At 33.7% G+C, this 69,808-nt stretch overlaps 10 protein-coding genes across 20 annotated transcripts; 6 read left to right on the top strand and 4 right to left on the bottom strand.

The window, feature by feature from the left end:
• Nucleotides 1-3,106: 3,106 nt before the first annotated feature.
• Nucleotides 3,107-9,522, bottom strand: LOC142548809 (inositol phosphorylceramide glucuronosyltransferase 1-like). Its single transcript, XM_075657348.1, has 10 exons — nt 9,113-9,522; nt 8,218-8,338; nt 7,924-8,109; nt 7,545-7,708; nt 6,722-6,829; nt 6,456-6,593; nt 6,262-6,369; nt 5,714-5,999; nt 5,510-5,633; nt 3,107-3,630 (listed from the first exon to the last, which is right to left on the bottom strand). The coding sequence occupies exons 1-10, from the start codon at nt 9,362-9,364 to the stop codon at nt 3,489-3,491; spliced, it is 1,629 nt and encodes a 542-aa protein (XP_075513463.1). The 5' UTR covers nt 9,365-9,522; the 3' UTR covers nt 3,107-3,488.
• Nucleotides 9,523-10,429: 907 nt separating this feature from the next.
• On the top strand, nt 10,430-13,790 carry LOC142548810 (cell division cycle 5-like protein). Its single transcript, XM_075657349.1, has 2 exons — nt 10,430-10,741; nt 11,183-13,790. Exons 1-2 carry the CDS (start codon nt 10,565-10,567, stop codon nt 13,610-13,612), a joined length of 2,607 nt encoding a protein of 868 aa, XP_075513464.1. The 5' UTR covers nt 10,430-10,564; the 3' UTR covers nt 13,613-13,790.
• A 2,730-nt stretch (nt 13,791-16,520) lies between these two features.
• On the top strand, nt 16,521-20,079 carry LOC142548815 (low-specificity L-threonine aldolase 1-like). The gene is made up of 11 exons (XM_075657365.1): nt 16,521-16,629; nt 17,029-17,093; nt 17,696-18,139; nt 18,347-18,458; nt 18,531-18,581; nt 18,675-18,746; nt 18,863-18,995; nt 19,078-19,136; nt 19,516-19,616; nt 19,747-19,813; nt 19,896-20,079. Exons 1-11 carry the CDS (start codon nt 16,582-16,584, stop codon nt 19,935-19,937), a joined length of 1,194 nt encoding a protein of 397 aa, XP_075513480.1. The 5' UTR covers nt 16,521-16,581; the 3' UTR covers nt 19,938-20,079.
• On the top strand, nt 17,029-29,027 carry LOC142548814 (low-specificity L-threonine aldolase 1-like). Of its 10 annotated transcripts, none has more exons than XM_075657362.1 (11): nt 25,126-25,339; nt 25,937-26,005; nt 26,603-27,046; nt 27,254-27,365; nt 27,438-27,488; nt 27,582-27,653; nt 27,770-27,902; nt 27,981-28,039; nt 28,418-28,518; nt 28,692-28,758; nt 28,841-29,027. In XM_075657362.1, the coding sequence occupies exons 3-11, from the start codon at nt 26,604-26,606 to the stop codon at nt 28,880-28,882; spliced, it is 1,080 nt and encodes a 359-aa protein (XP_075513477.1). In that variant the 5' UTR covers nt 25,126-25,339; nt 25,937-26,005; nt 26,603; the 3' UTR covers nt 28,883-29,027. The 10 variants fall into 10 exon arrangements, with proteins under 10 accessions (XP_075513478.1, XP_075513477.1, XP_075513474.1 ...); XM_075657359.1 differs by having other exon boundaries at nt 25,126-25,311; XM_075657357.1 differs by having other exon boundaries at nt 25,128-25,339; nt 25,937-26,001.
• A 261-nt stretch (nt 29,028-29,288) lies between these two features.
• LOC142548811 (putative lysine-specific demethylase JMJ16) lies at nt 29,289-38,191 on the bottom strand. Its single transcript, XM_075657350.1, has 12 exons — nt 37,235-38,191; nt 36,823-37,115; nt 36,655-36,726; nt 36,278-36,355; nt 35,586-36,113; nt 35,254-35,478; nt 33,964-34,125; nt 32,447-32,815; nt 30,764-32,156; nt 30,565-30,668; nt 30,146-30,343; nt 29,289-29,824 (listed from the first exon to the last, which is right to left on the bottom strand). Exons 2-12 carry the CDS (start codon nt 37,108-37,110, stop codon nt 29,513-29,515), a joined length of 3,729 nt encoding a protein of 1,242 aa, XP_075513465.1. The 5' UTR covers nt 37,111-37,115; nt 37,235-38,191; the 3' UTR covers nt 29,289-29,512.
• A 1,269-nt stretch (nt 38,192-39,460) lies between these two features.
• LOC142548380 (uncharacterized) lies at nt 39,461-40,627 on the top strand. The gene has a single exon (XM_075656673.1). The coding sequence runs from the start codon at nt 39,461-39,463 to the stop codon at nt 40,625-40,627; it is 1,167 nt and encodes a 388-aa protein (XP_075512788.1).
• A 4,132-nt stretch (nt 40,628-44,759) lies between these two features.
• Nucleotides 44,760-48,233, top strand: LOC142548812 (NAC domain-containing protein 78-like). Its single transcript, XM_075657352.1, has 6 exons — nt 44,760-45,023; nt 45,622-45,899; nt 46,183-46,371; nt 46,759-47,277; nt 47,373-47,430; nt 47,580-48,233. Exons 1-6 carry the CDS (start codon nt 44,846-44,848, stop codon nt 47,987-47,989), a joined length of 1,632 nt encoding a protein of 543 aa, XP_075513467.1. The 5' UTR covers nt 44,760-44,845; the 3' UTR covers nt 47,990-48,233.
• A 225-nt stretch (nt 48,234-48,458) lies between these two features.
• Nucleotides 48,459-52,624, bottom strand: LOC142548813 (malate dehydrogenase [NADP], chloroplastic-like). The gene is made up of 14 exons (XM_075657353.1): nt 52,364-52,624; nt 52,175-52,268; nt 51,528-51,614; nt 51,288-51,372; nt 50,952-51,133; nt 50,765-50,835; nt 50,587-50,677; nt 50,360-50,434; nt 50,172-50,273; nt 49,965-50,087; nt 49,345-49,413; nt 49,180-49,248; nt 49,028-49,081; nt 48,459-48,806 (listed from the first exon to the last, which is right to left on the bottom strand). Exons 1-14 carry the CDS (start codon nt 52,528-52,530, stop codon nt 48,753-48,755), a joined length of 1,323 nt encoding a protein of 440 aa, XP_075513468.1. The 5' UTR covers nt 52,531-52,624; the 3' UTR covers nt 48,459-48,752.
• A 1,210-nt stretch (nt 52,625-53,834) lies between these two features.
• On the bottom strand, nt 53,835-56,427 carry LOC142548816 (putative small nuclear ribonucleoprotein F). 2 transcript variants are annotated; one of them, XM_075657366.1, is made up of 6 exons: nt 56,297-56,427; nt 55,566-55,653; nt 55,402-55,439; nt 55,021-55,085; nt 54,161-54,230; nt 53,835-54,008 (listed from the first exon to the last, which is right to left on the bottom strand). In XM_075657366.1, exons 1-5 carry the CDS (start codon nt 56,300-56,302, stop codon nt 54,161-54,163), a joined length of 267 nt encoding a protein of 88 aa, XP_075513481.1. In that variant the 5' UTR covers nt 56,303-56,427; the 3' UTR covers nt 53,835-54,008. The 2 variants fall into 2 exon arrangements, with proteins under 2 accessions (XP_075513481.1, XP_075513482.1); XM_075657367.1 differs by having other exon boundaries at nt 53,835-54,011.
• A 3,910-nt stretch (nt 56,428-60,337) lies between these two features.
• On the top strand, nt 60,338-60,944 carry LOC142548817 (histone H2B-like). The gene has a single exon (XM_075657368.1). It carries the CDS (start codon nt 60,413-60,415, stop codon nt 60,839-60,841), a length of 429 nt encoding a protein of 142 aa, XP_075513483.1. The 5' UTR covers nt 60,338-60,412; the 3' UTR covers nt 60,842-60,944.
• Nucleotides 60,945-69,808: the final 8,864 nt, after the last annotated feature.

Consider the following 69,808-nt stretch of genomic DNA (forward strand, 5'->3'; position numbering starts at 1 on the left):
AATTTTGCCTAGTTTTTAACTATTTAATATTATTGGATAGATAGATTTTAAGCTAGCTGGAAATTTCAAATAAATAATAACAAATTTAGTATTTCGTATGGGTAAATCCATTTAACAGTGAATTTCAAATCGCACACATTTATTTTTAAATTATTGTGGTAAAATTTTCGATACATCCAACATGGAGTTATTACGAATAGTCTTCTCAAATATTTTTTCAAATCCAAATGCTTCAAATTAGAATATAACCAAAAATAATTTATCCCAGTTATCAGTTGTAGCAGATTATATATTGTTATTTATATAATTTTTGTTTTATTCATCAATTTCTCGTCGACCCAAAATTGTTTGAGTAGGTCTTTTGTGAGACGGTCTCACGAATCTTTATCTGTGAGACGGGTCAACCCTACCGATATTCGCAATAAAAAGTAATACTCTTAGCATAAAAAATAATACTTTTTCCATGGATGACCCAAATAAGAGACCTGTCTCACAAAATACGACATGTGAGACCGTCTCACACAAGTTTTTGTCAAATTGTTTTAAACTATATCAAATGTATAAAACTTGCTTAATCGAGACATAAATTTCATTTTCCACTTAAATTATTGATTTAGAGTGGTCAAACCACAAATTTCCTTCCCAAAAGGGATTCAAATAGTCATGTTCAAAATCACTAGAAGGATTAGGGGGGAAAAAGACTTTTACTCATTTTCCCTTATTTTCTCAAGAAAGACTTTCTCGATCACGTGATTCCGATTATAAAACTATAGACCCAAATTATACACACGCAAATATATGATTTTGATTGTTTTAATGAATTTATATTGCATGAATTTTTAATCAACTTTAACTTTAATCTGTGTAAATATAACGATGATTACGATAAATTTGAAATATATCGATTTCATTTCATATCCACTGTTCGTATCAATCTTTTGTAATCAAATCATTATATCCAAACAAAAAAGTAAATTCAGTCACATCTTAATGAAGTTTTATCGTTATTTGGTATATTGCTAGCAATTATGTTACTATTGTGTGTTATTTTCACCCAATTTATTTGTAAACACTTGATTGATGTTATCAACTTTCGATTTTTTAGTAGGTCTTTTGTGAGACTGTCTCACGAATCTTTATCTGTGGAATGGGTCAATCCTACAGATATTCACAATAAAAAATAATACTCTTAGCATAAAAAATAATATATTTTCATGGATGACCCAAATAAGAGATCCGTCTCAAAAAATACGACACGTAAAACCGTCTCACATAAGTTTTTGCCAAAACGTTTTTACATATTCAACTTACATATCTTTTATATTTTTTAAATAAGTTTTAGAGAAATTTTTTTGATTATATCCTTATTGATTCGAAAAAAAAATTCTATTTAATTTTTCGTTGTTCAATATTTTAACTAACCGAATTATTGTAGCTCAATGCTTGTCTCTCAATCGATAATAACAAGTAATGAGAAAATTGATTCTTATTTCAAGAAACTATGTTTTGACGACAATATTTGTTTTGTTTTTTTTTTGTTAGAAATTGTTATAATAACTTGTTGGAATTTCGATAATACTCTTTAATGAGTATTTACAATAATTTTATAAATATTTTTTATGAAGTTTTTTTAGGCAAAAAATCAATTTCATCTAAAAAAAATGTTTAGCTTTATCCCATTTGTGTCTATGAATTTATATAAAGAATATTTATTATCCATCTAAAAAGTGCAACCTCACGTCAAGTTCTTTTTTTAAAAAAGAAAAAAGTGCAACACGAAACTCAATGATTGTTAACAAGGCAAACCAACATGGGACACTTGTAGGTTTACACTTGCACAAAGATAAACACTCAATAATGCATTATTTCATGTCTGAATTTGTACACACATTTGTCGTACGATGGATAGATTAAATTGGTTCCACATATTGGAAATTGCTAGTTTTGTGGATATGATTAATGATTCATTGAATGGTGGAAGCTTTTGGACAATCCATCTTTATGGTTGTTTTCGTTTTTGGGGCAGTGTAATGGTGCTGCGTGTGCAATCGACCAATCTGATTATTGACCAAAGCGAATAGACTTAAAAGCGATTTAATCGATTTAATTAAACAAAATTGAAGAAATCGAAACAGCTTTTAAGTAGAAAAAAGAGAATTTTGTCATTTTATTTTTTAAAAAATTCTCATGATTCTCATGTGTTAATTTTTTGAGACAGATCTTCTATCTGGGTCACCCATGACAATATTACCTTTTATAAGTAAATATGGACATAGTTGATCCGTTTTATGAATAAAGATCCATGAGACCGTCTCCCAAGATATCCCAAAAGAAATAAATGCTTCATTTGAAATTAAAATCCTGATAACATACAATTTGACAGCAAAAAAACCTCTCAGCTAGCTCTGAAAAGTGAGAATATACATAACAAGCAATATGCCTTTATTTCCATCATCTAGTTAACGTGGATACAATTCTTTGAACACATTCGACAAGCGATACCGTTCGAGTTCAAAATGCACTAGTTCCATGGCTTAAGAAAACTTAGTCGTACAAACACAATGTCACACGGTATCTAGCTACAAGATTTTTCAATTACTAAGACGGAAATCACACAGACATGGTTTTAAAACTTGAAAACCGAACTACCGAATTGACCGAACCAAATTATTGAAAAAAATCGGTTCTGTCGATTTTTTCGTTTTAACTGAATAGTTGCGCACACCTATTCTGTCGATTTTTTCGGTTTAACTGAATAGTTGCGCACACCTAGGCTTAGACGCCTAATGGATAACGATAACTGAATTACTTTTTTATTAAAGACTTCATCTCGAACTGGTTTTAAGTTAGAAGTACGTGGAATTTGGTGGATGGAGATGAATTTAGATGAGAAAGCCAGGACTTTTCTCATTACAAGTTTTAGAATTAGATGTCAGATACAGACTCTCACTTCAATGATTTTCAAATCTATTATTTTTTTTATGGTTACTTTTTAATCATTGTCATATTTCAAATTCTTATTTAATGAAACAATTTGAAATTTATCGATAGGTTGAATCAAATCATTCAATCTGAACGAAATTTGTGGGACACAAGACAAAAGAGAGACCTCAAAGAATCCACACGTATTAGGTTTCCCGTACAAAATTTTAGAACATAAATTGAATGTATGATGTCAAAATACATCCCCAATCTTGTAAAAGGGCCATTCAAGTTTAAGGTGATCTAACAAACGTAGAACGACAGTTTTTTTTTTTTTTTTTTTTAAAAACTACTCGGTTGAAAAACTGTCAAAAATAAATTACAGAAAGCCAATAAACGGAGTCGTTAGTTCGTTACTAGCTTAACACATGATCCGCCGCCGCTCCATCTCAGGTCGGGCTCTGGGCCTTTGGTTCCCATCAGTATTTCATCTCATGCTCCAGGTATACAGGCGAGCCAAGCGTATCATCCATTCAATACAACAACAGCATCACTGGATCATCCAACTAGCAGAAATAACAGAAGGTCCTGTTTCTTTGCGTGTCCCTATCTTCACAACCCCGGATAAACGCTCTTATTGAAAGATGCACCGAGGCGTACGTTGCGAATGAAGCCAAAACAAGGGCTCCCACAACCATCAAGCCTAACCTGTTAACCAGATGTATCATTTATCATAAAGACATATGGTTAAGTTGGTAATAGGATGGTTCAGCAGATCAAGTTCTATTCAACATACTGGTCAGTAGGCGCCTGATTAGTCACTCCCAAATCCTTTTACAAATTTCCTAATTACTGTGGTTTATTTAGCAAATAGGTTAGCCGTGCAATCCAACAGCTAGATTAAGTATAGATCCCAAGTTAAGTAATATTAGAATAGTGGTGTATCAGCAAATGAACGTTACCAGTAAGAAGCTGAATTATCACAAATTTGAGCAAGATTTATTTGTTCTTTATTTGCCTAATGCACCATCAGAAAGAAATATATGAAGTAAAAAGACAACGTTAATAAGACCAGCAATAAAGGTTTCCTGGGGAAAAAATGAACCCAATTAACAATCATTAAATTTCAAGTCAGAAGAATGGAATTAAAGTTTTAGGAATGCTTTATACACTTCCAAATATCATTCCATTCTCCGCAAACAAATGATCAATTGATAATTTCAAACAAACATATGATAACTGTTATTCTTTATTCAACATTGAGACTCAGTAGTCGGCGATAAACCATCTAAATCATCACAGATTGTTCTCAACAGGGTTCATCACGTCCTTCCTCTTTAACAAAGGCAGTAAGCAAAAATAACACCAACCCATAGTCAGCAACAAATTCTAAAATCTAGTTCAAACAACAAGCTAATATATCATGCGAACCCGAACACATTTAGGACTACTCTAGATATATTTTTCTGGGTACATTGTCTCGTACACAGGTATTATAGACCTTATGAAGGAAATCTGAGTTCATGATGCAATGTATCATCCCTTTCAAATGTCTAGACGATAGGTCCATTTGTTAGGCACAATTTCATTGGATTTCCAATCTTCCTGCCATATTCTGTGTTGTTGTAAAGTCAGAAATATTATGAATCATAACTAAATGAACACAGGAATTAGGATTTCAAATATAGAAGCATCAAACTCAAGCATCTGCATTTCATTACCTGTCCTCAACAACTTAGAATTCAACACTTAGCAATCATAGGAATCCTATCGAAATGCTTAGAACTAATTACTTTAATTTTAAAAAGGCATTTTAAGATTGAAAACCCACAGTTTAACATATAGGTAATCAGAATATCAAGCTTCATCGTTTCTCATTAAAAAAATTATATCAAGCTTCATATTTTAAATAAATCTTCACAGAGCATCATATTTTACTTGGGTCCTCTAACTTCACCATACGAGTCATTATTTGTTTCAAGTGGAAGCTATCCAAATTATTAAGCTTCATATTTTAAATAAATTTTCACAGAGCAATGAGCATCATATTAATTTTACTTGGGTCCTCTAACTTCATTCACCGTACACATCATTATTTTCTCAAGTGATAGTTACCCAAATTTTCACGCATCCTTTGTCAATTACTTGAAGGGGGTCAATGTTTAAGCGGAACTTTATGGTTAACTTGACTATTAATCTTTTTGTCCTCCACAAATTTTTTAACATTTCACTAGAAATAAAATAACTAAGACTAAATCTAAAAATAAGAAATAAATAATATCCCCCTCATGAAAAACTTGAAAGAAAAGAGTACTTCTGAGTTCTGAGCAACTAAGCAAATGTTTAATACCTGAATCCAAGTGCCTGACATGTAAATTGATACTACAGGAATAACCCAACTCAAAAGCAGGTCAAACAGCAGATCACTAGAGACTTCCAGAGCATATAAAAGGAACATCTTAGCAAGCCTAGTTGTAACTAATCAATACTCGCACCATCATAAAAGCTGAAATGATGTAAAATGTAGAATTTTGTACAACTAAAACTACAAAAGCTGAAAGACAATGCCATTAACACACAAAAATACCTTAAAAATAAAGCAGTGATCCCCAAAAGACAAGGCAATAGAGGAGTTGCCAAGGCTAGTGATGCCAGCCCGAGTCCATAATACCACGCAGAGGCATCACAAGACGACATTTGTCTTAAATGACCTGAAAAACAAACCAAACATTATAACTCCAGTCATATGGATAAACATGCTAAACTAGGTACTTTTCTGCAAGTATAATACCTTTTCCAGAATCATAATCGTATGATGCAGGATTAGATGAAAATGATGATGCTTGATTGCCCACATGCTTCCCCCATTGATGGATAACAAGTAGATAACTTCCAAACAGTATGAAGAAAATTGTGAAGGTCCATTCATACACAAGAAGCAAACCAGTCCATGGCATTATTTGCCGAGGCACAATCAACATTGAGAATGCAAGGGACAAAATTGCAGCCGCGAAACATATAACCACTGACATCGCACCAAGAAAAACAGGCACCTTATTATACGCAGCCTTTGGGAACTGTATTCCAATACACCATCACGTTAAAATAAAAACCAGAAGGTATAGAATATAGCTCAACAGTTTATTGTATGTGTACATCACAAGTGCTAAATAGAATGCAATATCAGTATGCAGAGAAACTGACATTGTATCTTAGTGTAGCAAACTTTTGCGTGGAAGTGCTCAAGTTTTTTTATTACAAAAATCGGAATTAAGGATCATCCACATAATCTTAAAAAGAATATTTCAGTATAATCTTAATCTGGGAAGTATAACACACCTGCTGACTAGAACTAACAGTAGAGGAACTGACCGCGGAGTAACTAAGAATACCTCTAGATCTGAACTTGTAGAAGAGGTGTCTAATGTGATCAAACAATGATCGTGTCTGTGTGTACGAGCAACCATTTCAAAAATAAACAATAGAGAGTACATTTACAAGCATTCGATGAATAAGAAGATTTAGTTCCAAACCTGTGAAAAGGAGCGATAATAACAGAAAACCAGGAATACAAGTGGAAGCAGAATTAGAAATTTGACCACTACTTCATCTTTTGGATTTTGACCCCCAGCAGTTCCTGGGAGACTTGCTTCAAGCTTTACCCTAGCATTCTAGGTCATATCAGCAAAAACTACAATAGTCAACCAATTGGTGATGTAGGAGATACACAAGTATTGCATCCCGCAATAAAAAGCAGATAAATCTCAGTAATATGTGGACTTAAAATTTAAAAAATTACCTGCCAGACATCGACTGGCTTAACAAGCCAAGATGTCCACCAATCCCAAGGCTTTAGAGGACCAAGCGTATAATGAATAACACGGAGTTCTTCCTCATCAACCATCCACTACAAGTTTGGACCAACAAAAAAGAGAAAAATCAGAGGATTTTCGGTACATAGGTGGCCTGGGAGTTGAAGAAATTCAAGGGAGTCCAGTAACTTCCTACTTTCAAAATACCCTGAAAATTTTCGAAAAATAGCATCTAAATCGGAGCTCTCTTTCTTTATTTAGTTGAACTAATTCTGTTAAACAGGACATTTATCAATATGCAGTTATCATTTTTGAATGAATGCACATTATTTGCTTGAAATGTCCCCTCTTCTTCTAGTCCATGCCTCTTATTGCACCTCAACATTTTTAATCCAAATGTACACATTACCGATGCTTCAACGGCTACTATCCACCACCAATTTTTAAGAGACGTTTAAATGAAATGGAATATAATTAGTTCAGCTCCTGTAAAACCTATGCAAAGTCTCAACTCTTGAAGCACATATTTCAGATTAAACTTCTGGTGAAGCGCATGTTAAATCTTGTCTTCATAAATATAATAGATAAATATGTGGAATAACTACGCCACCCAACCCATGTACCAATAAGAAGAAGAACATTTGGCAACACACAAAATTGACAAATAAAATAGAATGAGTTACAGATATACTGAACAGGCACCTTCCTTGTGCCTGCTCGCCAGCCTGAAGTAACCGCGTTGTACCTTCCCTCATATATTCGTCATTTCGTAAACAAAAATAAATCAGCTATGGAGCTATGAGATGTTACCTTATTGGCAAGCATGTAAAGGCCAACGTCTGCATTGTATAAAGTAGAAAGTCTCTCCATTTTGGGAATGGGTCTAGATTTCAACTCCTCTGGGGATGCATGAGGGTCAAATATGCGTGCACTGGCAAAGTCAGGGTAGTATGAGTTGAGAAATCCTTGGTCACCTGCAGAGTGGAGGGAAGAGTTTGGAAAAAAAAGAAGGAAAAAACTCAATTAGTCCTTGTGACAATTATTTGAGCAATTTAGCACTAAAACAATTATTCAAGGTAAACATGACATCTCCATCTTAGTTTATTTACACAAATAGTCACACATTATTCATGCAGCACATGTTCACCACAAAAAACCACAGAAATGGAGGAATACCAGTATACTATACCTCCAGTGTAAGAATACATGGTGGTCACTTTTGTCATCATGTCGTTGAACACTTCTTCTGATGGTTCAACCAACATCACTCCTGAATTCAGCCTTTCTGAATGCTTTAAGTTGGCACAAAAGTTTCGACACTTGAAAAGATCATCAATGCTCTTAACCACAATTGTATCAGCATCAAGATATACCACTGCCAAAATACGAAAAGTTCCAGAAAGTTTTATATAACACATAATATATATAAGAATTTAACCTACAACAGACTTATTGCCTCATTGTTAATACAAATGGTGATCACCTTTTTTGTAGTCTGTCATATTAAAAATTTTAAGCTTTGTGTAGACTCCCCAAAACCTTGATGGACGCACTTGATTGGGATTTTCCAACAAACTAATTGTTTTCACAATCCAGCCATCTGCCTGCATGATAGAAATCAATTAAAACTTTTGAAATGATTAAAAAAAATAAATAGCACCTGCACTATCATTCCTATCATCACCATCTCAACACCAATTTCATTATCCAAAATAAGGACCAATGAACCGATGTCCCCGGTTCTGAGACTGGAAATAGAAGAAGCCACCAAAGATCCTCCCGTTTGGTAAAAAAAAAAAAAGGTTTACACAGAAAAAAATAGAGCTTCGAAAGCACAGGACCAAGACCCTTTGAAATACTTGTGCTGCCCATATTAAAAAAGCAATAAATTCTACAAGGATTTTGTTGCAACGCAATTTCTGAGCAATAACTTCATTACATGTATTCATCAAATATACTAAACAACAAGAATGAAACAATATCACAACCCCATCCCAGTCAGCAAGGCAGTGTCTCGTGATTATAGCGTATTTGTAGGAAAATACAATTATGGCATCCACTCGAAGTCTAATTACGGCAACTTATTCATTACTTCGAATCCAAAGTAAACTTTAGATGAAAATAACATATCCCAACACTGACGAAGGAAAACCAAAAAAACTTTCCAAGATGTAAAATTTAAGCTTGAAATTGGATTATCCTAATCTCCACAACAAATAAAGCCAGCGTCGCCCTTAATTACAAAAAACTCAAATCAAAGTACAGCCACTACAATACTCAACACCAACAAGAAACATCGCGTAATTCATAGCACACGATCTATACCGTCAATCTATTAAGCAAGAAAAAAAATAAATAAAGGAGAAAATAGCAAATACCTTAAGCAACTTTTTAGCATAATTGGAGACTCCATCAGAAGCCAAAGTAACCATATCCTTGGTAGAACCCGTGTCGCGAATCGACTTTCCCAAAACCCGCACGCCGAGTAGGAATTCATCGCCATAGAGTAACGTGACGTAAGCTTCTTTCGAATTCTGAGATCCCAAAGTTTTCTCGCAACTGCATACTCCGATCATCAAAATCAATGACACCAAAAGAGTAAATCGTAAATTCAACTTGTTCGCTTCCATAATAATCCTTCAAAAATGGGATTTTGAGAAAGGTTCGAAGATCCGTCGATCGAATTTAACGAAAAACGGGATGGATTTTCCACATTTCGTTTTACCCGGTCTATGTTTGTCGTCTCCAACCAGGACTTGTCAACTTTGTCGTTCTTGATTGAATTTAAAGGATTTTAGTGATCTTATCTTAATCTTAATATATAAAGTAAGTAAACTCAAAATAAATAAATTAAAATAATTTTTTTAGACCCTCAATAAGTATTGCTTTAAATCTTTTTAGTTTTTTTTCCTTATTGCTTTAAATCTTTTTAATTTTTTTGAAAAAAAACTTATAAATTCATTAATTATAGAGTAGAGTAGGTATCTTGTGTGACTGTTTCACGAATCTTTATATGTGAGATGTGTCAACCCTACCGAAATTCACAATAAAAAGTAATATTTTTAGCATAAAATGTAATATTTTTTTATGGATGACCCTAATAAGAGATCCGTCTCACAAAATACGATCCGTGATATGGTCTCACGCAAATTTTTACTTCAATTATGTAGTGTTTGTCCTTACAAGATTTACTAAAAATTTCGAAAAAATATTATTTACTCGGCAAAAAGATAAATAAAAAAGTTAAAACTAATTTTAATTTTGGACAAATATTAAATTACATTTAAACATTAATTTATTTCCGTCCGTCCGTCTTCATTTTTTTTATTAAGTTTTTCTTCTTTCTTAATTTTATTTTTCTAAATTAAGATTATTTAATTTAATTTAATTATTCAAAAGAGGAACAAGTTAATAAACAAAAACACTAAAAAAGAGTTAACAATAAAAATAAAAATAATAAAAAAATACTTAAAAGCAGAAGTAAAAGTGTCTCTTGTGATACGATCTCACGAATCATTATTTGTGAGACGGATCAATCCTGCCGATATTCACAAGAAAAAATAATATTTTTTATGAATGACCCAAATAAGAGATCCTTATTATAAAATACGATCTGTGAGACCGTCTCACACAAATTTTTGTTTACCCGAATCATGGGTTTGTACTTTACTTGTCCATAATTTTTTTTTAATTAATTTAAGAAACCCTAGATGGCCTAGACAAGGATCGTTATCATGCATACACCCACTTCCCTCCCCACAACTTCGCACACAAAATTTTCCAGCAAACCCTAGATCCAGCGACAGGGGAAACCGAAAAAAGTCGCGAAGATGAGGATCATGATTAAAGGTGGTGTTTGGAAAAACACCGAAGATGAGATATTGAAGGCGGCGGTGATGAAGTATGGGAAGAATCAGTGGGCACGAATTTCTTCTCTTTTAGTTCGTAAATCCGCGAAGCAGTGCAAGGCGCGTTGGTACGAGTGGTTGGATCCCTCAATCAAAAAGGTAAGAGCTCGATAAAGTAAAGTAGTGACAGTGGAAATTGGGGAAAATGGGGGTGGGGGTTGAATTATATGGATTGAACTACTGTTGCTAATTTTATCTGATAATACGTTTACATTCCTTCTTTAAGCCATTACGATATTATTTGTTTTCTTTTTCCTTATTTTTGATAACTTTGGGAAGGGTTGATTATGTGTTTTAGATGTAGAGTTATTTCAAAGTGTATACAAACTTAAGCGACTGTTAACGCTTTTGCACCTGGAAGAGTGATTATGTTTTTCTCTTTTGCTATGCTGCATAGTTGAGTATGCTTATGTAATTCAATATATCTACCAGAGAAATGTCGGAGAAGGTTTACAACGTTATAGTCATTATAACTTTTATCATGTCATCCATGATTACTGTGCTAGATAAATGACACACATCTGTGTATGTGCTATGTAGACTGAGTGGACCAGAGAAGAAGATGAGAAACTGTTGCATCTTGCTAAGCTCATGCCCACACAGTGGAGAACTATTGCCCCGATTGTGGGTCGTACTCCATCACAGTGCCTTGAACGATATGAGAAGCTCTTGGACGCAGCATGTGCTAAGGATGAGAACTATGAACCTGGTGATGACCCGAGGAAATTGCGTCCAGGAGAGATTGACCCAAATCCGGAATCCAAGCCAGCTCGTCCTGATCCTGTGGATATGGATGAGGATGAGAAGGAGATGCTTTCTGAAGCACGAGCTCGGTTGGCCAACACAAGAGGCAAAAAGGCAAAGAGGAAAGCTAGAGAAAAGCAACTTGAAGAGGCCCGGAGACTTGCTTCTTTGCAGAAAAGGAGAGAATTAAAAGCTGCTGGGATTGACATCCGAAAAAGGAAGAGAAAGAGAAGGGGAATTGACTACAATGCGGAAATTCCCTTTGAAAAGAAACCTCCCCCAGGCTTTTATGATATTGCTGATGAAGATCGTCCAGCTGAACTAGTCAGCTTCCCAACCACCATCGAAGAACTTGAAGGTGAAAGAAGAGTTGACAGGGAAGCACGTCTCAGAAAGCAGGACATTGCGAGGAACAAAATTGCTCAGAGACAAGATACTCCATCAGCGATACTACAAGCCAACAAGCTCAATGATCCTGAAACAGTAAGAAAAAGATCTAAACTTAATCTCCCTGCACCACAGATCCCAGACCATGAACTAGAGGCGATTGCTAAGATGGGGATTGCTAGTGATCTTATTGGGAGTGAAGAATTAACTGAAGGGAATGCTGCAACACGTTCTCTTCTTGCAAACTATGCAGAGGCACCCCGGCAGGGTATGCCTTCATTGCGAACACCTCAGAGAACTCCTGCAAGCAAGCAGGATGCCATTATGATGGAGGCTGAGAACCAGCGGAGGTTGACTCAATCTCAGACCCCCCTGCTTGGTGGAGAAAATCCATTGTTGCACCCATCAGACTTTTCTGGAGTCACTCCTAGGAAAAAGGATATTGCAACTCCGAATCCCCTCTTGACTCCCTCAGCAACTCCTGGAGGTGCAGGGCTCACTCCTAGAATTAACATGACACCTTCGCGTGATGGGTATAATTCTTTTAGCATGACCCCCAGAGGTACTCCAATGAGGGATGAGCTGCACATAAATGAAGAATTAGATATACATGACAGTGGCAAGTTAAGGCAATCTGATTTGAGGAAGGAACTGGTTTCTGGATTGAAAAACCTTCCACAGCCCAAAAACGAGTACCAGATTGTTGTCCAATCCTTCCCCGAAGAGGATGAGGAACCTGAGGAGAAAATCGAGGAGGATATGTCCGACAGGATAGCTACAGAAAAGGCTGTGGAAGAAGCAAGGCAACAAGCATTACTCAAGAAAAGATCGAAAGTGCTGCAAAGGGAGCTACCTAGACCCCCACCTTCTTCCCTGGACCTTATTAGGGGCTCTTTAATTAGAGCTGATGAAGACAAAAGCTCTGTTGTACCTCCAACATTAATTGAGCAGGCCGATGAGTTGATACGAAGAGAGCTCCTTTTGTTACTGGAACATGATGAGGTGAAATATCCATCGGAAGAAAAAACTGCCAAAGAGAAGAAAAAAGGGTCTAAACGTGCCGCAAATGGGAAGTCTGTGCCCGCTCCTTCAATTGAAGACTTTGAGGAAAATGAGCTGACAGAAGCTGACACATTGATAAAGGAGGAGGCCCAGTTCATTCGAATGGCTATGGGCCACGAAAAGGAATCACTTGCTGAGTACATAGAGGTGCATGAAACATGTTTAAATGATATCATGTACTTTCCCACTCGTGATGGCTATGGTTTATCGACCGTTGCCAACAATATGGAGAGACTCACCGCTTTTCAAAATGAATTTGAAAATACAAGGAAGAGGATGGATGATGATACTAAAAAGGCTCAGCGGCATGAGCAGAAGATTAAAGTTCTCACTAATGGCTATCAAATGAGAGCTGGAAAACTCGGGACGCAGATCGAGGCAACCTTCAAGCAGATGGATACTGCAGGAACAGAACTTGAGTGCTTCCTTGCTTTGCAGAAGCAAGAACAACTAGCAGCCACACGGAGGATCAGTAATCTCTGGGAAGAAGTTCAGAAACAAAAGGATCTCGAGCGTATTTTACAGAAACGTTATGGTGATCTATTACCAGAACTTGAAAGGGTTCAGAATTTGACAGATTCGTACCGATTGCAAGCAAAAAGAGAGGAGGAAACTGCTACAGAAGACAACTCCCTTGTATTGTCGAGTTCTGAGGCAGAGCCTGCCGATCAACCTGCTGCACAGGATCTCGAGACGCCACCATCACCTTCAGCCATCACTGACGAGATAAACTCAATGGAAGTTGATACTAATGATGTCTTGAAAGCCGATGCATGAAATTATCTGTCTTGAAAAATATTGGCATGTCTATTTATTTGTAACAAGAGCTGTCGATTTTTATGTTCTAGAGATGAACATGGGGTGAAAATGTCGATCCATTTGATTTTTACGGGAAACATATTAGCCACCAATAGTCATATTTCAAATGCATGGAAGTCTTAAATTGAAGAGATTAGGCTGGTTTTACGAAGACACACTCTTTTGTGTACGAATTGTTATAATGGTTGATTTTGTAAATTTAGTATTCTTAGCCGTTAGCAACATATGTAAAGTATCAGGATTATCAGACAAATCAGTTTGGTGTCATTTTCCGTGGACGAAATCATTTCGTAAAAATTAGGGAAAATATATCCTTCCAACTTTTTGTTCGCAACAAACGGAAAGTCACTCTATTACAATCATGTTACTACTTAATGTGTTTGTAGTGCATGTCAATGGTGATTGATAATAAGAAAAATATATTTGGAGTTTTCAGTCGTGTTATATTTTGTTTAAACAAGTTTTATTTAGACAAAATTATTAGGAATTAAACATTCTAAATATTATGTTAACAAAATTTCAATTAATCATTAATAAAACATTCTATCCATTTATTTTTAAAAAAAAAAATTGATGTCTCAAGCACGATAAATGATTAAACAATATATTGATGATTTTTTAATTTAAAAAATGGAGAAGTTAAATATGATAAACAGAATTTGTTTATGCGAAAGTTTAACATGATTTGAAACATCAAATATAACATAAGATTTCGTTCCCCTAACATAAGATTTCGTCCAAGAAAGGTGCTAGATGGAAGATTTTCAAAATGGGGTCAACAATTTCACGATCAATATCATGATATAAGTTATACTTAAATTGCCAAATTATTAAAACATGAATTTCTACGGTAAAATAAACTTTTTAGAAAAATGTTTCTAAAATTTAGAATTTTACCAAGTTCATATATAAGTAAAAAAAAAGGATACGGGCTTGCTCTAACATTCAACAAAAAAGGATACGGGCTTGCTCTAACATTCAACATGGTGTTTTTTTTTTTTTATGTATTATTTGAAAAATAGTTTTATTTCAAGAGATTTACAAGCTTTATTTATATGGGACGAAAATTACTTGTCTGGAAAAATTATTAATAAAATCATAATTTAAATCCTAATAAAGATCGAATAATTGCTTTCTCCGGTAAGCGTCTCTAGACGATAAAACACAATCGCATAAAAAAATTTAATTTGATTTATAATCGTAACTTTGAGTTTATATTAATTTAAGGCCAATTTAGTGATCAACTTGAGCCTATAGCCATCTTCATTAATATTAGACTTGTATTGACTTGTCTTTGAACTTTTGTTCGAATTGTACTTTAATAATCTTTCCAAATTTTAATTAGAACTCTTCTTGAATATTAAATAACTCGAAACAATCCATAAAGATGACAATTCCAAATTAAAATCTACGTCTTGATAAGAAAATATAGACATTTAACATGACTATAACTATATTCTGTACAAATTCATGCATTCAATAGTTGTTTGTTGCGTGTTGAAAAACACTTAAGTTTTTAATATAACAACGTCCAAATTAGACCACTCAAGTAAATCGTACGAGACAAGTCTATGTGATAAGCTCAATCGATAAAATTGTTTGTGAGAAAAAAAAAATCGAACACGTCATATTTATTGTTGATCTAATAGATTGAGAATTCATTTTTGTAAAGAATATTTGGAATTCATATTTACTCCTTTTTTTTTTAAGAATTAATAATTACCTTTATTAGCGGTTGATTAGGGTCCAAAATAACGCTCAAAATGTTAGTGAAACAGCGGAGTTGACAAAATGAGCTAGATGATGGGTTGTTGTGAGTTGTGAGAATAAAAAAAATTTAACTAAAAATTAACAGATTTTATTGATAATACCAAAAAATGACGGCCTACTCAGTTTCACGACTATAAGTGTTGGGGGGATATTTTGGTTTTCTTAAATTTTTCCATGTTGGGAGTTTTAGGCCGAGAATAATTTTTAAATAAATAATGAAAACCTACATTATTATTTTGTTAAATATTAATTGTGAATTTATGTTACACCCGAAGTGTCATTTTCGATGTATTTGTATAAGATAGCCAGTCGATCATCTCACTATAAAATAAAAAAAAAAAATTATTGGTTGAAACACATTTTTTCTTCTAAAATGAAATGATCGGTTAATCATCTTGTACAAAATAAAAAACAGAAATAGATCTCCCCGATATAAGATAAACTTACCCCAGTATAAATATCCATCTGTCTATTTTAAATGAATAGATAAAAATATTAATTTTTATTTAATAAAATTATCATTATGGTAAATTTTAAATGAATATGTATCTTGTGAGACGTTTTACGAATCTTTATCTGTGAGACGAGTCAACCATACCGATATTCACAATAAAAATTAATACTATTAGCAATAAAAAGTAATATTTTTTCATGAATGACACAAATAAGATATTCATCTCATAAAATACGATATGTGAGACGGTCTCACGTAAATTTTTGTATTTTAAATTCAATGATAAAAAATATATACAGGCGTTAGGTTTGATAAAAGACAAGTAAATAAATAATATTAGAAATCGTGGAAATCTTTGCTTGCTCAATCTGCTGACTGCGTTCATGCAGGGAATTCCAGCTACCTTCCAACAGACACCCGCTGATTATTTAGCTTAAATACCCCTCCAAATTCCTAGAAACAAGAAAACAGCGAACATCCGCCGATTCAACCAATTCATCAAACCATTGGTTCAGAGGCAAGGGGAAGAGAAAGAAGAATAGTGGGTAAATGAATCATCAATCTTCTGAAGGACTTTTTTGTCAAATTTTTGGTTTAAGTGTTTGTCACAGGCTGGTGATTTCTCTCATGCACGTGTAGCAGGGTTCTGTACATTTGTCAAACGATGCCAAACTCATTAATTATGGCTTTTTCTTGGTGATTTATGACCGAAGATTTCACTGGAAAAGATTCCTCTTTTTCCTCTAACAGTGTTGGGATTTAGTTTGTGGGGGGAAAAAGCAAGAATCATTTAATCCCAAGTTTGGATTTTTGTTATAAAAAAAAAAAAAAAAGAAGTGTGCTTTTTTGGTATATAAATGCGTTACAGCTTAACGAGGTTTGCTTGGCTTTTCCTTACTTCACATAGCGTGTATTCATAGAACAGGGAGGTACCCAAGAACAATATTATCGATAATACTATAGATTTTTGTAGTCATAGCTGAGTATTTTGAGTAATTTACGGTATTAAATGTGTTTGATTTTCTTTTTCTTAATGGGTTGTTTTTAAAATTGCTGGCATGCCTAATTTAGGTAGAAAAACCACAATATACGTGTGTTTATATTTCTGGGATTACTGATGTGATAAATTCTGCATCATTTTGTGCCTCAGGAAGTAACTGAGCAGAATAATCTCCTTTCGTTTGGTGGCCGAAGGGAACTTGTGCATTGCATAAGGTTTGTTCTGCAACTCTATACTGCTGTTTATTTGATTCGCATAAGTAAAATTATAGGGCAGAGGACCAAAGATGATTCTAATTGAGGACGTTGTATAAAACTCGACAGCAAATTGGAATGAAACCTTCATATAAAGTGTGTCTTCAGTGATTATTGAGCTCTCTATGGTTTTCTTGATTCTTCACGAGGATAATTAATATAAATATAGTCTTAAATCTTACTTTGGTGGCAAAACTTACATTTTGTATTTAAAAAAATTGCACATGAATTTCAAAATTTTCACATTAGCTTGAACCGGGTAGTCGGGTACCCTGCATCTCTGCATGCATTGATGTTACTGGCATCATGTCAATTATCCCAAAAATATATTAATTGCTGCTGAGAGAAGAAGATTTGTGTGTTTTTTTTAACTTGAAATTGAACAATAGTAATAGACTTTTATTTGTTGGCTTGGGAAAACAGGAACATATGAATGAGAAGCATGAAAGAGTTTCTTTAATCCAAAATTTTCAAATGGAAGACAGATACTTTTTATTCGTTTTTACGTCGGTTATTCAAATAATGGGAACTTATTTTTTTCTATGTTTTGATAATATATGAAGGATGATGACTCGAAAAGTTGATATGCGCTCCGACACCGTTACTAAGCCAACCGAAACCATGCGAGCTGCAATGGAAAACGCCGAAGTAGATGATGATATACTAGGTTGCGATCCAACTGCGGCTCGACTTGAAGCAGAAATGGCAAGAATCATGGGCAAAGAAGCAGCCTTATTTGTGCCATCAGGCACTATGGCTAATCTTATTAGCGTGCTTACTCATTGTCAAATCCGGGGGAGTGAAATAATCCTCGGAGATTATTCTCATATCTTCATTTATGAAAATGGTGGCATTTCCACCCTTGGAGGTGTTCATCCAAGAACTGTGAAGAACAACGAAGATGGGACAATGGATATTGATTTAATTGAAAATGCGATACGGGATCCAAAGTTTGATATATGTTATCCGACTACCAGGCTCATCTGCTTGGAGAATTCACATGCTCAGTAAGTGTATCATCTTTGGGGATAAAATTTTGGTTGAGTCTTGAATGATCCGCACTTAAATGTTGTTTATCCTGATTTGTATATCTTAATCGAATATGAAAAAGATTGTGTTAACACTTAACATTACGTCCCTGTTTTTTTGAAATTTACGACTGTTGGTCTATTTATGTGATTTGTTTCATTATGGATAATACCCTACTCATGCAGCTCTGGGGGCCGATGCCTTTCCGTAGAGTATACAGATAAAGTCGGAGAGCTCGCAAAGAAGCATGGTTTAAAGCTTCACATTGATGGTGCTCGCATATTCAATGCATCTGTGGTGAGTCGAATTTCCTCCATATTCACATCAACCAAACCGATCATATCTAAAGTTAGATATGATTGTTTGTAGGCCCTTGGAGTTCCAGTTCATAGGCTTGTACAGGCTGCTGATTCTGTGACGGTTAGTTTGATGCAATATCTAAAGTCTAATCATGTTTTTTGTTTGTCATATTGGGGAAAAACTTCACAATTAAGTGTTAATTCATTAATGTAGGCTTGTCTGTCTAAAGGTCTCGGTGCTCCAGCTGGAACACTTATTGCTGGTTCGAAAGGCTTCATTTCCAAGGTGAACTGCCGTTTCGTTTCAATTAGACGTCCATGTGGGCATTGATAAAGAACTATGTTTTTGTTTCTACTCTGAGTTAAAACCTGAAACCCTTTTTCGTTGCATAATCGTTGAAGGCAAGAATTCTTAGGAAGACTTTAGGTGGTGGCATAAGACAGGTCGGTATATTATGTGCTGCTGGTTTAGTTGCATTACAAGAGAATGTGGCAAAGCTTGAAAACGACCACAAAATTGCCAAGATTTTGGCCAGTAAGTGTGTACTTTTATACATGTGTGTAAGCCCTTGCATAGAATCATCTATATAATACTTAATCGTCATTGTTTCTCTCAGAGGGGATTGGCGAGATTAAAGGGCTAAAAGTTGATGTAGCTACTGTGGAAACCAACATTGTAAGTTCCATTTTTTTTTTTGGTTTGATCATTTTTATGCTTTTAAATTCCATACTTGTAATTTCATTAACGTAACGTGAGCTTTTATACATTGATCTTTACTGAGTCAAAGTTCTTTTTAAGATTTTTAGTGCTGCCAGTTTTCACCCGTAACTGTATCTTTAGAACTTGTTTGAACAAAAAACTAAGGCCAAAATTTCCTCTTCCTCAGGAAAACTAGCAACCTTCTGCTCTATCTCAAGTGAAAAATTTTAAGTTGTATCTACAGTCTTTTGAAAAAAGTAAATATTACATACCAAATTATGTTAATTCACTCGACTAAGTTTTTAAGTCCGCCCAAAATCCAGTTATGACAACTATAAATCTCTATATGATATAGGTGTATGTTGAGGTTTCAAAGGATTTAAGCATCACGGAAACGGAACTGCTCGAAATTCTCGAAGCACACGGCATATACGCGATGCAAGAAGGCCCTCGAATGTATGTCTCTTCCTTGATGCATTTGTCTACATGTGCCTCCTTGTGTCATTTTTAGCTCTTTTTCTTGAAAGAACTTATATTAAATCAGGATACAAAAAATATATTTTCACATACTCCTGTTATGCATCAGGATTAGGCTAGTGGTTCATCATCAGATCTCAGAAGATGATGTTCACTATGCACTGTCTTGCTTCCAGGTGATTATTTAACATCATCCTTAAATTTTCCTAATCAATAAATCAAATTAATTCTGTTGATCCCTCATATTATATTTTGCAGAGAGCTATAACCGGTTTCCCAGCTGAAAATGGTGGCAATTAAGGAAGGCATATATCTATTTTTAAGTTTTTAGTAATCTGTTTGAGTTAAACTAATTCTATGGTATTGAACTAGTTAAGTGAATCATTAGTAATGGACAAGTACACGCTATTTTATGAAGTTCTTGGTGATCATGGTTCGGTTTTTACGTTTTGCTCGTATGGTATATACAGTATGATTAACTAATTTATATGTTTTTTTTCCATAAAATTCACATGGCCGGACGTCAATTATTCAACAGAACATGATCTGCTTTTTAAGTTTTACGTAATTAAAGTTAAAAAAAAATAGTTATGTCATCATTCTTTTTCAATTTATATCTCATTTTACAAGTTAAACGGCTTGGTTTCAGACACGTTTTAGAGAATTCAATCTCTCCGAAGAATTTGTATAAAAGTTAAAATTGTGTGTAATTAAGATTATTGAATTTTTTGGCTAAAAAGAACAAAGATTATTAAATAGTGTTATTTAGCTGAAATACTGTGTGAATTTAAATTTTACTGGAAATTATATTAAATATCAAAATTTTAAATCCATTGGCAGCGTTTTCATCAATTTTTTTTGGCAAAAAGCTTGTGTGAGACGGTCTCAAAGGTCGTATTTCGTGAGATATATTTTTTATTTTGGTCATCAATCAAAAAGTACTACTTTTTATACTAAGAATATTACTTTTTAATGTGAATATCAGTAGGATTGATTCGTCTCACAGATAAAGATTCATGAGATCGTTTCACCTGAGACGTACTTATTTTTTTTATCAAGCTGGAGGATCTCACCAAAATCTAACAATAGATTTCCTGGATATTTCACACGAAGTGGTGGCATGACGCGATAAGTATGCAACACAAAAACTCTTGTTATACGATTTCACGGATTATTTTTGTATCGACTTTCGTTATACGATTTCACAGATTGATTTTGTGATACAGATATTTTATTTAGGTCCCTTACGAAAAATATTATTTTTTTTATTGTAAATATGAACATGACTGACCCGTTTCACAAATAAAAATTCATAAAATATCTCGAGACCTACTTAAATATGCAACTCTTCGTTACATTGTATTATATTTTTCTTGTTTTTCATTTACCTCTCTTGTGATTTCTTGCTTTAAAAGATGGTGGCATGGCAGGATAAATATGCCAAAAAAAAATGTTTAATGAGAATCAAATAGTGTATTTATCCTACTTTGTTATTTAAATTTAAATTGAAACCAGCTTTAAAGTAAAAAAAAAATAAAAAATAATAGAAACAATCACATGGTTTTCATCATAGAATGAATGGCCAATAAAAAAGATAGCATCACAGTAAAAGAGCAAACATGACATGACTACAAGAACCTGTAAAACATGCATCAAAACCAATCAAGAGAAAGTAATAAAGGGAGCAGTAAAAAAAAAAGGAAAAGAATGGAAACTTCTTTCCACAAAGGTCGAATTCTTGCTGACTCATCGAATTTTTTTTAATTGATTTTACAGATAAATTGCATTCGTGATTAATTATGCTTTTCAAATTAAAATAAAAGAACACAAAATCTTAGTTCTCCAAATTAAGTTATTTTCTTATACTAATATTTAACTCGTACGATAAACGAGATGATATTATTAAAAATTAGTGAAAAATGCATATATATTTAAATTTTAAAAATAAAATCATTATAAAAAATAAAAATTATTTTTTCATTGATTTTAAAAAACTTTCTTAAATACAACGCATGTCGATTAATTTTTTTGGCTAATAATCACTATCATATATCAAAATTTTAGATTGTGTTACCTCGAGACAATGAAATGATGTTTATCATGTTTAGTGTATTGATGTCGACCACCAACCTTAATACATATTTAATTCTTTAATTTTCGAGAAGCTATATATTATAATTTTTTAACATGCGATAAAAAAAATATTTTTAAATCACATTCAATAAAATTAATGAGAAATACTTTTTAAAAAATTTAGTAATTTCGTTTAAATCCATATTCACAAACAATTTTGTGACATGACACGTGTTTGACACATTTGAATGATAACAATAATTGTTTCATCAATATCTTTATCCAAATGAGTTGTGATTTTATTTGTCCGAAAGGAAAATGAAACATGTGATCATAAGTAAATTATGTATAAATCATAAAAGTTATTTTATTAACATTTACTATGTGTATTCTAAAACAATGTCAATAAATTTTATAAGGTGTCTTCTAATAAGATGGTTACTTTCTTTAGAATTGGTTTAATCATTTTTATTACGAGAAATTTTATACCATCATGTATCCGTGAACTCTGTAATATAGAAGAAAATTATTACATTAGTAATACGTAATAATTAAAATTTTGTACAAATAGAAGAATAATATTTTTTACTTCTCGATCATGAAAGACATATTTCAAACTTAATGTCTCGTCGTTCTCGTTGTTTCCATATGTAGGTAGTTCATAACAACGAACAAATCTAAATTTAAACGAACATTACATCTTGGAAAGATTCAACTCATATATGGTGCTGAAAGGAGGAGTCATTTCAAAATTCAATTTTGGAATAGATAAATTTAGTAAGATAAATAGAATAAAATTGATTTCTAATATAATATGCAATAATACATTATTCATAATTTAAAATCCAAATAAGACATCTCAAAGGACAAAAAGTATGCATTGGATGCTTTCGACAGAATTATACCACACATTAACGCTTTCAAATTATGGAAATCTCGAATTGAATGCATTGAGTGTCAAACATTTCTGATTATTGAGGGTAATATACATGTTTATTGAGAGTAATTTAATTTCCATTTGAAACTCTTTTGAATCTATCTCTTTTAATTTCCTTGTGCTTTCTTATTTGAATTTTTAAGAAGACAATTCAAGATATATAATATATGGTTTTGGAAGAAAACTACAATGCATTAATTCTTTCAAATTAAGATAATTTCGAAATAATATATATTTGGGATAAAAAATTTATGATTATTAAATGTTAAATTAATGTCCATTGGAAAACCTTGTTATACTGATAACTTTAACACTCAACCAATTTTATTTTTAGAAAATAAATAAACTAATTAAATATTGTATTTCTTTTTTAGTATGTAATTTGGGCAGGAAATTACTTAAAATAGCAAAATTTATTTTTGAATGATTTACCTATTGAGTGATACTGAACATTATAATCATTTGTATTTTAAATTTATTTATACAGTTTTTAATTAAACTGATTGATATAATCAATGCAAAAATTTAATATAGTTTACGTTTTCAATAGAGTTTAGTTTTAATTTGAGTAAAAAAATAAAAAATATATAATACATAAATTACATTTGAATTAATATAAAAATTAATTAATTCAAAATTGAATTAAATGAATTGATATAATCAATATAAATAATAATTGAAGTGATCATTTATTACATTACACATGTGTCAATATTCATGGTAAATATTTCCTTTTTAAAAAATGACATTTTGGCGGGAAATTACTATTTTTGGCAAAAATATGCTTTTATATATACATAGATGTCATCTTTTAAACTAATATCTAAGATATTCTTCTTAATAACATTTATCCAAGTTTTCAATTGCTTACCTCTCCTTCTACTATTTTCATTAACCTATCAATCTAAGTTATATCGAATTGGGATCATGTTTGTGTTATAAATTTGAATCAAATTTAGAGTTTGAATAAAAATTATGTCTCATGAATGTGAGAGTGTCTTTTGGCTCTCCACATTCTTGATTTAGTTGTGACTCATTATTGTAGAAGTGTCTTTTAACTTTCCACATTCTTGTGTTAATTGAAGACTTTTGGCTCTTCATGTTCTTGAGTTAATAGGAAGATTAATTGAGTTAGTTAATCTTACATAACTCTTGGTATGCATTTTGGAACTTATAAATAGTGTATTCATTTCCTCATTTCAAATACATAAAAATATTATCTCTCAAGCACTCTCTTGCATTTCATATTGTTAGCTTTCTATTTGACCTCCGTTAAATTACGGTGATAAAGTGAAGGTACGTTTTTCAGTTCGCCGTAGTAGTACCTCGTGCTAAGTTACTACTGATTGTTCCGTTGTATTCTGAGAAACAGACGTCCAAGACGATCCTCGAAGCACATACAGAAAGGGACAAAAAATAAAAAATAAATATTAAATGAACAATAAACCTAACTAGAGCAAAAGATTTAGATGTCGATAATTTTAATACTCTCTCCCAAAATTCAATTAAACATAACTTGTAGTAAGTAATCAACTTGAGCCTAGCCATCTTCATTGATATTAGACTTGTACTGACTTGTCTTTGAACTTTTATTCAAATTGTACTTTAATAATGTTTCCAAATTTTAATTAGAACTCTTCGTGAATATTAAATGACTCGAAACAATCCATAAAGATGACAATTCAAAAATTAAAATCTATGTCTTGCTAAGAAAATATAGACATTCAATAGCAACTATAACTATATTCCGCACAAATTCATGCATTCAATATTTGTTTGTTGCGTGCTAAAAAACACATATTGCAAGTATATAATTGTAAACGTTTAGGCTTAACATAACACATAGCAACATACAAATCAGACAAACTAAGTAAATATCATGAGATAAGTCTATGTGACAACCTCGATCGATAAAATTGTTAGTGAGAATTAAAAAAAAAAAAATCGAACCCGTCATATTTATTGATGGGCTGTTGTGAGTTGCGAGACAATCAAAAAATTTAACTAAAAATTAACAGATTTTATTGATAATACCAAAAAAATGACGGCTCATTGAGTTTCACAACTCACAAATGTTGGGCAATATATGATTTTCTTAAATTTTCCACGCGAGGAGTTTTAGGTCGAGAATAATTTGAAATAAATAATGAAAACCTACATTATTGTTTTGTTAAATATTAATAGTGAGTTTATGTTATATTGAACTTTTTATTTTCGATGTTTTTGTATATAATGGTCAGCCGATTATCTCACTGTAAAATGAAAAAAAAATGTTGATTGACGCAAATTTTTTGTTTTAATATGATATTATCGACTAATTATTTTATACAAAATAAAAAACTGAAATAGATCTCCCGATATAAAATAAACTTACCTTATGAATTGATAAAAAATGTTAATTTTATTCAATAAAATTACCATTATGGTAAATTTTAAATTCAATGATAAAAATCGTATGACAAAAGACAAGTAAATAAATAATATTAGAAATCGTGGAAATCTTTGCTTGCTCAATCTGCTGACTGCGTTCATGCAGGGAATTCCAGCTACCTTCCAACAGACACCCGCTGATTATTTAGCTTAAATACCCCTCCAAATTCCTAGAAACAAGAAAACAGCGAACATCCGCCGATTCAACCAATTCATCAAACCATTGGTTCAGAGGTAAGGGGAAGAGAAAGAAGAATAGTGGGTAAATGAATCATCAATCTTCTGAAGGACTTTTTTGTCAAATTTTTGGTTTAAGTGTTTGTCACAGGCTGGTGATTTCTCTCATGCACGTGTAGCAGGGTTCTGTACATTTGTCAAACGATGCCAAACTCATTAATTATGGCTTTTTCTTGGTGATTTATGACCGAAGATTTCACTGGAAAAGATTCCTCTTTTTCCTCTAACAGTGTTGGGGTTCAGTTTGTGGGGGAAAAAAGCAAGAATCATTTAATCCCAAGTTTGGATTTTTGTATAAAAAAAAAAAAAGGTGTGTTTTTTTGGTATATAAATGCGTTACAGCTTAACAAGGTTTGCTTGCCTTTTCCTTACTTCACAGTGTGTATTCATAGAACTGGGAGGTACCCAAGAACAATATTATCGATAAAACTATAGTTTTTTGTAGTCATAGCTGAGTATTTTGAGTAATTTACGGTATTAAATGTGTTTGATTTTCTTTTTCTTAATGGGTTGTTTTTAAAATTGCTGGCATGCCTAATTTAGGTAGAAAAACCACAATATCCGTGTGTTTATATTTCTGGTATTACTGATGTGATAAATTCTGCATCATTTTATGCCTCAGGAAGTAAATGAGCAAAATAATCTCCTTTCGTTTGGTGGCCGAAGGGAACTTGTGCATTGCATAAGGTTTGTTCTGCAACTCTATACTGCTGTTTATTTGATTCGCATAAGTAAAATTAAAGGACAGAGGACCAAAGATGATTCTAATTGAGGACGTTGTATAAAACTCGACAGCAAATTGGAATGAAACCTTCATATAAAGTGTGTGTCTTCAGTGATTATTGAGCTCTCTATGGTTTTCTTGATTCTTCACGAGGATAATTAATATAAATATAGTCTTAAATCTTACTTTGGTGGCAAAATTTACATTTTGTATTTAAAAAAATTGCACATGAATTTCAAAATTTTCACATTAGCTTGAACCGGGTAGTCGGGTACCCTGCATCTCTGCATGCATTGATGTTACTGGCATCATGTCAATTATCCCAAAAATATATTAATTGCTGCTGAGAGAAGAAGATTTGTGTGTTTTTTTTAACTTGAAATTGAACAATAGTAATAGACTTTTATTTGTTGGCTTGGGAAAACAGGAACATGTGAATGAGAAGCATGCATGAAAGAGTTTCTTTAATCCAAAATTTTCAAATGGAATACTTTTTATTCGTTTTTACGTCTGTTATTCAAATCATGGAAACTTATTTTTTCTCTGTTTTGATAATATATGAAGGATGGTAACTCGAAGAGTTGATCTGCGCTCCGACACCGTTACTAAGCCAACCGAAACCATGCGAGCTGCAATGGCAAAGGCTGAAGTAGATGATGATGTACTAGGTTACGATCCAACTGCGGCTCGACTCGAAGCAGAAATGGCAAGAATCATGGGCAAAGAAGCAGCCTTATTTGTGCCAACAGGCACTATGGCTAATCTTATTAGCGTGCTTACTCACTGTCAAATCCGGGGGAGTGAAGTAATCCTCGGAGATTATTCTCATATCTTCATTTATGAAAATGGTGGCATTTCCACCCTTGGAGGTGTACATCCAAGAACTGTGAAGAACAACGAAGATGGGACAATGGATATTGATCTAATTGAAAATGCGATACGGGATCCGAAGTTTGATATCTGTTACCCGACTACGAGGCTCATCTGCTTGGAGAATTCAAATGCTCAGTAAGTGTGTAATCTTTGGGGATAAAATTTTGGTTGAGTCTTGAATGATTCACACTTAAATGTTGTTTATCCTGATTTGTATATCTTATTCGAGTATGAAAAAGATTGTGTTAACACTTAACATTACGTCCCTGTTCTTTTGAAATTTACAACTGTTGGTTTATTTATGTGATTTGTTTCATTATGGATAATACCCTACTCATGCAGCTCTGGGGGCCGATGCCTTTCCGTAGAGTATACAGATAAAGTCGGAGAGCTCGCAAAGAAGCATGGTATAAAGCTTCACATTGATGGTGCTCGCATATTCAATGCTTCTGTGGTGAGTCGAATTTCTTCCATATTCACATCAACCAAACCGATCATATCTAAAGTTAGATATGATTGTTCGTAGGCCCTTGGAGTTCCAGTTCATAGGCTTGTACAGGCTGCTGATTCTGTGGCGGTTAGTTTGATGCAATATCTAAAGTCTAATCATGTTTTTTGTTTGTCATATTGGGGAAAAACTTCACAATTAAGTGTTAATTCATTCATGTAGGCTTGTCTGTCTAAAGGTCTTGGTGCTCCAGCTGGAACACTTATTGCTGGTTCGAAAAGCTTCATTTCCAAGGTGAACTGCTGTTTCGTTTCAATTAGACGTCCATGTGGGCATTGATAAAGAACTATGTTTTTGTTTCTACTCTGAATTAAAAGCTGAAACCCTTTTTCATTGCATAATCGTTGAAGGCAAGAATTCTTAGGAAGACTTTAGGTGGTGGCATGAGACAGGTCGGTATATTATGTGCTGCTGGTTTAGTTGCATTACAAGAAAATGTGGCAAAGCTTGAAAACGACCACAAAATTGCCAAGATTTTGGCCGGTAAGTGTACTCTTATACATGTGCGTAAGCCCTTGCATAGAATCATCTATATAATACTTAATCGTCATTGTTTCTCAGAGGGGATTGGCGAGATTAGAGGGCTAAAAGTTGATGTAGCTTCTGTGGAAACCAACATTGTAAGTTCCATTTTTTTTTTGGTTTGATCATTTTTATGCTTTTAAATTCCATACTTGTAATCTCATTAACGTGAGCTTTATAAACTGATCTTTAATGAGTCAAAGTTCTTTTCAAGATTTTTAGTACCGCCAGTTTTCATCCGCAACTGTATCTTCAGAACTTGTTTGAACAAAAAACTAAGGCCAAAATCCCTCTTCCTCAAGAAAACTATTTACTCTAGCAACCTTCTGCTCTATCTCAAGTGAAAAATTTTAAGTTGTATCTACACTCTTGAAAAAAGTAAATCTTACATACCAAATTATGTTAATTCGCTCGACTAAGTTTTTAAGTCCGCCCAAAATCCAGTTATGACAACTATAAATCTCTATATGATATAGGTGTATGTTGAGGTTTCAAAGGACTTAAGCATAACGGAAATGGAACTGCTCGAAATTCTCGAAGCACAAGGCATATACGCGATGCAACGAGGCCCTCGAATGTATGTCTCTTCCTTGATGCATTTGTCTACATGTGCCTCCTTGTGTCATTTTTAGCTTAATAAATAATACAATACCCATTAATTCACTTTCAAAGCTAGCTCTTTTCTTGAAAGAACTTATATTAAATCAGGATACAAAAAATATATTTTCACATATTCCTGTTATGCATCAGGATTAGGCTAGTGGTTCATCATCAGATCTCAGAAAATGATGTTCACTATGCACTGTCTTGCTTTCAGGTGATTATTTAACGTCATCCTTAAATTTTCCTAATCAATAAATCAAATTAATTCTGTTGATCCCTCGTATTGTATTTTGCAGAGAGCCATAACCGGTTTCCCAGTTGAAAATGGTGGCAATTAAGGAAGGCATATATCTATTTTTAAGTATTTGGTAATCTGTTTTAGTTAAACTAATTCTATGTTGTTAGACTAGTTAAGTGAATCATCAGTACTGGACAAGTAAACGCTATTTTATGAAGTTCTTGGTGATCATGGTTCGGTTTTTACGTTTTTCTCGTATAATATATACAGTATAATTAACTAAAATATATATATATTTTTCCATAAAATTCACATGGGATGTCAAATTATTCAACATAGCATCATCCTACTTTTCAAGTTTTACGTAATTAAAGTTTTAAAAAATAGTTATGTTATCATTATTTTTCAATTGATATCTCGTCTTACAAGTTAAACGGATCCTATGTATCGTTGGTACAAATACTAGGAAATGTAGCAACCACCAGTTTCTAAAGCTCACAAAAAGAGAAATAAAGAATTGCATTTTTATTTATTACTATCCAATTAAACATAAAATGATGCTCCTTTAAACTACGTAAGTAACAAATCATGCTCTTCAGCGACTATGTCAAAAAATTGTGAGAACACTACTAATCGACCATGTATGCGTGACCGAAAAATGATGCTCGGTATTTACAAGACTAAAGGGTTAATTGCAAAGAACCCGATTTCGAACATAGAGCTGGAAAATCTACGCCGAGCCCTCGCGAATCTTCTCGTTAAGAAGTCTGATCACCAATCTTTGTTCATCAGTTGAATTCTCGTTCTGTAAAAGTCCATGTAGTGTATGCAGCTGCTCCAGATTAGCCTTCTTGAAGAGGCTATTCAATATTCTCACAACCCCAGGATGGTTCTTCTCGATTTCTTGATCATTCAAGGGCTCATACTTCAGGCTGAAGGTGCCACTACTTTCTCCAGATTGGGATTGCTGAGGAATCTGCATAAGTGGCCGCGATTTCCAGTAATTTGAACAGACTCGATTTTGATCCATAGCTTGAATAGCCTGCGCAACAAAATGCAATGCTGTGAGGGGCGTGGGTGATAGAAACAATGTCCCGGGGAAGCTATATTCTACACTCGCAATCATTTGAACTGACTGCGTTCAAAAGAATGCCCAACCAATCATCTCAAAGACCGAGCAGTTGGTATTTGAAGATTGAAGTATGGGTTTGCCTCATATCAAGTAGGCGCATATAAGGAGGAAAAAGGAAAATTAGCATGCTCGACGTAATAGAGCCATAATTTGATTTACCCCATTGTTTATTCAAGTCAGACGAAACACCAAAAACTGAAGCGAAAAAAGGTACTAGTTCAAAGCACTTGCCTGCACAATTGCTGGTGAAGAAAAGCCAAACATCTCCATGCCATCCAAACTCCCAGGAGGCTGCAAAGGAGGGAGGTTCTGCCTTCCTAACTTATGTTGCTTCGTGATCTCGTGATTGACTCTTTCCCGAACCATTTCCCAGCATCTGGCAGCCGAGACATGAACAAATATTTCACTAGGCCAGTGCTCCAAAGAAACCTATAAGAATTAGATTAAAGTTGATGATGAAATTAGACATGAAACAAGTAGGAAAGGGAACAACATTCATACAACTGTAAGCTAACAAGGATAATCTCAAAAGAATTCTGAAATCATTAATTAGGTAAAAAGGAGGAAGCACACAATTTTTTCCAGCCTATTTTTCAACAATTTTGATATAATTATACGACGCACAAATGGATGTAAACAAAATCTTGTACCATAAATAGAGGCCCATCCCATCGAGCATCCAGAATTTCAGAGACATAATAGCACATATTAGATGGATCTAGTACATTTATATACCGCACTCGACTTCTAAATCCTGCATTCAATAAAAAAAAACTCACATACAATACCATATCAATAAAATCCTGAGCACAAAATATAAGCTTAATGTATGATTGGTACACATCTGACCACTAGGATAAATGGCCCGACAATCACACCATTGCTTTCCAGCATGCACAGATCCAAATTTCAAAGGTTCAACATTGCAATTAATTCTCCTAACTACTTTCGCAATTCGAGGCCCCTTCTGGCGATAATATCTGTCCAGTATATTCTGCGAACTAAATGGATTAGATGACACACTTTGTGAATTTTCACTTGATGTATAATCAACATCCAACTCCGATTTTTTATGATTATCTTCATAACTGGATCTTCCCTTGTCATTTTGTAGGTTAAATCCCAAACACGCATTTGCCTCATCACGTTCAGAAGTCTCTTTCTTCACTGATACACAGTTACAAGAATCTGCATCATTGGAGGGCACCTTGAAGCAAGGATTGCTCGGTGAAATATCACCAAGATTTGCTTCACCTTCTTTCTGGTCTTCAGCCTTCATATCCTCTGAACTAGAGCCATGCTTCACTTTGTCAAGCTTGTCAACAGGACCAGCAACAGCTGCAGTTAAGGGTGGATTGTTTAAACAGCTCACAGGATGGCAAACTGGTTTCAACACATTTCCTCCATGTTCTGCAGAATCCTCCAAAAAAGTTTCTCTATTGGGTCCTTCTCCCTCAACATCACTCAGGAGTATAACATCTTTGTGTACATATGCTAATGACTGCTTCGCCAGAGGTTTCTCTGTACCTAAACTTTTACTAGAAGACACGTTTCGACTACCAACTTGAGAAGGCTGAGGTGATAATATTTTTATTATGGGAGTTGACTGTAAATTGGTTTTCTTGTGGCATAGAGAATTATATTTTGATGCCTCGTTTTCTGGGGAGGACAAGCTTGATGATGGCTTTACACTTTCCAGTGCCAATACCACCTCAGATGGATTCTCCTTCTGGCAAGAGTTTGTGCTGCCAATGAATTTCATTAATTTCAAACTTTTTCCATCCATTTGCTCTATAGAAGATAATGTAGTGGGTAGGGAACTTGTCCCGTTAGAAGCCTCTTGAGAGGTATTATGAGATGATTTGACGACAATCTCAGAATTTTGCATATTGCCTTTTGAGACATAAGAACTTAGGGCAAGTCCGAGATCAAGCCTTGCCCATCTATATATTGCACTTAATTTCCCCTCCAAAGCTTCAACTAATAAGTTCAATTCAGCAATGTCGTAACGAAATAGAAAAAACTTGGCACCCCATGAACATGAACATAACTGTTTGGCATGGTTCAAGCATGCGTATTTATCAGGAGAACAACGGTGACAACCTGCAGCAGACAGGTGTAGGTCAAAAAGGCATATACTGCACTCCCTCTCACTATTAGCATCAAATGAGCACTCCATCTTCAATGCCTGTGAGGATTTGCAAAGGCAATCCCTCCGCAGCCGCTCCATCTCAACCCGAGCCTATATTAAAGTACAATTCAAAAACTCCTTCAGTTAGTCTAAGAAGAAAAGTATACGTACATAATGTATTAGAATGAATAACTTTTACAGTTAATAATATAATAATACTTATAATCAACAGTATGAATCATCAAAGCAATATAGGTTTTTCTTCTGTTCTGCGATGAGATGTTCCAAGATTCAGTGAAACTTTATAGATACATTCTAAAAAGTGGTTTCAAGCTAAATATTGTATCACTTGATTTCACATCAAGCATGCATGTTTCAAAAAATCATATGTTCATAAATACCTTGAGTGCTTTTGATAATATCCCATCTTTTCCACAAACATCCTTCCATCTTAAATTGTTTTGAGTATACTTTCTCAATAAGTTGTACTCCCAATTTGCTTTCACAGCTTCTCTAGCTGCACCAAGCAATAGCTTATCGTGTGAAATGGTAGATTTTCTGCCTTGCTCGCAATAAAGCTCAATAGCATCCTGCCCATGTGGCAACCAATCAACAGGAGCAACATTAACAGCTTCAGCACAGTTGAAACCACAGTTGAACCCAGCATGATATGCTCGAGGGAACGTCAGGACAAACTCTCCTGGATTTTGAACACACCGATAAACGGGCACTCCTTCAGACTTCAGGATCGATGGGGAAAGTTGGGTAACCTGCATATTATTCATAGTCATGGGGTGAGATTTGGATATCTGTATCCAATCCAACTCAACATAAATGGCAAGCTCGTTCACTTGAATAATGTTTAATATCCAAGAGACCCATCGTCTAAAAAGCAAGCTCGATTCTATTTCATACTTCAGATACATTTTTTTCATATATAAGTACCCCATCATCATGGTTGACTATCAATAGAAGTGAAGACTTGAATGTTGGCTGAACATTTTTTTACTTTCATTTTTACTTTTGGAAATGATCTATTAATTTGCCTAATGCTTCAATTACAAAAAGGAAAATATATTTATATTTTCTTCTGCCAAACTAGATTAACCAACATCATAGCCTTGGAACAGAAGAATGAATTCAGTAACCTTAGGCAACACAATGACAAATGTAATTTGTACAGTGAGAAATTTAAGAGTGATGAAATGTTGAAATTGCTGTACTGATCAATCATTGGTTCAAATTTTGAATCACCATCATCCATGCTATGCGTGTGTAGGAGTGTACAAATGTGGATATGTATTCGTCCTGGTCATGTATGTATCAAGAAGACATGAACTCAAGATATTTGCACTTCCACGTGAATTCAAGTGCGTGAGCGTGTGCTTACAACCAAGAAGAGATTTAATATATATATATATATATATATATATACATATATTAGCTCAAATATATTTTAAGTTCAGTCTTTAAGTAATATGTTCAATTCCTGGTTATCATTTGTTTTTATCAATTTAAAAGGCAATTGTATTCTATATAACAAACCAATTCGAAAATTGCTAAATGTTACGTTTGATATAACTGATCTAACCGTCCTCGCTCCATCTGTAGGTAGCATCTTATGCTATTGAAGAGATTCAGCTTGCTTAAGAAAATTCTAGTGTGTGCATATCTATTTTTCCGAGGAAATGTCTCCGATTACACAAAACCAAGAGAAAGCGCAGGCTGCAGGACGAAAATAAAAATCTGGTAGAGATCTACAAAAACTTTTACCAGCAACCAATTTTTTATGGCAAAAAGTTATTGTGAAAGCAGTGGTGCTTCCCAATAAAAATGCTTGATATGCGGATTTTGGCATTCAAAAGCATCTGAAGCTCAGCAATAGGCAAAGAACGTTCGATTGAAGTGCTCAACCTACCAACTTATGAAGCAGGTCTGGCTGTTCTTCAAATAGATCAGGCAGGTGTTTCTTCATTGCTGCCTCCAATTTCACTGCATCTGATCCTGGAACACCATACCACATTTTTGGAGCCCCCCAATGCATGTAATTCAATGAGTATAAGTGGTGATCCTCGACATGCTGGAACCAATTAATAGCATGTCATAAAAAACATGAGAATAAGAAGCATCAATAATTATCAAGGATTAACTACTGCAGAAACACCAAAATGAAAAGCAGAAAAATTCATGCCGAACACATTTTTTCATCCATATGAAGTGGTTATATGCTCTCTTTTCTTAAAGTCCGTGGGAGATGGAATTAGGGGCTAAGTAACTTCGTGTTGATTTATCCTCTAACCATAAAGAAAATGCATATCAATAACATAAATATCAATTAAGTTATTCCGTAAAGAAACCAACAACTCTTTCCAGATTTTTTCAAACAGATTTTGACAAAGCTCCCTTTATTTTTTCTTTTTTAACCATGTGCTAGCACACAACCATTTGAAGAACTATGTAGCTCGTCACATTTGATAAAAACAGCAAAAACTACTATGATCATTGACAGCAAGCTTTTCAATTCACAAATGAGTAACACCAGAACTCGTGTATAAGAGTCGAGGGTAAAAAACTCATCCATTCGCTTTAACATGAATAGCAGTGTCTAATTAAAAAACAAACAAGAATAGAAACATATAATTCAAACTGAGCAATAATATAAATGAGGTTTTCTTGAAATCTAAACAAACATTTATCCGTTTTAGAACAACTGCATATAGCCAAACATACAATACAACATCTGAATGAACAAGATAGAATAAATAAAGAACCAAGTATCATCCAAATGATCACTTCTGTAGCTTTATTTATGCTTAGACTCTGGTCTTCTTTGTCAAACCGCCATTCAACACTAGAAATAAAAATATACTAACGTAAAAGCACCCAAAAAGTCTTATTTATATGAACTTTTAATCTTCAAAAGAATTTCCCTAGTTCAGTAATATCAAGTATTGGAAATGTTGCATTAAAAAATTAAAAGGAAAAATGTATTGGAACCGTGAGTTTGAAGCAACTTTTCCAGCTACAATCAACAATTTAAAAGGAAATTTCAACATTTTTGAACAAAGTGTGATGAGAGAATTGTTGGTAATTCTTTTGAACATCACAAATGACCACGAAAACCAACCATCTTTATATCAGCATATTAAATTATTTAAACAAATAATGGGAACTGTGACCAAGAAAGTTATGAGATTTCTTTCAGTACCCAGCAAAATGAAGAAAAACACATTCCGATGTACAGCCAAGGAATCAGAACACCAGATATATCACCGCTCTCAAACGAAAGAACAGAACCAGGAATCCTAGGGAAGTTATTCAAGTTCCATCCTGAATTGACATACTTCATGTCAGAAGCAGAACAAACTTGGTGAGAAGTTTTTGGAAACCCACTGCCAAATACTCCTGTTTCCAGATCAGCTCCATAAAGAACCTTTAAAGAAAGAGATGGTTATAATAGACAAAAGGAAAGAGAAAAGCTGAGATGACATGACCACAAAAAAAGGTATTGATAATTTAAGATAAAATTTGAAACCTTACATCAATTTCTTCTGTTGGTTTTTCCACCATCCTCCAATATTCTCCCTCAATACTCTCAACTGTAGGCTGCCACTGTTCCTCATACATATTTATGTTACATTTTGATACCGAGGTACTACTATTTTTTCTAAAGTACTGGGCCATGAACTCATCAGCATACTTTTTAAATTCGTCCATGGTAAACTCGGGACCGTGTTCAAAGCCAAATCCATCAGCATCTACTAGTTCAACTTCACCTGGAATCTTGACTTCCTCGTCATTCTTTCTATAATCAACTTCATTTTTCATAGATTTTCTCTTTTTTCTTTGCTTGTTATAATTGACTTGTAATATCTTTCTCATAGAATCCCGATTTTGCAGTTTTTCAATCCGCTGAACACGAGTGACAAACTTAGACCTCTCCCACATATTTTTTTCCTTGAGAGGACAAGGAGGTTTCCATGAAGCTGGAGGTACTATACGACAGATCCCATATGTTTCTGCTTTAGAGCGTATACTTGCAATGTATTTTAAAGTATCTTCAAACTCCTGAGAGTATAATATGAAATGAAATCAACTTCATCACAAAATTCTTAAGATCCATAAAAACTTAGTCTCAAACCATATATCAGTATTCAGACTGACATAACTGTCAGGTAATTATCAGTGAATAAAAAAAATGCGGGTGCCTATAGTGGCCGAGAAAAAAGTACCTCTTCAGAAGGATAAAACACAGGAGCCTCCTGAAGATCAGGCCTACGAGCTGCTTCAGGACGCCATTTTGCAATAACCTGTTCCATAATTCACATGAATCATCGTAGCTTCACATACATCCGCCACTTGACAATTACAATAAAACATGCTGGTTGCCTGTTTCCAACATTTGGAAATCCTTTCCATTTGTAAATTCGGCTTAGCAACTCAGTTCCTAAGACGTGAATAATAAAATTGATAAAATTCAAGCTTCACAACAAAAGAAAGCTATCATAGTTACGTGTTATTACATGTTTTCACGGTTGTGCAGAAAAGTTCGTTCATCCCAATTCACGCTTCTTAGACCATTCGAAAAGATACAAAATAAAAGGCTGACCTTTTGGCAGCTGCTACACTTTTCACACCCACGGATAACCCCCTTTGGAAGATGGTGCCCCATGGAAATTGGCTGTAGACTTAAAAGAAAAATTATAAATAAAACTGAACTCAATAATAGAGCCAAAATTAAAAAAGCAGAGAAAAAACAATAAATAATGAGATCAACCTTCTCAGACTCGGATTCATCCCCAGAGTTGTTATCAAACTCGCAGTATTTAATCCAAGGCCTACGCCTAGAGTCCTTCGAGGTTTTTAAATCATCATTACAGTTGACCGTCGTTTGCAATGTGACAGTTTGTGATTGAGTAGCACAAGCAGAGGTGGTTGATAGAGTTACTTGATTATCTTCCACTCTGTTCAGAGTGAAGGGTGCAAGTGACTCAAACCCCGGTGGAATTGATGGTAAATCCATATTATCTTCTTTGACACAAGGTCCAACAAGTTCTGTGGCCATCACCACTGAGAAAATGAACAAACCAAGAAAAGAAACGCAGGTGAAGGAATTACTGTAATTGAAGTAAATAAAATTATACACATCCTTATATCAGTAATAGAAAAAAACAGGAAACGAAATTTACCTAGAAATAAATCGTCACGGAACTGAAATTGGAGTCAGCTAAGATGACAAACTGTCCCTATCTCAAAAGCCAACTTGACATGGAATCGAAAATTCCAAATAAGTAGGTGCTTTTTCAATATTTCTAATATATTTATCAGCATGATCAGCGACAAGAAGAAAAATGTCAAAATAACAAAGTATCTGAAACTGGAAAGCAAAACAATAATAAAAGCAAGCAAGTACAAACACCAGTGATTCCATATTCTACATGAATCAAAATTTCACTCTGAAAGCTGTAAGTTCTAAATGTGTTTGAAACAAGAAAGCAGGAGACCAATTTTCAAAATAGCCACGTACTTCAGCAGTAAGAAATCCCCTCAAGAAAACCACAAAAAAACTAATCAAACATCCCTTAATTCAAATATCTGCTGAGACATAGGGAAACAGCATAAATTACCAAGGACGGTATGGATTACGAAAAGAAAAACAATAAACTTACATATAAAGATTCGTGGATTCAAATCCATTTCTAGCTAAATCTGCTCAGACTTGAAATCCCTCAGGCCCACATATCCCAGAAACAAAATATACTCAGGAAATTAATCCAAGTAAAACATGCCAGTGTATCCAGATTTGACAGATCTACCCTAACCCAGTTCAACCCATAGAAAACTTAATCCAGACACAATCCATCCACTTAGATATTCTTTCTAAACAAGATTAATTTGTAAACAGCAATATGGGGTTCAAATTCTTCATTTGTTAATTCAAATCGAGATAAACCTTACAAATCCAAACATTTCCATACTGGGTCTTGAAAAAAGTACAAAAATATCCAACCACACAGCATCATGACTTCTTAATCTCCAGATTCTAAAGAAAGCATTGAAAGCATTTTAACTCCATCCTCTTGCAAAATTACAGTTACAATTTCTTTAACAACAAAACCCTAATTACAAGAAAACACATAGACCATGTCCACCTTTGAGATAAAAATTCTCTTTCTTCTACTTCACTTTTAGTATTGAACATATTTCTTCACAAGAAGAAAAAGTATTATTTTCATCAGAACATAAATCAAGTAAATATGTTAGGTCAAATTCTCACATTAATGTAAAATTTTAATTTTAAAAATTAAGATATTAGTAATTACCATTATCATGTTATTATGTTGATACATAATGTTGAATTTATCAAATTATTTTGGCAAAACAAAAAAAATTAAAATGATCGAAGTGTTTTGATCTTACCAGATGAGATATTGGGGTGTGGTGGGGCTTTTTTCCTTTATTATAGAAAAGTGGCGTGACGCGTGAGGACTGACTGCTTCCCTTCGGTGTGGGCTTTGAACCCTATTCTCCGCAAAGTAATAGATTTATTATTATCTAATTTCAAATCCATCCATTCGAATCTAAACACAAATTTAACTTAGTGCAGGTTTACGTGAGACGATCTCACGAATCTTTATCTATGAGATAGATCAATCCTACAGATATTCATAATAAAAAGTAATACTCTTAGCCTAAAAAGTAATAATTTTTCATGGATGACTCATATAAGAGATTTGTCTCACAAAATACGATCTGTAAGACCGTCATACACAAATTTTTGTGTTAACCTTATGGGTTGGGTTTTCACTTTTTATATTGCATTTAATTAATTTTCAACCTAAGTAGGCTAGACCGAACTAAAATCAAACTGCCCCCAAATTTATGGCCCCATAAGTCTATTAGAGCATCCACATTGGGCGTTAAAGGGTGTGTGAGGGAGAGTGTGGGGCGTTCATATGAACGCCCCTGTGTCAGTTTTTTTTTAAAAAAAATTCGAAACTTAGCGACTGTTTTTACCAAACCGTCGCTATTTGCGACGGATTTTCAAAACCCGTCGCTGAACGTGGGCCCCACGCACATGATGAATTTTTCTTATTTTTGTATTAGTTTAAATTTCAAATTTGTATGTTTAAAAAAAACGAAAATTAAATAAATTAAAAAATAATGTTAAATAAAAAACTAACGGTTGTTTTTGTTTTTAAAATTAAAAAATTGTTTTAACGGCTAATTAACGGCTAGTTAACGGCTAGTTTATTAAAAAAATAATATATTCATCTATAAATATTCACACACTACACAAATTATTTCAAACATCAAAACATATTATTCTTCACTCCAAAAATCTTCTCTCTTCTATTTTCATCATCTCAAAATCTTTTTTTTCAAAAATTTCTTAAATTCTACTTTGTTCCGAAATGGATGAAAATTACCGAGGGTTTTTTAGAAATTTCGTGAGTTATCCAAAAAATCCGGAAGAAAATACTTCTTCCCAAAATTCGAAAATTCCACCAAAATATCAATATTTTTCATACCCACCAAATTATCAACATAATCCATATCCACCAAATTATCCTTACAATTCATATCCACCAAATTATCCATATAATCCATATCCACCAAACTATCCATCTAATCCACATGCAACCAGTATGCCATTTATTTCTCCGACGGAAAATGAACCGGCCACTCCGACTTTCGTCCCAGATACTCAATTGTCCGACCGTGAATCCCCAATTGAAGTCATAAATTTGAAGAATGTGGATTCAAGCGCTGGGGGTAGAAAAAAATGGTCAACCTGGAGAAAGATTGAAGACGAGGTCTTAGCGAGATCGTTTGTCACTATCACCGATGACCCAATCATCGGCAATGATCAAAAGGCGGAAGCTTTCTGGGGACGTGTTGCAAGCTATTACAATGACAATCATCCCGCAGGTACACCCAATAAAAGTGCAAGTGTCATACGATCGCACTGGCACAATACCATCCAAAAAAAAGTATATCGCTTCAATGCAAATTACAATAGTATTTATAGTGCATATCGTAGCGGCCACAGTGATGAGGATATACTACGACTTGCATATGAAAAATATCGTGCGGAAAATAACGCCATCGCATTTAATCTTGAGCATGTGTGGAGGATCGTAAAAGACCGTCCAATGTTTACTCCACAGTCCGTTGATCACCATGTTAGCACGAAGAAGGCAAGGACCTCGGAGTCGGGAGCAAGCAACACCTCATCCAACCAAGATGCGAGTCTACATGTAGACCTAATTGAAGAAGAAAATCGTCCAATGGGTCAGAAGGCAGCAAAAAGAAAGGAAAAAGGTAAAACAAGATCGGACATGGAGTGTATGACAACAAACTTGGACAATATGTTTGCAAAGTTTACTGAATATACAAGCATGAAAAAAGTTGAAGTTGAAATGAAACAAAAACAACTCGAAGTAGAGGAGATGAAAGCAAAAGATGCTATGACCAAAGTTCAACTAAAGAAATATGCAATCCTTTCGAAGGATACTTCGCAAATGACATATGAGCAACTTATCATCCACGAACGTCTATGTCAAGAGATTAGGGGGTGATGGAATATTTAATTTGCAGTTATTGTAATTTTCGATTATTGCAATTTTCATTTGTTATAATTTTCATTCATTGTAATTTTCATTTTTGTTAACGTAACTCTCCGATCAATTAGTATTTTACATCTTCTATTAAGTTTAATTTATTTTCTAATATTTTTATGCAAGTGTTATTTATTATTATATGTTGTACCGTTTTATTTTAGGTTTATAATAAATTTTTAATTTTAATTAAATGACACTCATAAAATTAAATTATTTTACGTACTGAATATATAAAAACAAATTATTATTAATATAAAATAATAATAATTTAAATTTCTTAAAAAATCTGAAATTGAATTTATTTAATATAAAATAAGAGTAAGATGAATGAGTGGACAGCGGGACCTACAAATAATGAGTGTGAATGTTAAAATGAATGTGGGAGAATAGATGTGTTAATGTAATGTGTATATGGCATATGAACCCCACGATTTTTGATGAGGTGAGGATGCCCTTATATTTTTGGTGGTGAATTATTGGATCCGGATCAGTTGCTTCAACAAACAACTCAAGATCCATTTATAATTTCACACACACACATATATATATATAATATATATATATATATATATATGAGACTGTCTCGTATAATATATATTCATTTAATTTTATAGCCAATACGATGGCACATGTAGCAAGTCATCCGAGCTTAACGTGTGAAATGTTCTATTATATTATATCATACTATTTAATTAGCGTTGAGACCATATACTAATTAATTTTTAATTAGTTTAGTGAAATTTTATTTACGATTGCTATTATACATTTATTTATCTATACTTTTTAAATTCAACCATATCTTTATCTATATTTTCACATTTTTAGATAGTTTATCACTCCTAATAAAAAAAATAGAAAACATTAATTTGAAATAACAAAAATTATTATATTTAAATAAATATTTTAATTGTATAAATAGTGTGTGTATATATATACATCTTTCTTTATTTTCCATGAAACTAAACCAACACATAATTAAATATAAGCAAAAGAGTTTTTTAGAAAATTAAAATGATTAAAACCTTTTTTGAAGATAGATTATAAAAATAAATATTTTTTTCCAAAAAATATAGTTTATCGATTCACCACAATTTTGAAAATGACAAAAAATTCAAGGCAAAAACTTGTGTGAGACGGTCTCGCGGGTCATATTCTGTGAATAGATATCTTATTTGGGTCGTCCATGAAAAAATATTATTTTTCATGTTAAGAGTATTACTTTTTATTGTGAATATCGGTAAAGTTGACATGTCTCACATATAAAGATTCGTGAGACCGTCTCACAAGAAACCTACTCAAAATTCAATGAGACGGTCTTATGAATTAGTTTTGTGATACGGTTATCGGGCTGGAACCAATCTTGAAAAACTATTATTTTTTATATTAAATTATTTTTCATGTAGGTATGGACCTTTTCGACCAGTCTTACCGATAAAAACTTATAATATTGTCTCATTTTTTAAAATAATTTGTGTTAAAATCAAGCGCTTACCACTAGGTCAAAAGCTATAGGTATTAACCAACACGTAACTTTATTTTCTTATACATATAGCAAGGCAAAGTGCACCTAATTATGCGCTAATGGGTCGGACTGTTAGACCCATTAGTACGGAAAGATGCGTGTCTATCTGCTGGCGCTGTCTCATATCTCTTAGAGACCAATCTTATCTTTTCCATACCTTTAATCATGTCCCCTAGAGAGATTGTATTACCCGTTAAGATATGATGTCACTCTTTTATGGCACACTTATCCAACCAGATCAAGCGGTGTAACGTAAGCAGTTTGACGCATGAGAACTTCCCAGAAAGTCACATATCTCAATATCAATCTCATCCATGCACGCTTAACCTAACAATTCGTCTTACAAATGAGCAAACTCAGCTTGTTTAGTATGTGACATCAAATCTAAATTTATTAAATAAATAAACATGACATTAAGTTAAAAATTATATTTTTAAAAAAATTAAGGCTGTAACGGACATCAGACTCTGTAAATTTAAGTGTAACGTCCGCTATTGATGATGACATTTTGCAGTACTTGCATTACTTTTGGAAAAAAAAAAATATTTTTCAATTATTATTAAAAAAAACCCTAGAAATTTCAGAAGTTTTGTTTTATTTTTATATGATATTCAATGCAACTGGTAAAAAAGCATAACTATGTGAATCTTACAATTAACACGTAGATAATATCGTATTATTTAAAAGTAATATCTTTTCCAAATCCAAGAGTTCTCAGGGAAATCAAAACCATAATTTATAAATGATGTATTACTAATATTTCATAAAAAGAATAAATATAATTTTTTTTTAAAATTATTGCTGAAAAATGCATAGATTTTGAAAGAAGGAATACAACATCTATGTGACTAACAATTACAAATAATTCATAATATTAATTATGACATAGTTAAATTCTACGACGTCAATTTATTAACATTTTACGCATCGGTATCGCGATGTGCTCAGGTGTGTTCAATCAAGTCGGCTCAAAGCTGACAATGCACTTGATGGTCACATAACTTGCTATTTCATGTGTATTTATAGACAAAAAAAAAATGACTAGTTTAATTAAAAATTATATTTTACAGCGATTAGCTCAGATAATTTTAAGCAAAATCAACAGAAAAATCAAACACATGCAATGGCCACAAGTTAAAAAAAATATAAAAAAATTTCAAATATTGAAAATTTAATTAAAAAATAACGATGAACTGTTCGTAATTTCGGAACTTATTGAATTTATTTGTTACTTGTCATTTGTCATAAACTTAGGATGATAAATGTAATATTTAAATATGATTGTAATTTTTGCTTTTAATATGAAAAATTTCAAAAGAAGGATATATAAAATTATTGTTATCTAATCGTTTGGTTCTTCGTACGAGATAAATAATATAAAGATAAGTAATATTTTTTAATAACAAAATATATAAAAATGATAATTAATATAATGTTTGATTAATTTAATTAAATTTGAGATAATGTGATATTAGTGTTTTGTTTTTTGAAAATATTAATAAAATATTTATAATATTATTTATTAAAGATAATATTATAATTTCAATTCAATGATTGATTGATGTATGATAAATAATTGATAGATAGATAAATAATTGATAGATGCATCAAATATGATATTAGATTGAATAAAAATATAAATAATAAAATATAAACAAATAATATAACGAATCGAACGATACCTTTAAATACTAAAAAAAAAACTTACTAAGAAGGAAAAATAAATTTAAAATATTGGCAATTTACATAGAAAATAGAGTATCTAGAATCTTCTTCAACCCAATACTAGAATATTGGCGACGGTCAAAGCCAAACCACACCGCATAACTGGTGATGACGAAGGCACTTCCGTCACCGCAAATTACTTGTACTCGACTCTCGTAGATGCAGCGAAATTCTTATTTTGCCTTTTTTAATAAATATTTTCACTTATTAATTAATTAATATTGAAAATTCCTTAGAATTATTCAATGCGCGTTTTGTGATTTTAAAAATAATATAATTTTGTACTGTATATTGTTACGTGGAATTGGTTCAACCCCAAAATATTACCCAAAGATAAGGTTAACAATAAGTCTATGATCTTATGTTTATTATACGAGTAGAATTTTTGTGAGACGGTTTCATGAATCTTTATTTGTGAAACGGGTTAACACTATCGATATTTATAATAAAAAGTAATATTCTTAACATAAAAAATAATATTTTTTCATGGATGATCAAAATAAGATATATGTATCACAAAATATGATCCGTGAGACCGTCTCACACAAATTTTTGCTAAGATTATTTATGTAAGACGAATTAATCTGATCCCTCGTTAAAATAAAAATTAATGTTTTTGACATAAATTTTTTTTAATAAATAATTAGAGATTTATCTTATAAAATAACTCGAAAAACAATATGAGAAGAGTTTTTACCATATCTTAAAGCATATATTTTATAAAATTAACATAATGCAAATAAAATAAATATAATCCGGAATTTATGTTCTCGTTGCACGACCGTGACAGGCGCGTGAACGAAGCACCGTTCTGTAGTGTATTTATTCAACCTAACAAGGCATCTCCACTCTTCGAATATGGCAGCTGTCTTCTAAAATTCTTCTGAACTCGTCTTTATCATTTTGTTTGTGTGTGGAAAATAGAATCAATGGGCAAGAAAAAGTCTCCCGCACCCACGAATATGCTGGCGCCGGGCTTCCGATTCCATCCGACGGACGAGGAATTGGTGCGGTATTATCTCAGGCGGAAAGTCTGCGGGAAATCGTTTCAGTTGGACGCTATCGCTGAGATCGATATCTACAAGACCGAGCCTTGGGATCTTCCAAGTACTGCCCTTTTGAAATCCTTGTTTGTTTATGTGGATGGGCTGATTTTCGTTTGCGATGTTTTGCTTTTGGGGTGGAGGGAACTTGGTCGATTGTGAACATTTCTTTCTTTATTTAGACGATTCGATGAAGTAAGGGTGTTTTTCTGTGGATTTGTTGACCACCAATTTTTGGACTTTAATGGTTTTAATGCAGTGACCATAGATTATCCAGTTTTATTATAGTAGCAAGCATGGATCTTTCCTCAATTTCTGTTATATAATGTTTGACCACGAAATGTTATAGTGATGGAATTTTTCATTTAGGTTCACAGGGATTTCGCAGTTTTATAGAAATTTTTGGGTTTATTCCCCAAGGTTTTGTTTGTGTTCACGTTTAAGTATGATTTGACGTGAAGCTGCACAAATTTTATTCAATGCTGTAAACTATTTTCTGGGTAAGGTTTTATCTGTTTCACCTCATGGAATAAAGAAAATGATTTTTTACATCGATGGAGTATGGATTGTTTTGTTTGTCTTGCGTAAGTTTGGTATTTTTGTTTTTCTATAACATACAAATTTGAAATGAACGTGACTGTAGCTATTGGCCTGGTTTTTAGGCATGTCAAGGCTGAAGAGTAGAGATCTGGAGTGGTATTTCTTCAGTGTGCTGGATAGGAAATATGGCAATGGAGCAAGGACAAACAGGGCAACTGAAAAAGGGTATTGGAAAACGACTGGAAAGGACAGGGAAGTTTACCATAGAAAACAGATTGTGGGCATGAAGAAAACTCTGGTTTATCATAATGGACGTGCTCCAAAGGGTCAGAGGAGCAACTGGGTTATGCATGAGTACAGGCTTGTTGACTTAGAACTGGAGGGAGCTGGAATATCTCAGGTGGGATAGCTTGATTTTGTTTAAAATTTATTTACTATTCCTAAGGACAGTTTTTTTGTTCGACTGAATCTATATGTTATATATACCTGGAAACTTAAAGAATCATAACTTGGTACTGGACTCGGGAAAGATAATTGATAAGGAAAACGAAGCGGAACTATTAATATAAAATTGGGAAGAAGTATTCTTTTTTTAAATAAGAGTTTGGATCTTTTTTGAAAAATTCATGATTGTTATGGATAATGCTTACAAGTTATTGACCTGTTCACTTTCTTGTTTAAAGGATGCATTTGTGCTCTGCCGAGTCTTTCAGAAAAGCGGTTCGGGGCCCAAGAACGGTGAACAGTATGGGGCACCATTTTTGGAGGAGGAATGGGAGAGTGATGAGTTGGAATCAGTTCCCAAAGTGGAGGCTTTAGTGGAAGAGGACTTTGGTGATGATGCCTATCTGGACGGGAATTACCTTGAGCAGGTTTGTGCTTGTACTTTGATTGTGTTTTCTCAGATTAAACTGGTTAATTATGCCTATCTGGGTGGGAATTATGTCTGAGATTCAGATACAATGTCTACAATCTTTCTCTAGTTTGTAGCTTTGGAAAGGAAAACTACTGTTTTTGCTATTTTACTGATGTTGGAGGTTCACAAGGTTCTCCCAGAACTTGAAAATAAAGTGATAACTAGCATTTTTCAAAGACGCGTGACAATAGATTTTCCCCCAATTTGTAGCCAAGATTTTCGGGATGGGTTTTTTTACACCCTCTGAGATATTGAGATAAATGACTCGATACCGACTTGGGAGATGTTCCCTCATGATAATGTCCATTTCACGAAAGTTATTCGTTTACATTTCTGTTACCAGATTCTTGGATCAGACGTTTCAGCGGATACTACTCATCCTCAGTTGAACTTCCAATCTGCTGGTGTTCATGGTGGTGAAACTGCTGAATCAGTCGGCGACACCAAAGACACCCAGAAGCTCCTGGATTGTGCTGATCAACTATACTGTGGACCAGGGGAGTTAGAGGATACAAACTTATATGGATTGCCTACTAGTTGTGATATGAACATAAATTTAGTCAAGCATGAATACATTGGTGAATCCAGCAAATCTGGGAATTCTGAGGATGTGGATTACTTACTGGACGAACCATTTCTGGATTCTACTGATTATCTTCCATTTGGAGGTGACGGTTTCATCGAAGCTAATGATCTCTCCAATCCCATTGAAGCAAACACTTCTACTTTCGACATGTTTGAGGAGTACCTTACGTACTTTGATGCCAATGAGGACCATTCTCAGAACTTTGCTCCTGATCGTTCAGCAATACTTGAAAGTGAGGGTGCTCTTGTTTCTGATCGCACATCCCTTTGTCAGAAGGTGGTTTTATTTATTGTTTTTATTGTATCATTTGAATTTGTTATGTTTCCTATGTCACTTGAAATGCATCATTCCAACTCGTTCTTTTATGACAGGAACCAAATGAAAAGACTAAGCAAGATGTTATACGAAGTGGACAGATTGTTGACAATGGTAATGATTATTCTGCACTTCCATTACACAACCAAGAGTTAGCAAAATATGAAGGACACCTACCTTTTGCCTTGGATTTCCCTAGAGTTTTGAACTAGTGCAAATTTTGTTTGTCTAATTTAACTCAGGTTTGCCTTCTTTCCCTACAGATTTCAAGTATCCATTCATCAAACAGGCAAGTCGAATGCTGGGTAACATCCACGCACCACCTGCATTTGCTGAAGAATTCCCTCTAAAGGATGCGAGCATGCATTTCAGTTCCGTGCCCCAGTCTTCCAGTTCAATGCATTTCACTGCTGGCATGATTCAGCTTAGGAACGTGACAGTAGGCAACAATGGAACTGTCCCACCTTCTCGAAAGCATGAGAACCTGAACATTATTCTTTCATTTGGCTTTTCACGTGGTGAAGATGGTTCTGCCAACTTGGAATCGAGCGTAAGCATACATCCAGGGAAGACTGTCTCGGCTATCACCAGGGATTGGTTATATTTAATCTTTCTGTGTGTCGTACTTCTCTCCATGACCTTTAAAATCGGGGTGCGTATATCTGCCAATTAGAGTCTCAAGAGTGTTCTCTATTTAATGATGAGATTTGCACCTTCTTTATTTTGGTCGGTATTGAAAATAGTTGGTAGGACATGTAGGAATGTTAGACTTCGAGCAGTCTGCTTGTCTGCTTTATTAACTGTAGAAAATTCTCTGATTATACTAGTACTGTTGGGATTTCATTGATGGTCGGTATGAGGGATTGTGGGTTATAACTTGTAATCGTATGATTCTTTATTTGACTTGTTTTTCTTTACTGAAGCGGTCCGGATGCCAACTGTGCCAGGTTTAATGTTTCTAATATAATACCATAAAAATTAGCGAATGTGTCGGTATGGTGTAGGAGATATGCAAATTTATTTGAAGGGTTTATATTTTCTTTAACATCTCCACTTTGTGTGGAAGCTTTTAATGTAATTGAGTAAGAAACTATAGGCAAACTTGTGCCTGTCTGCATCGGTACGAATGTTAAACTGAATCATCAGGAGAATTATGTCATTCCATAGAAGTCATCAATTAAAGTGTCACAATAAAAATCACATATTTTAGATCTCAAGCAAATTATATTATAAACTACAAACAGAAGATGCCCACAGTGCAAAGTCGATTTATACATGAGCAGCAGAAAATGAGTTCAAAACTTGTCGAATGGGGATCCAAATTATCCCAAATATTGAAGAAAGACGTATCTACATCATCTTTCTCTACCGACTGTAGGAAGCTTGGGACAATGGGTTGTCGTCGTCTATCGGCATATGCAACTAGTCCTTCGATTTTACATTTCTCCTGGAAGCATTGTATCTTCGGGAAGATCACACACAGCAATACCCTGAAAAAAAAGACGTTAATTGATGCAAATTTAAGAGACGGTCCCAAGAATATCAGAGCGTTCTCTCTAATCCAACAAAGCCAAGAATCAAAAACTTGGTGGAGTGCCAATCAATACACATGAACCAAGATTTTATAAAGAAACAATGGTGAGAATCTTATTGACAGAAGAACAAAATACAGGAAAAGTTGAACGGAATAATTAAATTCCTAGATAATTACCTCTCCGGTGAGATGAGCAACACATTTCTTCTCAGCGAGAAGTTCAGCTTCTGTCTGCAAAATAACAAAACATATCCGCTGTATACCGTAGAGGCCTAATTTTGTTGAGACAAGGGGGTCAGGAGATAATGTATAAAGCACATAAAACATACGTTTTTTATTCGACTCCAAAGGTAGTCATCAAATACCACATCTTTCACTAGTTCATAATCACCATCTCCCTGAGAACGTAAAAAATAGATAAATGAAACAAAACTTCAAGAAAATCATATCAACGAAAATGACATGAAAGAAAAAACTTAAGCAAAAATGCTTACTTTTGATCTGCATGGCATACTGAAAACAATATCCTCTGCTATACCATATGGATTTCCAGTCGTATACACCTAAATTTTTGCCAAAGGATACAATATCAAAGTCCGACCAGCGTGAAATTCAATATAATATAGTGAGTGATGATATGTCTCCAAGAATGTAGCCATGATACATTCGAAGTCTAGTTATAAGCTAAAATGGAACCAGCTAGTACTCACCCTCTCAACAGAAAATAACAAGTTTTCATATATAGTTAAACTTAAAATGCAATCCCTCTATTTCTTATACTGCTTGTGTAATACACAAGATATACAATATAGAAGCTTGTTTCGAAGCAACGGTAATATCCACACTTGATGTGGAGCATGTGTTAGTGGCTTCATAAAATTACACTTAAATCTACTGGCATCTTGGGTTAGTCAATTTTGTGAAGTAACGATGATGTTAAGTAGTTAAAAGTAGAATACACTAAGTAGAATCTCACTTATGCAGATCAGGATGTAACACATATTTTTATTAAAGCGTTCATGAGTTCATCATTTTGTTAGTATAGATTACTTTTATCAACATTGCGAAATATGATTCTATAGATTCTGAACTAATGAAGAATCCAACAACTTACTCCGGATGAGAACCAATCCCCTTCTGGTGTAGGAGTTACGAGAGATCTTATTGCATCTAAAATTGAAACGGCAGTGGATGCAGCTGATGACCTTCCCCATTTCTGAATGAGTACACCACCTCTCTGAAAGATCAATTTCAAATCAGCCGTTATTGCTGTGTTTGAGTGTATTGCACTTTAATATAAATCAAAGCTTATACATCTAACCTTTTGGACCTTCTCTGTGAATTCTTCTTCCAACCATTTTGTATCTTTGATAACCTCTTTCACAGGTAAACCATCTATTTTGGCATTTAAAAAGTCGGGAACCTGATTCAATATAAAGTATAACTTTCATATAAAAAATGACAAAACCCTATAACATAACGAGCTTAATATAAAATCTGATGAATGACCTGCGTTGTTGAGTGGTTTCCCCATATGGTAACATTAGAAACTTTGTCATAAAAGACTCCTGCCTTCAAGGCGAGCTGTATACACCATGAAAAAGGTCATATTTTGACAAGTACTACAATTATTCTCGTATGTGACGAATCAAGACATAAAAATGCAAAGAAAAAACTGCATCCCAGCAATGTTACATGAAACATATATACTGAATATGCTGATAGCTTTTGCTTACCTGACATTTTGCCCGATTTTCATCTAATCTAGTCAGGGCGTGGAAATTTTTTGCAGGAATATTTGGAGCATTCTTCAAACAAATCAAAGCACTTTAAAAGGAAAAAAACAATAATATTAGTAAAAAATTAAATAAAACGAACAACTCTGAAATGAGCACACGAGGAATATAAAATTACTTAGTATTACAAGGGTTGCCCACAACAATCACTTTTACATTACGGGATGCGACAGCATTTATGGCTTTTCCCTGCAATAAAAGGTCAGAATATAAATGTCGCTTAGTATGAAATTCAGGAAGTCACTCCAAGAAAACACAGTGAAATTAATCATTCATAACTGTATGTTATTTCAAGAAAACGGCACCTGTGCAGCAAAAATCTGCCCATTTATGTCTAGTAAGCCGGCTCGTTCCATTCCGGGGCCACGAGGCTTTGCTCCAATCAAAAGTGCCCATTCTGCATCTTGGAACACCTCATATGGATCAATGCCGATGCTCACTTCCCTCAACAAAGGAAATAAAGAGTCCTCTAGTTCCATTGCAACTCCTGAAATGTCAAGTAGAGTTCAAACTTTTCCAGTACAGCTTGCAACAAATATAGTCGAAGCTTAAGAGAATTAAATCTATCGAGAATATAAAGTGGAACCGCTAAAATTAATTAAGATCTATCAAAAATGTAATCGGAATAGGCACACTCATACCTTCAAGAGCTTGGATCGAACGCTGGGATCCCAATAGTTTTAATGCAATTGGTTGATTTGCCCCAAAAACCTCGCCAGAAGCAAGCTGATAACCCAGTACAAAACAAGTATTTATTTTCCTGAGCCTTAAAATTAGAACTTGCACTCACATGGGAAACCATGCACAATTTGGCCCTCAATTCGAAATCGAAATTCGACATGCTGCCACTTATGAATGATAAGTGAGAAGAAACCTCTTACTCTGAAAAGAAGATGATTGGATATCATCCCCGCTGCACCAGAGACAGCGATATTTATCAGTTTCTTCCAAGATTGAGTTTCCTCTTCCTATAAAAACATAAACAGCAATGGAACAAGACAAGTGATTTTCATTTTCCGAAATTTAAATGAATGGTTTTTTCTCAACCATTTTTAAGACATAACAGAAAATTTCACTTTCAGGTGGTTCACCACTCAAAACACATTTAATGGTGCACAAAAGCACAGGAAGCTTAATAACATGAATGAATTTATGATCGTGTGCTATGACTTTGAGAAAATTTTCTTTTAAGATACATGGACACGAGATAGAAACAAGACATTAACCGGAAAACAAACATTTCATAATAAGTAAACCTTTGCTAAACTCTTAGTATGTTACTCCCTACATTATTGTTATCATTATAAAAAGTTATTTTTACAACATTATGAATTCGAAATCACAGCTAAACATGCATAATTCGGGACAATTTGCGAGAGTATATGCTTTCATGAAAGAATGAATCCCATACCAAGCAGTGGAGGCTTCAAGGCCGAACCACTCTCGGGAGAAAATTTTCCAACTGTCATTTATAAATTTCCCAAAAAATACGTCTCCCCCGAAATGAAATCAAATGCAAAATACTCACAGCTTTGAGATCATAAGTGAGACAAAAGACACCATAACAATCGGCTTTCTTTTTCGGGTCCTCGATCTTCACAGCCACCGGTGCTTGAATTTCACTAAAAAAATCCATCATAAAAATAACCAATCCAACCAAGAAAATCTCATCAACTTTCTTGAAAATACACGCAAATACATAAAAACGGCAACTTACTTGGAAGTTACAGAGCAGCAAATCTTTGAACCGCGGGATGCGGGGGCTGGCCTGAGGAAAACAGAACGATGATTGTAATGAGGACTTAGCGCGCAAGAACCCTTTAGAGAATTGTAAAGGGCCGGTCTTTTGCATGAAGAAGACGTGTTTAACTCTGCCACCGCCATTGAAAATGTGCCTGCAAAGATTTTTAGATGCTAGAGTTTCAGCCACCTGACTGCTATGCAAGCGGATATATAATTAGTGTGTGAAGTTGAAGAAACAGTGTAAAGAAAGATGAGGGAAATGGAAGTTATAAGGCTAAGGTGATGACACCTGTCAATAAATCTCCTCTCATTTTTTTTACAATAAATCAAAATTCTAAAATGGTTATAAATAATATTAATGAAAATTGTGATGGTATATGGATTTTATTTGAAAATAACCGAAATGTTCTTTTTCGGAAGAAACACCTGTGAAAATTATTTTTACGCAGGATTTTTATGTTTTTTGATATTGTGATGAATCCAATTTGGTTGGAAAAAAACTCACATGTTTTCTTGTTTTTGTTGATTGAATTTACCACAATTTTTAACATTAGCGTTTTGTTATAATTTTATTACCTGATAAGTCCCTTTTATGCTACAACGAAGAAGAAGAAAGCAACTATCTAGAATGTCAATGGGTTCAGGTTTTATCTAGATCCACAATGACCTGTCTTATCTAGACGGGTTTGAGAATACCAAATTTGTCATGTGACAGGTCTCAGGTCCAATTTTTTAGACTCGTCCGAGTATGAGGCGGGTCATGTGTCCTATAATACCCAGCTCATATATGCATATAAATAAATACTATATGGTTCTAGTTTTATTAATGTTCATTCGTAGATGTCAATTTTTTTTTAAGAGTTAATAACTTTTTTTTATGTAATTCAATATGTCGTGAAGATATTTTATTTGTCATTATTAAGTGTGGTCTAAGAAATGAATTAATTTTTTATCGTGTTATATTTTGAGGCTTATTTGTTTTATAATTTAGTCATGTGAGAAAAAAAATTATAGTTGTCATTTAAAAAAATCGGGTCTAACACGTCTAACAGGTCCCGTTTTGTATTTGAGGTGAGGCGGGTTCGAAGAATATTTAACCGAGACGAGACGAGTAATGTGTCAAAGTTTTCTTCAATGGAGTAGATCTTGGGATTCTTCACGGAGTAGATCTTGGGACTAGCCATACTCACTTTATGACAAATTTCCTTTTGGCGAAACTGATACCCAATTTGTATGTTCTCAATAAATTTGATAGATGAATATACATATATACAGATTGCTATTTTTATAGTTATATATATAATATATAACTATAAATGTAGCTATATAAACTGTTATAGTTGTAAATGTACATTCTCTTGGTAATTGATGACGCCAAGTGTTGATCCATCACCGTGGACAACATATTGTGAGGCCATCAACTTTATCAATTAAATGAAAAAAAGTTGATCCCAAATACATTGGTTAATTCGGCTTTTAGTAATAGGAACACAATCAAAGTCCTGATATGAAGAGAACGGAACTAAATTTAAGATAGGCCAACAATCAAAGTTTGAGGCAGATTGATCCCGAGATTTAGTCCTTACAACCTCAATACCATACTTCGCCTCTAGCACGGTCTGCTGAGATATCATACATGAAGATGAGTTGGGCATTCATTTTGTGAAAACCGACTCCTCTTGTGTACAATACTGATAAATGATGTAAATTTGCAGTTTTAAAAAAGGCATCAGAAGATGGAAAGCAGTGATACGATTGCTCCAGGAGCTACCTAATCAAGGTCTGCTTCTTCTATTTCTTCGTCCTCTGGCACCCCACGAAGATAAAGAACATTATTGCATCTGCAAATGCAACATACATGAGACACGGTTAATTGTCGCCAACAAACAGCGAAAAAGTTGCACACGATACCATAAGCAGCAAAGCTAAAGTTGCAAACATAAATAAAAGAGGAATTTTATATCATCACTTCTTATAAGTTAAAACCACCCGATTTTTTTGGCAAACTCCAACAAATGCCTCTCTCGTACAACCTCAAATTCACAAATCAATGAAAGGGGGGCTGTTCTGATTTTCAAACAATCTGGAGCAAACTTCATCTAGACTAAATATACTTTGTCTCGTAAAGGCTTCACAGCTTTTTAAAATAAATGACCCACTTCATTTCAATGGTTGGGAAATAAGATTAACAATAAGGTAAATAAATCATGTTTTCTATTTAGCCCCCCATATGTTTGTCCAGCCATCCAGGTGGTGTCACGATTGGTCAACCATTTCAACAATTTCAATTGACAAAAACTCCTGCACATTATGGCCACATTTTATGGAGAGGCCACATTCCGAGTAGAGACATCCAAAAATTATAAAAATGTGTCTTCTAAAGAATGAAAAGCACCAAGAAAAATACAAGTGATTTAACGTGAAATAGGTCTACATCCGATCAGCAATGAATTTTTCAGATTGAAACTTGCAACCATGGTACGATTTTAGTATTTGAACAGGCAAATCAAAATCTTGACATAAATGATTCTATGAACTTAGGACTCTAATTTGAGGATAGCAATAGAATGAGATATTAGCTAGGTAGTTGGAAACTTTAGAAAAACAAAATAGAATTGGCTGGTTCAGTACCTGATTAAAATCTCCCCAAGACTTCCAGTGCATTGCCCATCAATGTATTCTTCAGCATTTGCAAGCTGCCAAAAACAGTATTCATATAAATGACTGACATGGAGCAGCATTGAACTGGTTCTAGCCATTTTAAGAGGAAAGACACCAACTCATTTTATTGTTTTATTTCAACCGCAAACTTGACCATTTTTACCCTATCATTTATAATATTTCAAAGTTCTTATACTCCTTGAAAGTGGTTATGAGTGTCGAATGCTTAAGCATTAGTACACAATTTCCACGCTGAGTATACTCATCATGGTCATTACTGAATAAAAAGTAGTCCTAGTGCATTTTGGCATAACTTGAAGTGATAACATAAAAAACACTCTCAGTTGGTACCTGCAAGTTCATATATGAATCCACAGAGACGAGGAAACCTGAAAAAAACCAAAAAAATAAAAACTTGATCATGATATTTAACAAATCAGGAGACACCAATAGCACCAGAAAATGTCCATACACCACAAAATCTTAGAACTCAAGAGCACATGTCGCTTCATTACCTTTGTATTCCATTCCCCATTTGAGTTTTACCATTACAGGCTTCCCGGTCAAATTGTTCAAGAAAGGCTTCGGGTTAACTGGAACAGTCTGTAAGAACAAAAGGTAAAACAGTTTTAAAATGCAGCAATTGTCAGCTGTACAACTTAAAGGCATATATAGTTAACTGCTGTCAACACAACACTGCGAAATCCAATAAAAAAACTTCCAAAGAAGTCTCTGCCTTTCAGCGCAATCAAACAGAGAAAAGTTATGCTAAACAGGATAGTGTGATTGTATAATCACAAGCTCGAGCTTCTCTTTGAAAAATAAATAAACATGGTCGTAGAGCAGGGAGGCCACGTGTTCAAGATGCAATTCCTACATATTTCGTTGGTTCCATTTCTACGGTATTATGCAAACACATTTTGTAAGGAATACTGAAGAAGCCAAAGATTTAATTTTCTTCAAGCTGGAAATATGGTTCATTGTTGACAAAACTATAGCAACTCAACTCTAACCATTTGTCTGAAAAAGAAATCAGCACATATGACAATCCCGAGTATGTAAATTGCCTCAAGTTAAGCTAAACCCAAATCGTGATTTCTTTTTGTCTTTGACAAACAATTACAAATCAGAATGTCTAAACTACCAATTCCTTTCCTCCATTACTTCTTCATCGATACTAATACAACAATGGCACCACAAAACTAATAGTATTTGCGATAAAATAATTATACAGATAACGACTTACAGCCATCGCAGAGATTTTTGGCAGTAGAGATTTCTCTCCGCTGTCGATTTTGGGAGTACAGATTGCGTTTAGGGCTTGGAAAGCACACAATTATAACGACGTCGTCTTCTCCGCCATTTTTATGATTATATCTATTCAATTTTCTTACAACTTTATTCTTATATAATACTGATTTAATACATTTGTTTTTTGTTTTTTTTTCAAAAAAATTTCAATGCACATTTTTATTTTTCATTTAAAAAATTCAAATATCAATTTAGTCATTCCATAATTTGTCAAATTTCACTTTAGTCCATCGAGAATGATAAAAAAGACTGTACATATACGCATCGCGTCTGCAAAATAACTAGCATTATATTAACCAGGGCAAGTGCGTATGGGTTGCTTGCATGTTCAAATTATTTTTTTAATAAATAGTTTTTTTAAAATATTTGAAAATAAATATAAAAAAAAAATTTAATATTTTCAATTTTTTAATAATTTTTATATTTTTTTTACCTAAATTTAATTTTCATGAAAAAAATACGGAATTTATGCCATTATAAATGGCTTGTAACTATGATATATATTTAATATAAATTAGCTTATTGGCTTACTTACAATTTCACCATTTTCATTCCTCTTTCGTACAAAAACCCATATATATCTTACTGGGATTACAATTTCAGGTATTCGTACTACAAGTCGAAACACTTTAAGTTTTTCTAGTGAGTCTAATTCACTCTGTATGACCTTCTTCTATTTTGGCCAATCATCTGTTGACAATCCTTAACAAATTGTGGTTCTGGATCTTCATTATGTATGATGTCAAAGACGACATTTATGACAAATACATTGTCAACAAATGTGTTTTTCGATCCCACAATTTTCGAGATGATATATAATTTGTTGAAATCTCATTATTTTCACGAGAATTTGATTTTTCATGAATAATATTATCCAAGTTTGGTTCATTGATTTCTCTTACTATATCACCCAATATTGCTTCTTCGGGAGCTTTTGAATTTTCTTTCTCTTGTATCTTTCTTTTTCTCCTAGATTTTGAAATTCTAAACTCATCGAAGTGATAATCTGCAAATCTCACAGTATACAAGTCTTATATTAAAGGTTTCAAATGTATAATAATAGATAGTGAATCATATACCACATAAATCATGAGTCTACGTTGTGGGTCCATTTTTTTCGTTGTGTAGGTGGGAGAGGAACTTGTATTGCACAACCAAATACTCGAATGTGAGAAACATCAGGCTCTCGACCATAAGCAAGTTGTAAGGGTGAGTGTCAGTGAAAATAAGTTGGCCTTATACGAATCAATGATGCACCATATATTATGGCATGACCCCACGTATATGATGGAAGTTTTGTTCACATCAATAATAATCTAACAATTAATTGCAAACGCTTAATAAATGACTCTGCTAAGCCATTTTGTATATGAACATTGGCAACAGAATGCTCAACTGAAATCCCTATTGACATACAATAGTCATTAAATGTTTGCGATTTAAATTCGGCATCGTTATCAAGATGAAGTGTCTTGATTGAATGATCTGATAATTGAGTTCGTAATTTAATAATGTGCGCAGGCAATTTAGCAAAAGCTATATTTCGAGTTGAAAGCAAACTAATATGTGATCATCTAGTAGACGCATCAATCAATACTTTGAAATATCGAAATGGTCCACATGGTGGGTGTATAGGCTCACAAATATACCCATGAATTCTCTCCAAGAAGGTTCGGATTTCAACATTAACCTTTTGTAGGAGAATGTCTTGTAATTAGTTTGACTTGTGAACAAGATACAAATGGATAATCATTGTGTAAAAGAACATTCTTGTTCTTGAGAGGGTGTCCATGTAAGTTAATTATTATTTTGCTTATCGTTGTTGCCCAGGGTAATCAAGTCGATCATGACATAATTTGAAGTTTTGTTGGTCCACAAACTTCTGGTTTGTGACAATGTTTGCTTTCACTGTTTTTATTGTTGTAAAATACCTTCCAGAAGGAAGTGCGCATAATTTTTCTTTTATTTGCTTCTTGCCAGATACAATAAATGTTATGCAAAGATATTCAAAATTATTTTCATTAAATGTTTCAATACTGTATCCATTTCGACAGATATATTTAAAGCTAAGCAAATTTCCAATGGATTTGCTAGCATATGTGCATTTTTCAATATACATTTGAAATCCACATTCACGATATTGTTGTTGTAGAAGCACACTTGATTCGTGAAAAGTGGGGAATGTATTTTCTAACATGTTTTGATTAGTGACTTTTTCTCCACAAAGTATCAGTGTGAAACTAATCTTGAATAGTGCAGATTTATAATCACTTACCGACTTAAAATATTGTAAGCATATATGCATCTATTCATATCAGGTTCTTGGGAGAACTACAATTTGCTTATGGTCAAATCTGGTTTTTAAATTTTTTCAAAGCTCTCGTGACTATTTCACAGTGAGATATTCGACTTTCAACCCATCATCGAGGTGATGACGAAGGAAAATGAGTACATTCGCACTGTCCTGCTGAGACATTTCATTTCCTTCTTTGATTGTATCCCTTAAATTCATAGAGATAAGGTAGACATCGACATCCAAAATCCATGATAAATAATTTTTTCCAGTCAAGTCAAGTGCTTCAAATTTAAATTTGATGATATTCATCATTGCAACTTGAAAAAAAATGTATATAATTAGAATTATAACAAAAACATATTAGAATTGTAACATTTATAAAGTAAAATTGTATTACTATCATTGAAAATAAATAGCATAATAAATTATGTAAGGATAACACATGCTATCACTTTTATTATGTAATTTTGAAATTTTGTCATTCTACTAGCCGCAATAATGAATTATTTTATCCAACCATTATCTAGTCTTCACTTTTGTATAGAAAATATAAATAAGCATGGTATCATGTAGGCTAGAGAATTTGGTGTATATAGAATTGTGTTCAATTAATAATTTATGTATCCATTTACGAATAAATCAAATTATCAAAATCGACAAATAATTTAACTTATTCTCCAAGTAAGCTACTAATAAGAAAATAAAAAAAAATCGTTTTGTCCAATTAATATCAATTATAGTATTGTGATTGATTCAAAACTTGTCGTAAATATATCAAATACTAGTACCAACACAAAATATTTTAGCGACTAGTTAAATGATAAAAAACAATATAATTATTAAACAAGCAAGCCGGTATATGATAAGAAAACATTAATCAAAACAAGAATATATTTTTATAATTTATATTGAATCAATATTCTTCAAGAATATTGGAAATATATATCATTTATCAAAATTATTCGGGATTATGATAACGCTATATTTTATATCAATATTATTCATATATATTGATAGATCTTTATGATTTTAGATCAAGATTTTTTTAGAATATTGATAAATCTTATATATTTATATTTTATTCACAGATCTATCAATATTATCAACATAAAATCGTGTTGTGTTACTTCATGACATCAACATAAAATTAAATTGTGTGCTTCTTCAGAAGCATCAATATATACATATAATTTGTGCTACTTCGAGAACATCAATACTAAATGTAAGATTGTGCTTCTTTGAGAACATCCATACAAGATTAAGAATAAATTATTTATAAATTTTACCTTGAAAGCACTCGTACTGATAACAGTGTTATGAACAGTGAAAAATATAAAAATGAGAGAACGAACTGGATTGCTTTATTCATTGTTTGAGACATATTTATAAAATTTAAATAATTGATAACGTAAAAAAATATTAATCTTATCTTAATAATTATCTATAATATTTTATCTATAATAATCATTTTACTATTAATCATATTATCGTTAATAATTATACAAGGAACGGCTCACGTTCCGAATCCTAATGGCGTCATCTAACAAAGCAAATCCAGAACGAGCAGCAATCGACACCGTCAATATTTCATATAATCAACGGCCAGAACCACGATCCGTGTCAAAACTAAACCCACCAATGACAACTCACCCCTAAATTCCTATATAACATACCTTCGCTGAGAGAATTTTATCTACCCCATCAATTCCGAATCCCCTCTCTCGTAGCAACGATCTGTGATTCGATTCAGTAGCAATGGCAGCCAAGGGAGAGAAAAAACCAGCCGAGAAGAAGCCCGCCGCCGAGAAAGCTCCTGCGGAGAAGAAGCCGAAAGCCGGGAAGAAGCTCCCCAAGGAGGGAGGTGCTGCGGCGGCCGGGGACAAGAAGAAGAAGCGGTCGAAGAAGAGTGTGGAAACGTACAAGATCTACATCTTCAAGGTTCTGAAGCAGGTTCATCCAGATATCGGGATCTCGAGCAAGGCCATGGGTATAATGAACAGCTTCATCAACGATATCTTCGAGAAGTTGGCGCAGGAAGCATCTCGGCTAGCGCGATACAACAAGAAGCCGACGATTACTTCTCGCGAGATCCAGACCGCGGTCAGGTTGGTTCTGCCCGGTGAGCTTGCGAAGCACGCTGTTTCGGAGGGCACCAAAGCTGTCACCAAATTCACAAGTTCCTGAACAGTTCATCGTCGCATTGATTACCCTCTTGAAAAATATGTAACGATTTTGAATTTTAGTTGTAATTCTTGGTTTTATGTCATTAATGTTAAATTTTGCTCCAGTTTCGCCGTTTTGTTTTGTTCAATTTTGTTTTTATTAACTACTACTTTATATTATTTAACAAAAATGAAATTTGAAGTATAAAAAATAGGGTAATAACAGATGAACAAGTCACACGTTTTGATATTTACTGAATAAAATCAAATTTTTTGCTCCAAGAAAATAACGATTTTCTTTTTCTTTTTGTTGGTAGATGTACAAATTTGAAGTATAAAAAAAGTACAAAGTTCATTCATCGTACGAATTCATCGTATGAATAAATATATGTGAGATGAAACCCAAAGAATTGATATTATGCCACGCAAAGTTTTGGACCATAAGTTTAGCTGTGAAAGGTACAACGTCAGAAGTTCACCTTGAAAACAAGGCAAGTGTCGGCTGCTAACGTTGTCTGCTAGCTTGTAAACAACATTCTTTGACAAGTTTGGCGGAATAGATGCTGCAATATAATTCTTCAATAATTTTCTTGGGTTGATCATGTTCTCTAGATATATAACATTTGAAATTAGATCTTCGAAATAGAAGTAATGCATGCAAGATATTATAATTCCTATGTACAATGAAAGTGACCGTTCACTTGATTTATGGCCACAAAATTTTCATATAGACGAAACTCTCCTTGAGCTGCGCGACAATCAGAAGCTACCATTCCCATCTTTCCAATTATATATTTTTTGCCAGCGAGTTGGAGGGTCGTATCCGGTAAAGTAAATACCATCTTCATTGGCTGCCTAGTAACAGACACCACTGGAGCATTTAGGAGCCGTATGGATATTGAAAACATCAAAATCTATGTTCTTGGGGCCCTTTTGCGAGTCGTCCCACGAGAAATGACAGAAGAATCGAGTCCTCCCAAAGATATTCTGGCAAAAAGACCAGTTGAAATCTCACAAAGCAAGTGTGTGATTCCCTAGATCATCTTCCCCGGATCGGCAGTGGAAACGTAATGACGAGTCACTGAAAATAGGGAGATGGTTTTGGACATGGACCTGAAATTTTTTGCTAAGTAAACAACTTAGTTTTTCTTGAGCACTGGCTGATGTCTGGAAAAAAAAGCAATGTTAGAATCAAGAATGAAACACAGTTTCTGACTGTTGTAAATGGATTCATTCTTGCTAGCTTGCTTGGCATCCGAGATATGAATTTTTATGGTGCTTTTTTGACAAAGTTCTTGTTCATATGGTGTGGTATATATAGGTTTTTTTTAAGGATTTTTGGTTTGAGTTTAGTCTAAGAACAAAAAAATGATGCATATAAGGGATTAGAATCCTGAGGCGGTCATGTTATTAAAATCTTATAAATGCGGGGATCATGAAATTAATGAAAATCTTCTTGTCTTTTATTTGGTTTGGGAAAAAATGGAATCTTGTAATGTTTCAAAAATATACATAAAATTTGAACAATTTCACTCTATACTAGCATGTTGTTGGACGATCCTTGCCAAAAACATTCAACTTTGTTGAGATAATTTTGACTGATACATAAATTCGTGCAAAACTTGACCAATTTCGACCGTCCTAAAAAAGGAAAAAAAATAAAGAAAAGAGAATAAAAATTGTAATATAAAAAAGTTCGATAGGATATTGTACCAAGTGTGTATCGACCCGTACACATTTATTCTTGTATGTGAGCTACATTATTTTTTTCGTGTAATATAACTACGTGCTTTTATCCCACATATAAGCAAAAACTGATAGATGGTTGGGATATATTTGATTTGAGAGAGAAAATGAGAGAGAAAAGAATTCAAAGAGTTCCTGGTTAAAGTTGTATAGAACCAGTTAGCCCGGTTGGTCCTAATATTCTTGAGTTTGGCTGCGTAATTACGTCGAAATCAAACGAGCATTAGATTTTTTATTTCTCCGTTGGTTGCTGCTCAGATTTTCGTCGAACATATATTTTGACCCACCTGCCTTTGGCGATGGAATTGCGGTCATTGGTTTGACATGCACTGGCAAAAGAAACTTTCCATTGATGAGCGATAGGACAAGAGGCCTTCGTCTCAGTCGGGACTAATCCGTGTAAGGAACGAGACCTGTTTTGTTTATCAGTAATGATGAGTATAATCGTACGTAATCGTGAATTTATGTTTTATCAGAATTGAGTATTGTGTAAAATGTTACAATATTTCAGACACCACGCAACAAAATATTTAAGTTTGTAACACATATTAACTTTAAGTAAATACGATGGATCAGAATGAATTTTGCACAAATACTTGCGCGGTGCTTCATGGAAAAAATAATCACTAGAAACCAACGAGTTTACACGAAAACCAACACTGATGATTTTAATCAAAAATCATTTTTCTTAACACGTTGAGAAAATAAATGCTTTCTAAAACAAAGAACAACACTCAAACATAATTAAGAATGCAAAAACGTGATGCCAAAAACTGAAGCAACAAAAATAAATCTTCAGACAACTCCTTCACAGATGTTGTCTACAGATATCTCCAACAATCACGGCAATACGTGAATTCAGCACTCTTCGATCAGCAGCAACCTTGTAGATTATTTTCTCTAAAGCTCATAGCGTACAAAAGTGCAACAATCTATATATGCTTCTGCATAAAAAGTCCACACCTTGCATGAGATGAACCTCCTTATTTATGACCTTAGGGTTTATCAACAAGAAAACCTACGTAATATAGAAAGTAAGATTTTTATTAGAACAAACTTTTTTAAACAAAGATATCATATTACAAAAATCTAAGCATAATTATCACATTATCTAGAAAGTCAAAACCATATTTAAATATTCAAAATCATATCAACAATAAAAATTAATCTTGAAAAATAAATTTAATACGAAAATTATATATTTTTTCAATCCGAAAAATACATTTTCGGAGAGGACGTGAGCAAAAGACTTAATGATTGGTTTTATTCATTTGAGGACTTGAACCGGAGCTGCAAAATGAAGTTGGCTGGAGAAATTTCGGCTAGCTGCTAATGTTCTTTGCTAGCTTGTAACCAACATTCTTTTGCAAGATATAGCTGTGTAGATACTGCTAAGTAATTCTTCGAGAACAGTTATTCGGTAAGATTATGTAAGGAAGCACCGGAGGGGAAAACAAAAGAAATCAGAGCTTTCTGCTGTTTAAACAATCTAAAATGTTTTCATCGTGCCTCCTACTACCTTAAAGAATCTCGTTGAATGGAATGGAAGCGATATCATGGGCCAGAAAATTTATTCTTTGAATTCAATTTACACATCTGTCCTTGTGAAAAAATGAGAATTTGTCGAAGTTAACGCAAGGAATCGAAATTGCCGTTCCTGTCATGTTGCTGAAGGTAATTCTTTGAATTCTTTTTCAGTTTCCGAATAATTTGTTTGTGTTCTTGTTGATTTGCATGCAAATTTTATCGCCATTGAAGGAAGATATGAGCTTCTCCTAAGTTCTCCTGCGAAGAATTTGCTGTGTTTTGTTTGTAATAGAAGATAGAGACAAATAAATTATGCGAATTGATTGTTCTGATGTCATGAATTATAAAAAAATTATAATTATAAATCATACCAAACATCGTATAATTTCTCGCTAAAGCGAATTCTTGGACTAGACTAATAACTAGTCTCCTTCCGTGGATATTTTATCAGGAGGGCTGCGCAACAATCCGAAACTACCATTCCCATCAGTCCAATTATACATTTTTCGCCAGTGATTTGGAGGATCGTATCCGGTGAAATAAATGCCATCTTCATTGGCTGCCCAGTAATAGACCCCACTGAAGCAATTGTGAGCGAATCTGGTATTGAAGACGTCGAAAATCATATTCTTGGGCCCCCCACGCGAGCTCCACCAGAAAAGACAAAAGAATCGAGTACCCCCGAAGACGTTTTCGCAGAAAGACCAGTTGAAATCTCCGAACAACGGAAGTGTTTGATTCCCGAGATCGTCGTCCCCGGATCGACAATGGAAACGTAGTGGCGAGTCACTGAAAGGGAGATGATTCTGGACATGGATGTGGAATTTCTTGGTAAGGATACAGCTGAGTTTTTCTTCAGTACTGGCTGATGTTTGGGAAAAGATCAATGTCAGAATCAAGAATGATGCATAGTGCAACATTCTCGCTACTTGGCATGCTTTCTTGACAAAGTTGTTATTTGTTTGACGTGGGATTTATAGGTTTTAAGGATGTTTGGTTTGAATTTCGTCAGTTAATGAGAATCGTATCGTTTTTGGAATCTGAGATTTTTTACTGGTTTCTTGATTCAGATCTTAGCGTGTATAGTAGTAAATTGGTAAATTTTTAGTGGGCATAATTTATAGTTTTTCAATTGTTGAGATGGTTGACCAAATCTTTTTGTTTTAGGACCAAATAAATTGACCAATTTTAACTGCCTTTTTGTTGGCAAAAATTTGTGTGGGATGGTCTCACATGTCGTATTTTGTGAAACGGATCTCTTATTTGAATCATACATAAAAAAATATCACTTTTTATTGTGAATATCGATAGGGTTGACCCGTTTCATAAATAAAGATTCTTGAGATCGTCTCACAAGAGATCTACTCAAGTTTGTAAAACATATTATGAAGGAATGAGATTAAAAATCTTATTTTAAGATAAAAGTACAATAATAAAATGAATATGACTTTTGTGAGATGATATCATAGATGTCGTGTCTATCTGATCCATATTTATCATCAAATATAATAATTTTGAAATAAAAAAATAATATTTTCTCATGAGTTAAGTTATAGATCTATCTCAGAAAATTAACTCATCAGACTACTTCCAGTCTCACAACTACGTCCAGTCTCACAACTAAACTTTATCAGGAGAGATCGCCCATTGTGAGGCTTCTAGTACTTGGTACTGATTTATATTTATTGTTGTATATTTCGAATCTTATATATTTATCACTGAAAATGGCTGCCCAACTTTCGTTTTGCCTATCATGAATGAGACAAGGCACTGATTTCCCAAATAAATTAATATATATATATATATATATATATATAATATATATATATATATATATATATATATATATATATATATATATATATATAAGAGTGTTGTTACCCTGCACCCGGTGCAGGGTTTTCGTGGGCGCCAGCTGTAGGTTTTCTTTTATTTTTATTTTTTTTAAAAAAATTAAAAACTCAAATCAACAAAAAAAGCTTTTAATTTAGAAACTAAATCCTCCACCTACCGTCTTCACCAACCAAAACAGAATGAAAGAAACACACCAAACGGTCGTGAGCTTCAAGTGAAGGTGATTCTGGAGATCTCGTGCAGGCTTTTTCCGGGCACCTCAAATCAGAAGGTAAATCGATGTTGTTGGAAAATTTCTTATTTCCGGTAGAATATGTGCGTGAATGTATTAGAAAACCTCGGGTATAAAAATATGTGCGTGAATGTAAATCGAGGTTGTTGGAAATAAAAATTGAGTTCGGTGTATGTGTGAATGTATTAGAGAACCTCGAGCATGAGCCATTCTTATCATTAAAAAAAAATTTCGAATTTTTCGAAATAAAAATTGGGTTCGGTGTATGTGTTAATGTATTCGGATTTTCAAATTTTGAATTACTCCGTTGTATCCTAAATGGCTTTTATTTTTAATCTAAAACTACAGAATGTATTTGCGGCCGTTAGTTTGTTTGAGTGTGATAATGTAAATAAATATTTTAAGAGATAGGGGCAGTGAACGTGCTGCTGTTTGTTTTCGACACCTGAACTAAACTTCACGCTTTTCTGATTAGAATCTATATATGATCGGTTTTCTATTGTTCTTTCATTTTTATACTAAGAAACCCAGTTTGGAGTCTTTGAGAGAGTTGCTCACTTCTTGAGAATTGGGCTCTCTTTCGTCTTTTGAGGCTTGCACGGCCATGCTTTGTTCCTCCCAGGCTTCGTGAAAATAACTCAACTTTTATTTTGCTGTTAAATATTCTCTTCTTTTTTAGGGGGTTACTATTTGGGTGAAATGCACATGGTTTTTAATTTACACGAGACAGACATTTTTATTGTAATGATTAAAGGAGTTGGAGTTTGATGTTAAGCTCTTTTCCACCATTCCATGAAAAGGTGAATCTTGAAAAGTTTTTGCACAAGGTTGGATTGAAATATTATACATGTTCTAGTGCCAACTCATTTTGCTATGCACAGGACCATAATCATTGCCGTACTTGTTTTGCTGAGTTTTGACAATGGTGAGTTATAAATTATTAATTGTTTGTAGTTATAATATTTTGTGTCTGCGTGCTGAAAAAGTTTGTGAATTTTTGTACATTTTAGGGGAAAACATATGTTGTGTTTGTTGGACGTGAACCAAGTATTTATGATACGTGGGGAGAAGCATCTTCTAAAGTTACCGGACATAAGGGTGCAGTCCACCAGTCTTTCAAAAATAGAGATGAGGCAGAAAGAGCTTATGAAGCATTTATGGTAAAACAAGCTGCAGGCACTTCTTCCAACTCTAGTGCAAATGAAAGTTCAAATACGAGGGGAAAAGTTTCGCGGACAGAACAAATAAAGAAGTTGCAAGGGATCGAACAGAGCTTGAATGAGATAAAGAAGAATTTGGAAGCGATTGTGAGAATTTGAAATCTCTACAAATTAGTGACCACGATTAAATATGTTGTTGGAATTTGTAACCTTTGTTTAATTTGAAAATACATTATCAAGTTTTAGTCATTTTCTACGTACTTGTAGCAGCAGTAAGCAGCATAGGATAAATGGGTAAGACCAAATACATGTTGGTATGTGATGTTTATATTTAAGAATTGTGGAATTTGTTTTTTTTTTTCTACATAAGAACCAAATTCAAGAGCCTGCCTGGTTGCCAACCGTCTACCACAAGCGCACAATTTTGAAAATGAGAACCAACCATATTTGGTGACGAAACAATGTTGTTTAATGAAGTTTTGTCGTCTCCTTAATTTTATGTTTATCTTCTTATCTTTTCTAAACACACCTTCATTTTTGAAGTTTCAAATTATACAATCTAACCATATAAATTAAAAAATTATTGAAAAATAAAATTATAGTGAGTTCACCTCGAATATTTGTACAACTAGTATAAATGAAAATTATAGTGTATTGAAAATTGAGTTGAATTTGTACAGCTAGTATAAATAATTCATGTAATTAACAATCAGGGTTGTGTATAGAATATGCCATGTATTCATTCTTTCGAGCATGTTCCATTATATATTTGGCTTTACACAAAAAGGAGTATTGAATGAAGGAACGATATACTGCTGCAAGGTACCGTGACATAAACCCCTTTCAACTAATATGCGAGAAACTTGGTATTAACATCAACCATAGGTATACATTTAGTGTCAATTTGTAAAATTTTTCTGCACACTTCACAAGTGTCTTCCTACTTGATCCACTTCCAACAGATCCAGTTTTCTAATAGTTTAAAAATGGATTGTGATAGGTTCTAGAGCTGATATTTCAGCTCCAGTAGATTAACAATCTAAATATCCAAATTCTGATTTTAAAAATTGGTTTATTTTACACATAACCCCATGTAACAGTTACACATCCGACCTCAACAACATGAATACACAACACAAGATCGAAATTCCTCGATATAAAAGTGCACAACGATAGGAAGCATCAATGAACTCGACAGATTTATGATCAACTCGCAATACAGATTAATTTCAGTCATCAAAGCCCATTCCAGTTGTCCACATGTTTGTAATACCTGCAAATATGTAGACGATGATTAGAAAAATATTATCAAAGAAACAAAATTTAAATGCATAAAATAATTTATGTATTTGAGTTACCATCTATTGATCCAAAATCTTCTTCATCTGAGTTCTCATCTGTGTTATCATTATTTACAGTTGACCTGATAAACGAACTTTGTCATCTGTACTAATATTAAAGAAATTATTAACTTTTTTAAAAATTAATCAATACATATGCGTCTTTCAAATTTGGACAGTTGCGTTTGTCATGTGACACACCTCGACATCCGCATCCACGACACTGTCTGCCCCTTGATGTTGACTTCTCCTTCGATGATTTTAGTCTCTTCCCACGTCATTTTGTTCTAATTTATGAAGGATCAATGATACCAATGGCTCCATCCAAGGTTCTCCTACTTTGAATTCCACTGCGTAATGTTATATTAATATTCATCTCCTTCATTTTGCTATCAATAGAATCAAACTGTTCAGTCAAGAAGATTGTCCCCTCATCACTGAAAGATGCAACATCAATTAAAGCTGAAGCTTTACAAGATAGCCTCATATGTCTAGACATCAAACACCTTTCTGGATCGTCGACCACATTTTGCTCAGCCATAGTGTATAGTACGTCAATCTTTGCATCTTTTGTCCAGCGTTTGAGTATATACTGATCATGTAAGTGGAACACTTGGTTGATACGAAAAATGCTAACATATGCCTGCACGGAATACCCTCAAATTGAAATTTCATGCAACTACATGATATATCGTCTCTTTATACGTCATGCGTAAGCAGCCTATGTTTGACAGAAGAAGAACCTTGAAAATTAATGACATTGTAAACCCCAAACTCGATTCCGATAGATGCTTGTTGCACATAATAACCATGACTCAGACTAATTTCATTTTGAAACTCCAACCATTTGTTTTTCGTGTATACATTCACCATTTGCAATTCCATTGGCCAGTTCGATTTAACCTTTGGCCGCTCGTTCATATCAGTATGATCGGCAACTAACTCATTATGTCTTTGGTGTCGAAGTGCATTATTGAAACGAATTATAAAATCCATCAATGAGTTATTGCTACAGACGTACCTATAGAAAAATGCATGTGAACTTCAGACCTCTGACTACTTGACATTTCTGCAGAAAATACATGGTTGAAATATGCCGACACCCACTTATGTCGCAACTCATACATCAA

Source organism: Primulina tabacum, chromosome 6 (assembly GCF_025594145.1).
Source record: "Primulina tabacum isolate GXHZ01 chromosome 6, ASM2559414v2, whole genome shotgun sequence".
Classification (NCBI taxonomy): Eukaryota; Viridiplantae; Streptophyta; class Magnoliopsida; order Lamiales; family Gesneriaceae; genus Primulina; species Primulina tabacum.

Bases quoted from the DNA above. Each gene is read 5' to 3' on its own strand.
- LOC142548809 (XM_075657348.1), bottom strand. From the start codon at position 9,364: ATGGAAGCGAACAAGTTGAATTTACGATTTACTCTTTTGGTGTCATTG. The intron at 7,709-7,923 runs GTATAGTATACT...TCCACTCTGCAG, and splicing joins CATGTATTCTTACACTGGAG to GTGACCAAGGATTTCTCAAC. The intron at 5,634-5,713 runs GTATTATACTTG...TTTGTTTTTCAG, and splicing joins CGATTATGATTCTGGAAAAG to GTCATTTAAGACAAATGTCG.
- LOC142548810 (XM_075657349.1), top strand. From the start codon at position 10,565: ATGAGGATCATGATTAAAGGTGGTGTTTGGAAAAACACCGAAGATGAG. The intron at 10,742-11,182 runs GTAAGAGCTCGA...TGTGCTATGTAG, and splicing joins TGGATCCCTCAATCAAAAAG to ACTGAGTGGACCAGAGAAGA.
- LOC142548815 (XM_075657365.1), top strand. From the start codon at position 16,582: ATGACCGAAGATTTCACTGGAAAAGATTCCTCTTTTTCCTCTAACAGT. The intron at 17,094-17,695 runs GTTTGTTCTGCA...TAATATATGAAG, and splicing joins GAACTTGTGCATTGCATAAG to GATGATGACTCGAAAAGTTG. The intron at 18,582-18,674 runs GTTAGTTTGATG...TCATTAATGTAG, and splicing joins AGGCTGCTGATTCTGTGACG to GCTTGTCTGTCTAAAGGTCT.
- LOC142548814 (XM_075657363.1), top strand. From the start codon at position 26,604: ATGGTAACTCGAAGAGTTGATCTGCGCTCCGACACCGTTACTAAGCCA. The intron at 27,654-27,769 runs GTGAACTGCTGT...TAATCGTTGAAG, and splicing joins CGAAAAGCTTCATTTCCAAG to GCAAGAATTCTTAGGAAGAC. The intron at 27,903-27,980 runs GTAAGTGTACTC...ATTGTTTCTCAG, and splicing joins AATTGCCAAGATTTTGGCCG to AGGGGATTGGCGAGATTAGA.
- LOC142548811 (XM_075657350.1), bottom strand. From the start codon at position 37,110: ATGGCCACAGAACTTGTTGGACCTTGTGTCAAAGAAGATAATATGGAT. The intron at 36,114-36,277 runs GTACTTTTTTCT...TTATACTCTCAG, and splicing joins TGTTTTATCCTTCTGAAGAG to GAGTTTGAAGATACTTTAAA. The intron at 32,816-33,963 runs GTAGGTTGAGCA...AATAATATGCAG, and splicing joins CAGACCTGCTTCATAAGTTG to GTTACCCAACTTTCCCCATC.
- LOC142548380 (XM_075656673.1), top strand. From the start codon at position 39,461: ATGGATGAAAATTACCGAGGGTTTTTTAGAAATTTCGTGAGTTATCCA.
- LOC142548812 (XM_075657352.1), top strand. From the start codon at position 44,846: ATGGGCAAGAAAAAGTCTCCCGCACCCACGAATATGCTGGCGCCGGGC. The intron at 47,278-47,372 runs GTGGTTTTATTT...CTTTTATGACAG, and splicing joins GCACATCCCTTTGTCAGAAG to GAACCAAATGAAAAGACTAA. The intron at 47,431-47,579 runs GTAATGATTATT...CTTTCCCTACAG, and splicing joins TGGACAGATTGTTGACAATG to ATTTCAAGTATCCATTCATC.
- LOC142548813 (XM_075657353.1), bottom strand. From the start codon at position 52,530: ATGGCGGTGGCAGAGTTAAACACGTCTTCTTCATGCAAAAGACCGGCC. The intron at 52,269-52,363 runs GTAAGTTGCCGT...GGATTTTTTTAG, and splicing joins TGCTGCTCTGTAACTTCCAA to TGAAATTCAAGCACCGGTGG. The intron at 50,088-50,171 runs GTTAGATGTATA...TTGATCTTTCAG, and splicing joins TCACAGAGAAGGTCCAAAAG to AGAGGTGGTGTACTCATTCA.
- LOC142548816 (XM_075657366.1), bottom strand. The intron at 55,086-55,401 runs GTACCAACTGAG...TGTTTTTGGCAG, and splicing joins ATTCATATATGAACTTGCAG to CTTGCAAATGCTGAAGAATA. The intron at 54,231-55,020 runs GTACTGAACCAG...TTGCATTTGCAG, and splicing joins CTTGGGGAGATTTTAATCAG to ATGCAATAATGTTCTTTATC.
- LOC142548817 (XM_075657368.1), top strand. From the start codon at position 60,413: ATGGCAGCCAAGGGAGAGAAAAAACCAGCCGAGAAGAAGCCCGCCGCC.